General features: G+C 36.9%; 3 protein-coding genes across 3 annotated transcripts; 2 read left to right on the forward strand and 1 right to left on the reverse strand.

Moving 5' to 3' along the window:
* Positions 1–3,832: 3,832 nt before the first annotated feature.
* On the forward strand, positions 3,833–6,138 carry LOC126718598 (septin and tuftelin-interacting protein 1 homolog 1-like). Its single transcript, XM_050420893.1, has one exon. It carries the CDS (start codon positions 3,897–3,899, stop codon positions 5,907–5,909), a length of 2,013 nt encoding a protein of 670 aa, XP_050276850.1. The 5' UTR covers positions 3,833–3,896; the 3' UTR covers positions 5,910–6,138.
* A 22,743-nt stretch (positions 6,139–28,881) lies between these two features.
* On the reverse strand, positions 28,882–30,802 carry LOC126718602 (UDP-glycosyltransferase 74B1-like). Its single transcript, XM_050420896.1, has 2 exons — positions 30,161–30,802; positions 28,882–29,856 (listed from the first exon to the last, which is right to left on the reverse strand). The coding sequence occupies exons 1-2, from the start codon at positions 30,800–30,802 to the stop codon at positions 29,125–29,127; spliced, it is 1,374 nt and encodes a 457-aa protein (XP_050276853.1). The 3' UTR covers positions 28,882–29,124.
* Positions 30,803–36,078: 5,276 nt separating this feature from the next.
* LOC126719857 (septin and tuftelin-interacting protein 1 homolog 1-like) lies at positions 36,079–38,310 on the forward strand. Its single transcript, XM_050422367.1, has one exon. The coding sequence runs from the start codon at positions 36,079–36,081 to the stop codon at positions 38,086–38,088; it is 2,010 nt and encodes a 669-aa protein (XP_050278324.1). The 3' UTR covers positions 38,089–38,310.
* The last annotated feature ends 12,172 nt before the right edge of the window (positions 38,311–50,482 follow it).

Consider the following 50,482-nt stretch of genomic DNA (forward strand, 5'->3'; position numbering starts at 1 on the left):
ATTTGGCCTGAAGCCGAAAGCCCCTAGAGCTGTCCGCGCTGTTGACACTGCAGGGCGTAGCCCCTAGCAAAAATTCGGGTCGGAGCAACGACGGCATGTCGCCGGAGATGGAGGGAATCCCACAAACCTCAGCTGGCTAGAGAGTTGACTCAAACACCTCCTACGCCAACGTGCAAGCCTTTCCCACAGACGGCGCCAATTGTAGGGGCACAAAATCTTCAACGGCCCAGCGACGATGTTGGGCTTGCACGCGGAAGATCCCTCACAATAGTATTTGTAGAGAGTGGGCTTGAAAGGCCAGCGTTGGATCACAGGGGGACGTTTCGAGCCGGACTTTAGGTGAGCCGATATGAGAAAGAGCTTTGGGCTGGATATTCAGGCCCATCAATCTTGTATCTAGGAGGATTTGTCTCCTCGGATCATGTCCGAGGAGCGATGGTGTTGTCCTCGGTTACCCGTCGGCAGGTTTTTAGGTGTTGTCCGGCGTATATTCTCCAAGCATTCTCTTTCATCAAGTCTTTTTCCAGAAGCTGGATGGGAGAGACCCCCTCTCTTTATTAGTTTACCTTTCCTTTTATACTAGCCTACGTTTGTTGTCCCTCGTCCACGTGTAGGGTCGATCTTTCCAGGACAGATATTTGTCCCATCAATCTAATCCCAAAATTACTGTAGATGATCCATAAAGCCTAAGATCCCGGCTCTGTTAGGGGCAGTGTCATGTCAGGGAAGGGTATTAAAGACAACTTCCCCAGGATATTTTCTGATCTTTCTAACTTACTCATGTTCCATTCCTATCCCTGAGATTTTGGGCCTGCCGAGGACGAAACCGTCCTCGGCTATGCCTTCGGGCTATTTTTATGTTTCCTAGTTTCGAGCTTGGGCCCCGGCCTCCTTCAGTTTAAGACCGGTGGGCTTCCCCTAAGCGCGTGGGCCGGACCCGTAAATTATTGGACCCCACACATGCATTCATGCATATATATATATAGATATATTTAAAATTAAACAAAATTTTTTTATCATAAAATATAGATAATTAGTCAAATTATATTTTTAAAGTAAACATAATTAGTCACATATTAAAATTCTTACCTAAATTTAATACTATTTATGATCATTTTTTTCTTCTAATTTTTAATAAGATAGAATGTGTGGTGATTTTTGTTATGTGGTGATTTTTATTTTTTTTATTTTTTGAGAAACATGTGGTGATTTTTATTGAGTATATATGAGTTTTATTTATTTATTTTATAGTTCATTAATATTAGATTCTTAGTATTTTGTACTCATTAACTCACTTGACACAAAAATTAAAAAACTTAAGTAGACACATTACACAAGTTTAAGTGGATAATTATGGTGTAGTTCCCACATAAATTTGGACATATGGCGCAAAATTGGGTTATAATTTCAAATTTTAATTCAATTTTCTCTAAGCATTACCTATTAATATATATATATATATATATATAGATGAGTTATAAATTTGAATTTTTTTTAGTTATATGATTATGTTTTTTATGTTTTATTATATTGGACTCATCGTTTTCTACATTAAATTAACTAATTTGGCACAAAAATTTAAAATTTTAGATTAGATTAGACACATTACACAAGTTTAAGTGGATAATTATAGTGTAGTTCCCACATAAATTTGGACATATGGCGCAAAATTGGGTTATAATTTCAAATTTTAATTCAATTTTCTCTAAGCATTACCTATTAATATATATATATATATAGATGAGTTATAAATTTGAATTTTTTTTAGTTATATGATTATGTTTTTTTTATGGTTTATTATATTGGACTCATCGTTTTCTACATTAAATTAACTAATTTGACACAAAAATTTAAAATTTTAGAATAGATGGGACACGTGGCGCAAAATTAAACTCTAATTGAAATTCAATTTTTACACTAAATTAACTCACTTGACACAAAATTCTAAAATTTAGATTAAGTGAGACACATGGCGCAAAATTAAACTCTAATCGAATTCCAATTTAAAATTTAATTGGATTTTCTCTCTGCTTTACGTATTATTATATATATAGATATAGATATAGATAATACCAATAATATTATTATTATTATTATTATTGTTATTATTATTATTAAGAAGTTGGTACTAAGTATGAAATAAACATTATTATCAGTTTTTACTAGGCGCCCAGCTTAAAAAAAAAAAAAAAAAAAAGCCTAGTTTCATAACCATGCTTTTTGAAATTGCCATTTAAAAAAAAAAAAAATATAATATCAAAATTTAAAAAACTGAACCGAACTCACAACAAAATCCACAGTTGTAAGTAAAATCATGCGGAGTAGCCTTAGACACAGTTGGGTGGGAGTGCAAGTCATAGTGAGTGGGCCACAACGTCAATCAAGCAATATAGTCTCTAGTCCAGAAAAAAGCCCAAACTCAAGCTATATGGTTTTCACTTTTCACATTCCATTAAGGAAGCCATGAACAGTGTTGCAAACAATTATCATCATCACCTAACAGGTGACACATATAACTTTGTTATGGGTGTATGTTTTTTCACTCTTACAGGTGATGGAACCTACAGGGGTCGATAAATCAACACTAAAGACCCATTTTTTTATTTAGTAAAAAAAAAAAAAATCTTTTGCAATTAAACATTATATCTCAATCTTATTTCAATGCATTTGTTTGTTAAAACATTCCTTTCTTTTCTTTACTTATGTACTTAGTTTTCTTTTTAAATCTTCTGCATGCATGGTTAAAAAACAAAGTAATGCTAGTTATGCTACAACCAAGCCACAAACTATTTTACCACATTTTTTACAAACTATTATTGTGACTAATTTTTACTGGTTCTCATTTAAGCCATCACTAATATCATTTATATACTTACTAATAACTACTCACTATATTAGCAATTTGTTAAAAAAAAAAAGTTAGTAGATCTAGCATTTTCCCAAGAATTAATCTCCTTGCTTCTTCATTAATATGAAAATATTGAAATAATTGTATGCAGTTTACTTGAAATCCCATGCCCTAGGTTTAGAAGTTTTGAAAGCAAAAAAAAAAAAAAAAAAAAGAAAAAAAAAGAAAAAATAAAAAAAAAAAAAAAATAGGGGTGTTGTTGGATTGAACTTATTGTTGTTGAAACTGAAAAACTGAAAACTGAAAACACTGTAGCAAAATAATTTTTAAATGTGTAAATAGTACCGTGGGACCCATTTTTAATATTTTTTAATGAATAAAGTGGCTATGGGTCCCATAAACAGTACTGCTACAGTACCGCTACAGTGCCGCTACAGTGCCGTTTGTCCCCCTTTTCTGCAAAACGCGTGAAATGTAAAAAAAAAAAAAAAAAAAAAGAGTGAAAACGCAGACGCAGCAACGCAACGCAGAACCCAAACACAAACTAGATCTCCCATTTTCCTAACAAATTGCAACTTGGGATGAAGTGTATGTATTAATGGGCTCGGCTAATAGGGCCAACTGTGGGCTTTGCCGAAATAGTATAACGAGATGAGATACGAGATTTTTTTGGGCTTTATTAGAACGATGGCTTTTCTTATGACCTAATTATAATATTTAGTAACCGTTACGAAATAGGATAGGAGGAAGTGTATTAGGGTATGTTTGATATTTAAAACTGATTTTTTTTTAAAGTGTTGTAGATAAAAATAAAAATTAGCTAATTGAAATAGTAAAATAAGACTTATAAATAATATTAAAAAGTGCAGTAGATTCCCATAATACAAATAAGAGTAAAATAATTTGTGAATGCCAAACACACAGCCAGATAGAGATTAGTCGTAATGGATAACCGACTATAAAGTAACCGACTTTCCGACTTTCCATTCTATAAATTAATAGTAGCATCTTTAGATTTTGTTGTATTGTTGTATTCAGTGTTTGTAAGATGGAGTTGATAGAGAAGTTCGCCCAATGGATCGACGACGACGACAACGATTACTCCTTTGGAGTATCCGAAAGGTGTCGCTTAGATGGAGATATTTACAAGAAAACCAAACCGATGAACTTCATCTCCACCGGCACCCAGAAAATCGATAACAATGGCGGCTCTGCTGGTCTAGGGTTTACTGAGGAGGAGGAGGATTTTTTGCCAACGGCGTTTGGGAAGATGATTAAGGAGGGAGCCTTGAAGAGGATGAGAGAGAAGGAAAAGTCTAAGGGTAAGAGAGCTAGAGACGACGAAGGTGGTTTTGGTTTTGCAAGTGTTGGTGGTGAGTTTGAGAAGCACACCAAAGGGATTGGTATGAAACTGTTGCAAAAAATGGGGTACAAAGGCGGTGGCCTTGGGAAGAATGCACATGGGATTGTCACTCCGATTCAGCCCAAACTTCGCCCCAAGAACATGGGTATAGGCTTTAACGATTTCAACGAGACAGAAGATAAGAAGAAGGGTTTGTTGGGCAGTGAGCGTGTGGGTGTAGAGAGAGTGAAGGAGAAGCGGTTGTGGTCGACGAAGAAGAAGTTGGAGAATGAAGAGGACTTGAAAGAGGAGAAGGATAGATTGTTAGTCGTCTCTGAGAGGCAGAAGCGGCAGTTGTATAGTATGGTAGAGATATTGAATGTGCTGGATCAATTGGATGAAGACAGATCCACAGGTGAGTTGACATTGGATTCACTTGCCGAGCTATTCATTCAGTTGAAGAGTAGATTTGCCGAGGATTATAAGCTCTGTAACTTGTCTGTCATCGCCTGCTCATATGCTCTGCCTTTGTTTATTAGAGTTTTCCAGGGTTGGGACCCTCTTCAAAATCCCTTTCACGGCTTTGAGATTGTGTCTCTGTGGAAGAGTCTACTTCTGAGTGATCAAGAGTTTACTGCTTCGCCTTATGCCCAGTTGATATCCCAAGTTCTTTTACCAGCTGTTAGACTTTCTGTCATCAATACTTGGCAGGCTAGGGAACCTGAACCAATGCTACGGTTCCTGGATTCTTGGCAAAAGTTGTTACCCCATTCCGTCCTCCACTACATACTGGATTACATTGTCATGCCAAAATTAAATAGTGCGGTGGGCTGTTGGGAACCTTTACGCGAAACTGTTCCAATCCACCTTTGGGTGCACCCGTGGTTACAGTATTTGGGACACAAATTGGAAGGTATCTTCGAGACTATACGTTTCAAGTTGAGTCAAGTTCTTGTTGCTTGGCACCCAAGTGACGCATCTGCCTATACTATTTTATCTCCTTGGAAGGCTGTGTTTGATTCAGCGAGTTGGGAACACCTTATGAGCAGATTTGTCGTTCCAAAGTTGCAGCTTATTCTGCAGGAGTTCCAACTAAACCCTGCAAATCAGAAGCTTGATGAGTTTTATTGGGTTATGAAGTGGGCCTCTGATATTCCAAGTCATCTTATGGTTGATATGATGGTGAGGTTCTTTTTTTCCAAGTGGCAACAGGTTTTGTATCATTGGTTACAAGCAAGCCCAAACTTTGAGGAGATAACAAATTGGTATTTGGGATGGAAGGAACTTCTTCCGAAGGAGCTTCTTGCAAACGAAAGTATCCGGTATCAGCTTAATCGTGGTCTTGAGATGATGAACCAGGCTGTTGAAGGTTTGGAGGTGGTCCAACCTGGTTTGGAAGAGAACATTGGCTATTTTAGGGTACCAGAGCAAAGGCAATTTGAGGCTCAACAGAAAGCAGTAACACAACAATCTGCCATGAGTTTTAGCATGGATGATATGAGTGTTAAGGAAGTTATTGAAGTCCATGCCCAACAACACGGCTTACTATTCAAGCCTAAACCAGGCCGGAGGCATGATGGTCACCAGATCTATGCCTTTGGTAATTTGAGTGTGATAATTGATGCTCTAAATCAAAAGGTGTATGCTCAAACTGAGGAAGGGTGGTCCCTTGTATCCCTTCAAGACTTAGTGGACAAGCACCAGAGTTCTCTTTCGTAGAGACGTTGAGCTCTGTGCTGAGAGGGAGGAGTGTTTCTGATTTTTAGATTGTATTCATTAGGCATACATTCACAGGCTAGCGTGTGCTAATTGTTTCAGCTTGTCATGGCTGGGATTTTTGTTAGAAGAATAGATATCGAGAATTTAATTGTCATTGACATCAACAGTTTTCCATTTTGATTTTCTCTTGTATCAACATTTTCTCAATATTTGAGCCACATATGAGAAACGTTTAGTCTGCTTTTGCTTTATCAAAAAATTAAAATGATGTTTATATTAATCTTGCTTCAAACTAGTGGCTCCATCTATGGTATATGATGTTTAGAATAAGTTGGATAAACCCAACGAGTTTTTTTTCCCCTACTGTTCCGCCTCCTTGAAGTAGTACATTGTCTAATATGATAGATATGAAAGGTATTGATATGCTGTTTCTCTTCTGGCCACTATTGTTGTTGAATTGAATATTGGCACTTATATTGCCTTACATAATTTGGTTGTCAATGGTCAATTCCCATTAGTTTGTTGTATTTCTTTGCTATTGATTCAAACAGCAAGCAGCCTTCTATATATTGTCAACATTTTGTAGAGGGAAACCAATGGATTATGCATTAAAGCAGACAAAAAACACAAGTTTTTTATGTGCATTTGAAGTGTCTAGAATATAGAGAATGGTGAAGTTTCAACAGATGGTTGAAGTGCCACCCAGCATTAACAGAAGAAGAATATGCATATTTGTTCGAGTGGTCTCGATCGTAACCTTCTAACTAGTAATTTGCATCTGGTGTTAGATTTTATTGATTCTCTTCATTTTAGATTTTAATGTTTCCTCTGTAATTCTTTGGGAGAATCTTTTGCATGCATCCTAAGTACTTAAAGCTGTTCCCCTTTTTGATAAAGGTTATAACTTTTTTTTTTTTTTTTTTCCCTATTACTAGTTTATGACAAGTGATTTACCTGAAAGAGATAAAGAAGATTATGAAACATCTACCAAGTAAAAACTTAAGTTCTGACTTTTGGATCATTATTTCTATTGTAGTTTACAATGTGTTAATATGCTTTTGAGTTGCTTTCTTACTCCCTTACATCTGATTTGTAAGTGGATCCTCAAATCCTTTTTATATGTTTTAATTTTAAGTAGTTAAATAATAAATGTATATATTAGTTGCATTTGTAGATGGGGTGGAAGTGGAGCCGATTAAGAGAGAGGTGTCTAAGGTGGTTTACACATGAAGAAACAAAGACTGATGATTCCCTCCCATTATGGCAAAAAAAAAAAAAAAAAAAAAAGACTGATTATTGCATAAGTGAGAAATAGTAATATGATTAAAATTGGAGTATGATTTTCTTTTCTTCTTTTTTCGTAATTTCATAGAAGAAATATATTCAATGCCAAGGTCTTTTTGTCAGGACTGGTCCTACATGTTATGATATATCGATATTAAGAGTCCTTTAGCCATTTATCAGCATGAGGAGTATGCTCTTTTTTTTTTTTGGATCATTTCATCAAAGAAATATATTCAATACTAAGATCATTTTGGTAGGACGGGTCCTCCATGTTATGATGTATTGGTATTAGGAGTCCTTTTGCCATTTATTTATTTTACTCTCCTTTGATGGGTTTACTAATGATGTAGAATTTCAAGGGAAGAATCTAGCGTTTGGTAAATTAGGGTAGGGTTTGTAGATATTTAGGAATTTTGTTGAAGTTGAATGGGAATTAAGAACTCACAAATTTGATTGTAATTGCTGGAAATTTATAAACTTTGCAATGATTCTTGTTTTTGATGTATGATTAGAACTTGATAGCTGGATTTGAGTTTTTTAAGCCCTAGAAGTTGTAGTGCTTTCATTCACAACAAGTGATTCCTAGGAACTTACAAGTATGATCTAGTAGTTATTTTATGCTTTTCCTCATTATGATTTTGATTTCCATCGCAATATTCCGGAACTATACAAACCGTAACCCTAATTTCCTAAACTCTAGGATCTTCCCTTTGACATTCAACATCAACTAGTTAATATGTTTTACTATGTTATGAGTTATATATTAATACATTTTTAATGTGCTAATGTTACTTATCTGTATTTATTAATTTATATATATATATATATATATATTTAAAAGTTGAAGCGTAGCAGTTATTGTTATTACGTTCATGTTGAACCACATCAACAGCCACATTATCTACCTATTTCTCATTTCTCTCCACTACTTCCAACCATAACTTCTCTTTTACCTTTTCATCCCTCCACTACACTCAACCTTAATATCACTCTTCATCTATCTCTTCCTCTTCCTTTTATTTTGACTCTTCTTATCCCTATTCAATTACTATAAATATGACATTCTTTATCTTATTTTATACATATTTTCTCACATGAAAAAGGTTATTACTCTCTCTCTCTCATGTTTTATTTTTGTGTGAATTTTTTATTTTTTGTATGTCTACTTTAGATTGATGTATTTATGTGTTCTTTAGAAATTTACTTTGGGTTGCAATTTGGTTTTGTGTTTTTAAGTTATTATCTTTTTTTCTTTTCTATAATTGTTAAATGTTATTTTATTGCATATAAATATAGTTTACAAGGATATAATGTTATTATATTATATATCATGACTTGGATAATTTGGTGTTTGACTTATGACTATATTTTTTATTTGATGCTTCTCTTTTTCATTTTATTTTCTATTTATCTCCCAAAAAATGTGATTTCTCTCTCTCTCTCTCTCTCTCTCTCTCTCTCTCTATATATATATATATATATATATATATTCCTTTTTACAACTTACTTTAGGTTGATAAATCATTGTATTTTTTATATGATACTTGTAGGGTGTTGGTTTTGAGCGCTCTTCCTATTGGACGAGAGGTCTCAAGCCCAACTGACCCAATATAATGAATTTTTAGAGAGTGGGCCTAAGAACTAGGTGTTGGTCTAAACCATAATCACAATACATGGTTGGGTGTGGGCGGACCAATGAGGAAATGGGTTCAAGCCTGAAATGTTGTCCCCGAGTGTTTCGTCCGAGGAGCTTGATGTTCTTCTTCTTCTACTTTCAGTAACAAGTTCCCGTGGTTTTTCAAGACCATGCAAACTGTTGCCGTTTTCTCATTTTTCTCTATTCCTTTCCCTTTCTCGTGGTCCCCCATTCTTGGGGGGTCTTTCCCATTATATACTTCTTTCCAGTCAATCCTGACCCTCCATCTGTTGATTGTGCAGGCCATTACTCGATTGCTCGTCCCATCAGCCACCTTCCCAAATCCTCTGTGAGTTGCGGCAACCAAGGCCATACTGTTCAGGGGTCCTTTCATCATTAATGCGGCCAGGACGTTAATTGGGCGCATTAAATGCGGAGGTGACAGCTTTTCCTTAAATTGCTCCCACTCCATACCCGTCCTGCTGTACTCGTCCTTTCTTCGGGGAATGCTTTGGGAGGCTGCCTTTGATGGTGTGCCGTTCTTTCCCACTGGAGTCTGGAACGCCGAGGACAGAATCGTCCTCGGTAACATCTCTAGACCATTTGGATTTTCAGCGCATGTCCTCGAACATTTCTCTCCTTGGCGCGGGCCTTGGGCTCAACATAGAGCGGGCTAGGGTCGCCAAGTTCTCTAGCCCCACAATAGCCCCTCAAAATCCTGCTGTTCGGATCCTCGGACGGAGAGGAGGGTTTTGGTAACATCAGGCTTTTGTCATGGCTTGTCACGTCCTGTCCTTCATTAATGCTAGAGTCTTTTCGTATGCTCGAGACGCGTTTCTGGCGCCTTGGTATGTGAAGCGTGTCTTCAATGAATGCTGGCGGCTTCGTACTCCCCACGTTTAATGGTACGATGGTGATTTTGATGGTTGAGATTTCCTCACCTTTATGAGCGGCAAAACCCGCACAGTTATTTTTAATGGGAGGTATAAATTCCCATTTGAACGGACTTGTCTCTTTACTTTTGCACTTAAGAATTCTTGTACATATATCTTGAGTTCAATCAAACTTCCAGCCAAACTCAAGTTTCTTTCCAGTATAAAGAGCCTGTCCAAGGAGCTTTTCCTCATTTCTGTAAGTTTTCTTCGCTCTTCAACTTGTGCTTTTCTTCTTCTAAGTCTATCTTTCTCTTGCTCCTCTCTTTCTTTCGTCACCTGGGTCTCCTTGGCGGTTTCTAGAGATGGGTAAATTTAAAAAAGTTGGTTGAGACCGAAGAGGCGATGGAAAAATTCATCGCCGATTATAGGATACCCCCCAATGTAGGTCTGAGGTACTGTAAGGAAGGGGAGTGACACTTTAGGAGAAAAACGGGTGAGGTGGTGATCCCCATTCTTGCCTTTATAGATGGGGGGCGTGAGAATCCCTATGGGGCCAGTGATGAGGGATTACCTTAGGCACTTCCGATTAGCCCCCACCCAGTGTGCTGCTAACGTGTTTAGGATTCTGGGTTGTGTGGATGCCTTAAACGAGAAAATGGGGCTAAGGTTAACCCACCACGATGTGAACTGGTGCTACAACCTCCAACTCCTGAAAGGCAAGTCTTACTATTTGAAGACGAGGGACGATAAGGTTCGGCTTATTCAGTGCCTCCCCGAGTCCAGCAAAAGGTTAAACAAGGACTTCCTTATCGTGTCTGGGGAGTGGCACGATGGCCTTCCTTGCCCCACGGTGGAGGGGGAGCCAGGTGGGGTATCTAGAGTGGGAGAGGGACGACCCCTTTTTTTTTTCCATCATGTTTTGCACGGTTTGGTTACTGATATGAACATGTCTTCTTTTTGCAGATCCGCACGCCTTTCAGCGGCACTTCCATCTGATCAACAAGGAAGATTTGGAAACTATTCTCAGGGCGGCGGTTTTTGTAAACGAGGCGGATAACCAAGTCAGGGCCGCTCACAAGATCTTGGGGTACGATCCTATCCAGAGGTCATTCGCCGACCCGAAGTACGTGGTTAGGGCAAACGATCCCGAGTTTCAGAGAATCACTGTAGTTGAGCACGGGTTTCTGATTCCCGAAGGGTCTCCTGTCCCGGAGGGCATCCCATTGGCCGGCTCTTCCTCATCCCACCAAGCAGTGGAAGCCGAGAGTGATTTGAGTTTGCCCGAAGAAGGATTCGGTGCGTTTGACCAGGCTAGATCACCCGCGGATCCCATTGGTGACTTGGGTGACCCCGACCTTTCCAAGGCAGATTTCTTGTTAGCGGGGACATCCTCTCAGGCGGAGATGGGTCTTAAAAGGAAACCCCCGGCAAGCCTGTTCGACCTAATTGAGGGCCAGCCAGGGAAGGAGGCACCTGGAAAGGTGTAGTCCAAACCTCCGCCTCCTCCGCCACAGCCTCAACCTATTCAAACCAAGTCTTCCCCTGCTCGTTCTCGGACATCGTCTCCCCGGCCCAAACACCCTGCTTCCCCCCAATCGACTTTACCTCCTTGGCCTGAGCCCACTGACTCAAAGAGGAAGAGGAGTTCTAAGGGCAAAGAGCCGATGGATGAGGGGGAGTCTCACACGCCTCAAGAGGAGGGCGAAGCCCCACGAGCTCAAAAGCAGCTAAAGATTGGGCCTCAAGATCAAGGCAAGGAGATTGATGCTCAGTCTGCGCCCGAGGCTTGGCTTTCGGCCCCAATGCTCCACGGGGAACCGTTGATGGAAGATACCTCTCTAAGGGACTTTTGAGGCGGCGAAGGTGCTTATGTGGCCGACGCTTTGGAGAGGTCCCTGCTCCTCCCCACCGACATGAAGGAGTTGAAGAAGATGAGGAGGCAGGAGGTCTTCCTCAGCATGAAGAGGTACCTGGCCATGGTAAGGCTTCTGATACTTGTGACTCCGTCAATTTTTTGCTTCTTAATTTCCCATTCATGGTGTGTTTGCTCCAATTGGTAGGCCATCCAGGCCACTTATAGGCTGGAGGATGACTCTAAGGAGCAGAGCAGGTCCTTGGAGACTGAGCGTAATAAGTGCCTGGATGCTGCTCATACCCTTAAGAACTCTGAGGCTGACCTCACTAAGGCCAGGGAGGACCTGAAGGAGATGACTAGGCAGAGGGACAACACTGAAGTAGGCCTGTTTGGTGCCCAAAAGCAGGCCGAGGCCCAGACGAAGCGCCTACTTGAAGCTGAAGAATAGTTGAGGATTGCAAAGGAGCAGATTGACGATTTAAAGAAGAAGTCGTCTGAGGCAGAGATGGCTAGGGGCGTTGCAGAATGGGCTAGGGATGAAGCTCTAAGGGCTAAAACGGAGGTTGAATTTTCCAAGACGGAAGCCGAGACCTCCAAGGACAAAGTTGAGGAGGAGGCCTATGACCCGGGGGTGGCCGATACCCAAGCCGTCCTTAAGGCTCAAATCCCTGGGGTATGCCGGCTTTATTGCTTCAAGGTCTGGAATGAAGCTCTTAAACAAGCTGGGGTGGAGGCTTCATCTGATCTGTGGAAGACGGAGAAGGTGTACTATCCTTCGGTCATTCGTGAGACCAACTCTGAGACGGTGAGTGCTCCGGAGGAGACTGAGGTTGCTCAGCCTGAGGCTGCCCTGAACGTGTCCCCTGCTAACGAGCCAGCCAAAGGGGGTGAGCTTCCTAAGGTGACAGAAACAGGTGGGAGTTCTAACCCTGAGGCGCCACAGGAGGCTGTCGGTTCCATAGTCAGCGCTCAGGACCCTCACGTCGAGGAGCCACCTCTCCTGATTCAGCCCCTTTAGTCTATTTCTTTGGCTAATGTCACTCAGGGCCCCGAGGCCAATCCTACTCGGCTCACCAAGGAAGGGGATGTCTCCCAGGGTCTCCAGGCCAATCCTGCTCAGCTTCCCAAGGAAGGGGCCAAAATAAAGTTGAAGAAGTAAAGACTCCGGCCACCTTTTTTGTTGGTTTTCTTTTCAGCTTAGTTTTTTTAGTTAATTTGCTTCTGTTTTAGGAGTCTTGGAATTCGTTTGTAACTGAATTTTTCGACTATATATATGAAATTCCTTTTTTTTTTTTTTCCCTTTTGAATCATGTGTTTATTGCCTTTACCGATATTACTATTACTGCAAATCCCGTGGCTTGTGAATTAATTATCCTAACGGGTGTGAATGGTCGTGTATATAATATGTTTGAAGTTAAATCCCTCAATACTGTCTTACCGGTATCAAGGGGACGCTTAGTTTGCGTCCACCCGTATTTTCAGGGGGCTAAGTGTATAATCCGAGGTGCCGAGCGTACACTTAGTTCGTATCCATAGCTTTTACAAAACTTGAAGTAGCTAGTTTCCCCATAGGCTTGAGTCCAAGGATCACACAAGGCCTTGGTTCTGTCTAACACTTAGAATTTCCTGGAGTGATTAGTTTCCCCATAGGCTTGAGTTCGAGGACCATGCAAGGCCTTGGTTCTGTCTAGCACTTGGATTTTCTTAGAGTGACTAGTTTCTCCATAGGCTTGAGTTCGAAGACCATGCAAGGCCTTGGTTCTGTCTAGCACTTGGATTTTCTTGGAGTGACTAGTTTCCCCATAGGCTTGAGTTCGAGGACCATGCAAGGCCTTGGTTCTGTCTAGCACTTGGATTTTCTTGGAGTGACTAGTTTCCCCATAGGCTTGAGTCCGAGGACCATGCAAGACCTTGGTTTTGTCTAGGACTTGGATTTTCTTGGAGTAACTAGTTTCCCCATAGGCTTGAGTCTAAGGACCATGCAAGACCTTGGTTCTGTCTAACACTTAGATTTTCCTGGAGTGACTAGTTTCCCCCATAGGCTTGAGTCCGAGGACCATGCAAGGCCTTGGTTCTGTCTAGCACTTAGATTTTCCTGGAGTGACTAGTTTCCCCATAGGCTTGAGTCTGAGGACCATGCAAGGCCTTGGTTCTGTCTAGCACTTAGATTTTTGCCAGGATGCGAGACGTGTAATCAAGATGGACTCAAAATCTGAACTAGACAAACACTTTTATTAATAGTAATACCTTCTCAGGTTATTTACATTCCATGGACAAGGTACATCTTTTTCATCTAAGTCTTCTAAATAGTACGCTCCTATCCCCGCGACTGAAGTAATCCGGTATGGCCCCTCCTAGTTGGGTCCAAGCTTTCCCCATGATGGGTTTTTGGCGGCACCCACAATTTTCCTCAGCACTAAGTCCCCTGGTGCTAGTGGTCTAAGTTTCACGTTGGCATCATATCCCTGTTTGAGCTTCTGATGGTAATAGGCCAATTGAACCATTGCCTTTTCTCTTCGTTCGTTGATCAGATCTAGGTTCTTCCTCAGTAGTTTGTCGTTACTATTCGAGGTGAATGAACTCGTCCTCAAAGTTGGGAAGTTTGCCTCTATGGGGATAACAGCCTCGGCCCCATAGGTCATGGCAAAAGGCGTTTCCCCCATCGATCGTCGTGGTGTAGTCCAATAGGTCCATAGGACGTGCGGCAGCTCTTCCACCCATCTTCCTTTGGCGTCATCCAGTCTCTTCTTAAGTCCGTTGACTATGACCTTGTTGACAGCCTCGACTTGCCCGTTTCCCTGAGGATAGGTTGGGGTTGAGTACCTGTTAGTGATCCCTAACTCGCAGCAGTATCTTCTGAAGGCCTTGCTGTCAAACTGTAGTCCATTGTCTGAGATGAGGGTGCGAAGGACCCCGAATCGTGTGACAATGTTTCTCCAGATGAATTTCTTAGCATCAACGTCTCTGATGTTGGCCAAAGGCTCGGCTTCGACCCACTTGGTGAAGTAATCTGTGCCGACCAATAGGTACCTCTTATTTCCTGCTGTCTTTGGGAAGGGTCCTATGATATCCAGGTCCCATTGGGCGAAAGGCCACAGACTGGACAGAGGGTTGAGAATCCCGCCAGGTTGATGAATATTCGGGGCGAACCTTTGGCATTGGTCGCACTTTTTAACATACTCCAGGGCTTCCTTCTGCATCCCTGGCCACCAGTATCCCTGGGTAATGGCTCGGTGTGACAGAGATCTTCCTCCTGTGTGACTCTTGCAGATCCTTTCGTGCAGTTCTTCAAGTAGCAGTTCTGATGCCTCAGGGTGGACGCACAGTAAGTATGGTTCGGAATATGAGCGTTTGTACAATTTATGGTCCTCGGACAACCAGAATCGAGAAGCTTTTCTTCGTATTTTCTTCGCCTCCGACTTCTCCTCGGGCAGGATGTCATCTTTAAGGAACTTCACAATAAGATCTATCCAACTAGGGCCCACTCTGACCTCATGAACATGGACCACGCCTTTGGCTATTTCATTTGCTCTGTCTAAGTGCTCGACGAGAATAATTCGAGGCAGATCCCCTGCCGAGGAGGTGGTGAGCGTGGCCAACGAATCTGCATAAGTGTTTCCACTTCTGAGGACATGCGACAAGTTGAAAAAGTTGAAACCCGGCTGTTATTTTGTCTCTGAAGCACGTGGCTGCTCCCGTGAGAGTGGCTCCTGCTGGTTTGGGTGGTGTTTACGAGTCCCTCTCGAAACCTTCCATTCTCTTCGTTTCGGTCGTGCTCAGGGTTGGGGAAGTTACCCTGTCGTTGGGATTTGGCTGGTTCAAGCTGATGGGAGCCTGTTTGATGAGGGCCTGACCTTACCATACCGGATCGTTGTCCTTACTAACACATAAGTTCTTCCAACAGACGGCGCCAATTGTAGGGTGTTGGTTTTGAGCGCTCTTCCTATTGGACGAGAGGTTTCAAGTCCAATTGGCCCAATACAATGAATTTTTAGAGAGTGGGCCTAAGAACTAGGTGTTGGTCTAAACCACAATCACAATACATGGTTGGGTGTGGACGGACCAATGAGGAAATGGGTTCAAGCCTGAAATGTTATCCCCGAGTGTTTCGTCCGAGGAGCTTGATGTTCTTCTACTTCTACTTTCAGTACTAGGTTCCCGTGGTTTTTCAAGACCATGCAGACTGCTGCCGTTTTCTCATTTTTCTCTCTTCCTCTCCCTTTCTCGCGATCCCCCATTCTTGGGGGGTCTTTCCCATTATATACTTCTTTCCAGTTAATCCTGACCCTCCATCTGTTGATTGTGCAGGCCATTACTCAAGTGCTCATCCCATCAGCCACCTTCCCAAACCCTTTGTGAGTTGCGGCAACCAAGGCCATACTGTTCAGGGGTCCTTTCATCATTAATGCGGCCAGGACGTTAGTTGGGCGCATTAAATGCGGAGGTGATAGCTTTTCCTTAAACTGCTCCCACTCTATACCACCGTGTGCGTTTTACTGTACTTGTCCTTTCTTCGGGGAATGCTTTGGGAGGCTGCCTTTGATGGTGTGCCGTTCTTTCCCATTGGAGTTTGGAATGCCGAGGACAGAATCGTCCTCGGCAACATCTCTAGACCATTTGGATTTTCAGCGCATGTCCTCGGACATTTCTCTCCTCGGCACGGGCCTTGGGCTTAGCATAGAGCGGGCCAGGGTCGCCAAGTTCTCTGGCCCCACAATACTATTTTAGGTTAATACGCTTTGGTAGTGTGTTTGATTTTTTAAGTTTTTCGTCACAAGTCTTCTCTCTCCCTCTTTTAGCTTTTGTTTAATTTTTTTTTTTTTGTTGACATAATACTTGGTTATTTTGGAAGTGAGATTTTGAATTTATATCAAAATACAATGTTAGTTATGTATTTGAATTGTCTATCAACTTTTAAAATAAAACCGCCCAAAGATAAATATGTATAGACAATATTTTTATTTTTATTTTTCATTGATTTATTATTTAGTTATAACATCAAAATTAAAGTAAATGAATATGTAAAGTTAAAATTGCCTAAGATGAATTTGTAAAGCCAATATATTTATATATTTAATATTGTCAAAAAATTAAAGGTAAAAAAATAAATACTAAAAAGAATAATTATAGGACCAATGATGTAACGGATGAGAAGACATAACAGGAGTGTAGTAACAAAAATGCGATACGAAGATCCAATTAAAGGCAATTAAATCTTAATAAATAAAAGTGTGTGTAGTCAATTTTTTTTATTTTTTAAGATCATGTTCTCTTTATGTTATACATATTATTTTCTTTCATTTCAATAGCTGTGACGTGTTCAATTTTTGACATAAAATCTACTTTTTTCCTACATATTATTTTAAATATTAAATTTATAATATGGTATAGTCTCTTAGGAATGTCTAAGAAATATGCAGTTCTAATTTCATGTATCTATATTAGTAAACAAAACTCAATCAATAGTTTGAAACTACTCTTACGATAAAAAAAATTATAATATAATAATCTCTTTTAAGAGAATGAAAATTTTGAATAATATATTTGAAACTTAATAGTTTTATTTTTATTTTTTTTAAGAATGAAAATTTTGAATAATATATTTGAAACTCAAATAGTTTAGTTGTAATGGAAAAACAAATTAGGAAAATATAATGCACAATAACATAATTTATCAAAATATGGACCGTCTAAAAAATGAATAATATCAATCAAATAAATTCAAATAATAAAATGATGATATATTTTTTGAGATAAATAAATGAAAAATAATTTTAAAAATTGTTTAAGTTTTTAGGAGAACAAATTATTTTCCACAAAATTTAGAGAACAAATTATATCTTATACCATAACTAAAATATAATTATCTATTTCCACGCATCGCATGTGTCTGCGATTAGTAAGAACTAATACTCATCCCATCCAAAAAAAAAAAAAAAAAAAAAAAAAAAACTAATACTCATTTTTAAAACCAAACTCCTTTTAGATTATTAAGGTTTTATTAGAATTTACTATTTGACTTATGAAGTTCCCTGACGTACCTCATTTCTATATGGTAATATTAATATGCATATCCAGTTGGGTATTTCATCATTTCTATATGGTAATATTAATATGCATATCCAGTTGGATATTTCATGCAATTTGTACATTTTTTAATTCATATAGCAGTTACTATACATATAACAAGTATTTCTCTTGTCCATGTGTTTGTATATTCATCTGTGTGTGTGTGTTTAGCCTGTTGCTCAAAATATCAAGGTTGACCATCACCCAGGTGGAGACCAGGGCATTGGTTCGCTGTTGATCTCTCTCCTAATGTAAGCCTCCCATTCCTTCAATGATTCCATCATTTTGATTGTTGGAGGTTGTTCGTTTCTAATTGATATGTCTTATACAGCATTACCACATTATATCAATATTTATATTAACTTTAGTATGTACTATGTAGGACTCTTCTCATTAAGAATAAGTGTGTGGTGATCTAATGACTAAACTACAATTGCTAAACGCCAGTTTGGTCACTTAGTTTAGCCCACTATAAGAATGTTTACAACCATGCAAAAGAATTATATTATGGTGCCATAGCACATGAAATGATGAAATCACACATGGGTTGAGATGTTTGCTTCGTGCATTATGTTCATATATATATGCATATACGTCTACTTCTAAATGTCCATGGTGATCCTTTTACCAAAATGCTACCAGTGGACACGAGTTCAAATTATAAATTTTGGACCATTTCAGGGTAGTAAATGATAATTTAATGCCTTGCTTGGTAAATTGAAGTATTTTGTAGATAAGTATTATTAATTCTTCTGTGTAATAAGGAAACGTTGGATAATAGAATTGAAAGGGATAGTCAGGATATATATGTGAAATTTGTGATACATACCAATCGAGATGCACCGTGTGGGTTAAAATTATGATTTCCTCCACTTTAAGAGATCCTTAGCCAACTCATTGGCAAATGCTTTAACAATAACTTGATTGCATTTCTAATCGTTCATGTAGAATTTCAGTTGAGGCCTTGCATGCTTGTGGGATGAAGCCCTATAGGCGTGCAGCCATTATCACGTGATTAGCTCATGGAAACTAGTGTGGATTAAGAATGGCAGGGGTTAGGAGGAGGGAATTAAACCTCAAATAATACTTAAGGTGGAAAAAACATGCAACTCCAATGATTTATAGTGAGATATTTCTTCTTGTTTTCCAGTTCTAGCCAAACAGTGCGGCCTTGTTATCAAGTAAAGACTTAGAAAGGGGATTCACTGTTTTCTTTTTGCCACACCGATCTTGAAACATTTAGCCTTTTGTTGAAAATTATTGAATCATTCCGTTGTAGTTGATGACAGGATATGATTGTTTGCATTATGATGTGAACTCATGCACTCAATGTACATACATAATTGGTTAAAGATGTAATGCTATACAAATAACATTCTTTGATTTAATATGTATTCTTGCCTTGAAGAGGCTCCTCGTCATAAATAATTTTTTTTTTTTAAAGTATTCTTACTATTCTGCAATTTAACTGCAAATAACCTCGTTGATGTTATGATGCATGTGGTAATGCATCAGAGTTGGTGATTATTGATTCAGTTCCATTTCATATTGAAGCAGAGGTGGATTGAAGTTACAACTAAGACTCAGGTGGATGAACTCACAAATGCTGAAAATCAAGGTTTTAAATCTAAAACTCTTGAATTTCAAACCATGGTGTTGGCGAACACTGTTGAGGTTGTGGAAGCAGTGGCAAGTATATTGTTGAAAGCTGGGATTCACTGTTACTGTTACCATAAGGATGTCTCCTTGGAGTGGTGAGTAAACAACTAGTCACTTTACCAACTCCATGCCATTAAAGTAAATCTAAATAGGAAAACAAAATTATATAATATAATGGACACACTTATCCAAAATTAAATAATATGATGGACAGATTTCTAAAACTAATACAAGAAAATAAAATTAGAAGTTTCTCAATGTCAGAAAATTTTTGAATCCCCCCCCCCAAAAAAAAATGTATATATCACCATGAGCGCTTTGTAGCCAGTGGAAACTATGAAAAACATTCTTAGTATTAGTGAGATTAGGCTTAGTATGGGATCCTACAGTTGGAAACTCCAAATGATCTTTCGTTTTTCTCTTGCATGCCCTTCCGTCATGAGATTAGGCTTAGTATGGGATCTTTTGTTTTTACAATTGTGTTTTCTATTTGTTCAACATTTTCTGCAGGGGTTTATGAATAGATAGAGGACTTAGAACTATTGAAATTTATCTATCTATTCCAAGCAGACTTTGCAACTTAGGCCCAGATTCATAGGGTTGGTCGCACTGCTAGAGTGGTCAGTTTGGATGTGTCACTAGCCTGTACACTGAATCCAAACGGGATCTTGTTGCTGCAGTTCGTCAAGCAGAGGAACTTGGTCAGCGTATGGTAATTCTTGAAACTTGTAATTTGATACTCAAAGATGTGTTTCAGATGACTAGGCAGATTTTACGCTACTTAGGCCCGGATTTTAAACAACTAACAATGATCCAACAATTCTATTTATTACCCCTAAAGTAGTGGTGTTTAATGTGATGTTGGATACTTAGTAATGTACAACTTAGTCAAAATTACAATTCTCATTGATTTTTTTATCATACAAGAATGCAAGTCTTAGTTTGCTACGGATGGATTGCAAATTCCCTATGTTGTTCCCTATCTATTTGTTGCCAATATTTGCACCTTCTTGAATGGTAAGTGGTTATTTTCTTATGCCTGCGGAAGGCAGCATTTAGCAGGAAAAGAAGCTTCCAAAACAAGAGAGGTAATACTTTAACTTTGATCTGGGAAATTATCATACCTGCATAAACATGAACTGTATATACTAAAAATACATTAAAGGATGCACTCACATATCAAATTTTGTAGTAGAATAAAATTTGCATTTTTTTTTTGGGTACAAATACTCTGAAATTTTCAATAACTGGAGAAGTACAGTTTTGTTATGATACTAAATTTAAGCTTATACTTATGATTTAGCGGGTCTGGCCAAAGTCAGGGACGTGTCATTGTTGAAGAGAATGTTCTAGGATAAAATGAATAGATTTTGAGGAACTTGGTATGTAAAGAAACATGACCTGTCTTTATATATACAAAGGAATCCTAGCAGTGTAAATGGTATAATATTTATCTCTTTGAATTTTATATATCTAATTAATACACAGGTCACAAAGTGATCTCTCTCTCTAAATTTGAATGTGTTCATTACTTTTTTGGTCCAAAAATGTTTACTTTATACAGTCCTTGGGTCAATTATTAGAGTTGCATTCTACATCTTCAGGCAGACTCCCATTTAAAAATGTTCCCTTCACTCTTGTTACTAAATGTTCCCATTTTACTTCCCCAATCATTTTATCTTTGGTTGCATTTTAATCTCTTCAAGCAACCACCCAATAACTCTTATGTCAGTGATTAATGATGGAGGACCTCTTGTCTTTCCATAGTTACATGAGTAGATATGTAAATGCATCTCTAGTTCGTTGGTCTAGTGGAATCTAGAAGTTAAGATCTGACTCAAACCCCTTTCCATAGGCCTGTTAACTGTTAAGTGACGATTTCTTCTGCACAGGCTGATAATTTAGTGAAAACTAATTTACTGTGTGGTACACTTGGTTCTTGGTTTTAGAGTCTCAAGATGCTAATTGAATTTCACTTTTATAGATGCTTGAGTCGCTTGACCATGCCCCCTCCCCCCTCTCTCCACCCCCTCAAACACATTATCTTTTGAGAGATTTTTTTATTTTTATTTTTGCATTTAACATTATTTTTGAAATATTTTGGTTAGTTGTCATGTTTACAAAACTTTGTAGCAAACTAGCATCTTGAGACTCTAAAACTCGAGTTGTATGTGATGGCAATCTGATGTAGAAAAAAATCCACGAAGAAATCGAGTATTTAAAACTTGATTTCTTGTGTTCACCTAGTCCTTTCTTCTCCTTTGTTCTTCTTGGTTCTTCTTCTGTGGAATCTTTTCTTCTTCGTGTTCTTCCATGGGTTGTGTTCTTTCTTCAATTTCTTCAGATCTTCATCGTATTCTTTTCTTGTGCGGATTGTTCTTCTTCCTCTGTGGTTTCTTCTCTTCGTCTTCAATTTCTTTAGAATCTCATATCTTCATCATGTTCTTCAAATTCATCTTCTTCTTCTATGGAACTCGAGTCTTAAAGACTCGAGTTCCATGTGGCAAAAATATCTCCATGTTAGCAATCAGAACTCGAGGCTTTGAGGCTCGATTTCTTCATTGAACTTGAGCCTCAAAGGCTCGAGATGTTATTCTCCAAAATTCGTTCCAATTCTTGCTGACTAACGATATAGTGTGGCAAACTCATGCTACTTTGCAAATTACCTCTCTTTTGAGAGTTCATCACATTGCATCACTTTGATCTTGAAAGCTCCCCACCTCTCTTTCTTGTGTGTTTTATTGTTTTAAGCTAAGTTTGGAAGATCAGTTTACTAAAGCGATTCTATAAATTTTATTCTGTAAGAACATCGAAGCTGGATAGCTTAAATGAAAGTTAAGACAGGAGATAATTGTTTAGAAAAGTAACATGTTGAGAATTACAGAGCACGGCTTTGAGGCCATTTTGGGTGTGAGAGTGTGAGAAAAGTTGATTTAGAAGTGATATGAAAACCCCAAATAGATATATTTCTGTTATTTGCATTCATTCATAGCTTAGCAATACAAATTCTTCCACAGAGTTGCTATATTGAATGAGATGGAAGGTCTTGTTGGCTCTCACTCCTATATTGTATTTACATATGCAAGATGGTATCAATATAAAACATGGGACATGTTTTGTTCATGGATGTATCTGCCTTCTTCACTCTCCAAATTCGAAATTGATGGGTGTGACATGCCTAGGCTAGGAAACACTTTAATTCATGTAGAACTACGAAAAAAATTAGCTGTCATGTTATGAAACAACACACACTAATAACCATCAAATGGCACACATATGATAGTTTAACAACACCCACACAATGTGTATGAAACAGCACACAATGTCTCGGTAATGCAAAAGACACAAAATTTATGATTTATTGAAGTGCCAAAGTGATTGATACAAACATCATATTGTATGGATATGAGCCACACCACCCCCCACCACACCACATTTAATATCAATCATTTGTGAATTTATTAGGCTAGTCTTTTATTGAATATTTTTTTCCTCACACAAGTGGATTGAGGAATTATGTGAGATTTCTTAAGAGTGTGTTTGTTTGGAGGTGAAATAAAGTAGATGGAAAACTTTGGAGAGAAAATAATAGAGAAAATGAGTTTGTGTGTTGTTTGGTTCGAAGGGGAAAAAAAACTTTTATGTGGGGCCTAGGCATTTTCCATCCGCCCACACAAAATTTGTCTCTCTAAAATGGAGAGAATACTGAGTGGGAAGAGTTTGATGGTGAAATGAGCAAAGTTCAGTTGCCCTTTTTATTTTTTCTTATGGTTTTTTGGGCAACGTTAACTCCTCTTATTTTATTACTTTTTTTTTTATATTATTTTATATTTTGAATTCCTGGGCGTGGTGCTTTGTATTTTTTTTTTTTTTTTTGTTTGATTAGAAATGATTTTTTCCTAAAAATGATTTTTTAAATAAATTTGGGTGATTTTTTTTTGGGTTGCTTATTACCTTTTTGTTTTAATTAGGCATCATTTTTTAACAAGAGTATATGAGTAAATTTATACAAACTCATTTTTTTTTTCACTTTTTTACTTCCAACCAAACAAAAAAGAGAGAAATTGAAATCTTTTCTATCGTCCCATCATTTTTTATTCTCTCACTTTTCTATCCCCATCAAACACACCCTGAGAGCGAGGAATTGGGACAAAATATGGGATGCCAGAATTGTGCTCTGTGGCTTTGGCTCACTCGATGGGTCGACCTCTAGTTTTCCAATTGTAGAATAGGATTCCAAGTTCCAACGGGCAGCACGTGGTGGACTTTTGCTGTTTCAGACATGATAGGGTGTTCATTGTTGATGGATCCTTTTTTATAGGTTGAGTGGTTGAGGCTTTTTAGATATGCCTTTGAATCTTTGATGTTCATGGACATGATTGGTTAATTTACTGGGCAAGCATGCCCATCTAGAAGAAATTAGGCCTTGTTAGGTAGCTGACTGCATATAATGGAAAATGGGTTCAGTCAACGGATTTGAAATTTCCCTAATCCATCTATTCATTGAAATTGTATTCATATTTAAGAGTGGGATTCCAGCACTAGGACAAAGCTGAAAACTATGTTTCAATTAAATTAATGTTAAACTCAGAAAAGTTACAATTGGTTTTCATTACTTGCCAAGATGGCATGGCCAGGAGAGGGTGTAACCACTCAATATTGGGTGGTACAATATTTTTATTAAAAGATGGGAAAGGAGAGGTAATAGAGAAAGAAACCCAAGTTCATCATAAAAAGAGAAAGAAACCCAAGGATTAATGAGTGGTGGGGTTAAGGGGAGAAAGAAGATGTATTTAAAGATGAAATGATCAAAGATGGAAAGTGGAATATAAACAAACATGAGCACTAGTATTACACCCCCTCGTTGCTATTTTATATCCAAAATTTCAAAAATGTTGCTTCGTCCGGGTAGTTCTTAAAAATTTTTAGAACCTGTGAACAGTTGGTTCTTATATATAGAACCAACTGTTCACTTGGATGTAAAATAAAAAAAATACTATTACTTTAATTGAAAAAGGTGAAGAGAGGAAAAAGAAATGAAAGAGAAGAGAGAGAAACATGATTTTTTATATTATTTGATGTTGTAGTTTATATTATTTTAATGAGTTGTATATAAAAATAGAAACATGGATGTTGGGTGAGTTGTAAAATGAGATGGTAAAATAGATAAAGTAAGTTTTGAAGTTGTAAAATAGAACTTTTTTGGAATCCCGATGAAAATGCATGTGAAATGAAATGGCTAATTGTTTTTAAAAAGTGGCTAAAGATGTACTTAGAGAATTTGAAGGATAAGGGTGGCTGACTAAGGAGGCTTGGTGATGGAATATGGAGGTTCAAACAACAATTAGATTAAAGTGGTGAAGAGGGAGTTTAAAAATGTTGTCCAATAAGAGGCAAAATGTAAGGCTTATGATAAATTATATTGCAATTTGAAGATAAAGAGGAAGAAAAGAATATTTATAAACTTGCTAAACAATGGAAATGAAAGCAAGAAACTTAAATGGTGTCCAATGCATTAAAAATGAAGATCAAAGAGTGAAAGAGATGGAAAAGTTTTTCTTACAAACATTTTTATGAAAGCAATATGAAAGATTGGAGTGATTTGGGTAACCCAATGGAGGATAGAAACTATAAATTTGTTTGAAGAATTAGGATGAATGATGTAAGGGATACAATTAAAGAGGATGAAAATGGGAAAAGCTGGGGACCAAATGAAATCCCCATTGAAGTTTGGAAGTGCTTAGGTGATGTAGGATGTACACTGGTTCACAAGCTTTTTCAATAAGATCTTAACTACTCTAGTAAGTGGTGGAGAAGTACTTTAATATCTATTTACAAGAACAAAAAAGATATTCAAAACTGTATAAATTACCATGAAATTAAACTTATGAGCCACACTATGAAACTTTGAGAAAAAGTGATTGAACATAGATTAAGGCACGAAACAACAATATCAAATAATTAATTTGGTTTTATGCCAGGATAATCTACTATGCTAGTTGTTTTCTTACTTACATTTATTGGAAAAATATAAAGAGGTCTGTAAAGAGGTCAATGTCAAGAAAGAAGTTCATCTAAATTATATTAAAATGATTAAAGAAATGTATTATGCAGCTGTAACTAATATGAGAACTAGTGGAGACATTACTTCTCATCAAGGATCATCATTATGTCTATATCTTTTTGATGGATGGGCTCAATTTAAGAGAAAGTACTTTGGTTTATGCTTTTTACTAATAATATAGTTTTAGTAGATGAATTTAAAAGTAGAGTTAATGCTAAGTTAGAAATTTGGAGAGATACTCTAGAATCTAAAGGCTTTTGATTATGTTAGGACTAGAATAGACTACATGAAATGAAAGTTTGGTAAATGTTGAAACAAAGATGAAAGGGCCATGTTACTGAATAATCAAGAGATACATAAGAATGATAGATTTGAATATCTTGGATTAATAATTCATAAAGATTGAGAGATCAAAGAGAATGTGAATCATAGAATAAGAGTAGGGTGGTTGAAGTGGAGAAGCGTATCAAGAATATTGCATGATCATAGAATACCTATCAAGTGAAAGGTAAAATTTTATTAAATTGCTATAAGACCAACTATGCTCTATGGTCCTAAATGTCGGGTTGTTAAGAAGGAAAAAATTCATAAAATGAGTATAGCTGAAATTAGAATGCTAAGATAAATAAATGGAAATACATGAAAATATAGAACTCAAGATGAGTAAAGCACCTTGAAGATAGGGGTGACCCTTATTAATGAAAAGACGAAAGAGAATCAGTTAAAATGATTCGGTCACAATTAGAGGAGAATGGTTAAATCATTAGTAAGAAAAAAGATAGAAGAAGACTAAAGATAACATTAACAGAAGTGGTTGAAAGGACATGCCTAATTAATAAAGTAACAAAGACAATGACTTCAGATAGAATAGAATAAAGGGAAAAAATACATATGACCGATCCTAACTAAACTGTTGAGGATTTATAGTTGACCTCAAAAAATTTGGGGCTAAAGTTTTGTTATTGTTGAGATAACAAGTTGTAATTAGTACAACATAACTCTTACATGGACCAATCATTGATACCAGTCTTATTATACATATCATTTCAACAATTTTTTATAAAATTTTCTTTGTCACTAGTTATGGCAAGACGGGTTCTTTTACTTATATCAGACAAACTATACAATTTCCAAGTTTTAACTAGGGGTGTGCAGTCAATCCGCCGATCTGCCGAAATTGACCCAACCTAACCTACCAGGTTGGGTTGGATTTTAGGAGATGGTGGATTGGGTTTGGTTGCCAATTTTTTTACAGTGGGTTGGGTTTGGTGCAGGCCAGCAGATTCAAATATACGCCTAACCCAACCCGACCTACCTATATTTAGTATTATTTACTCTTTTGGTTTGGTGACTATCAAAAAATTTATAAGATTATAAATCTGCTTTTATTTGTGTTTTTGTGTGTGTGTGTGTGTGTATGTGTGTGTTGGTTTGATGTATTAATAAAATACTTTGTGTTAATTTGGTGCTATGATCAAGTTTGATTAGTAAATCTGTTATTTGTGTTGGTAATCTTATAAATTTTCTATTCTAAATTTCTAATACATTTCTTTTGAAAATATATATATATTTTTTTTAAATCAACCCATGGGTCCAACCTGATCCACGTGAGTTAGGCTAGGTTGGATTGTGTTTTTTACATTGCGGCCATGGTGGATTAGATTAAAAAATGATAAAGTTTAGTTACAAAATTGGCTGTAACCTTAAGCTACAACCTTACTTAATATCTTTTTATTGAAGGTGAATTTTGACAAATTCAACATTGGATTACATGTTTTTATTATATCTTCTATCCTTGCAAAATTTCTAGAAAATTTAAAATCAATAGCTATATCATCAATAAATTGTTTAAATTACAAGTTTTTGTAGTTTAAAATTAAACATAAAATATAAGCTTATAGATCATATAGTAAATAATATCCGATTGATACAAAATTTGACATGTATATTAGAAGCGTAAAGAACATGCAATTCAACGGTTAGATTTTCAAAATATATAATAATGTTTATTTTATTAAATAAGGTTGTAGCCTTGAATTACAATTAATTTTGTAACTAAACTTTGTCCATTAAAAAAACCCCTCAATGTGATCCAACCCAACTCATGCACACTCTAGTTTTAACTTTAAAATGTCAAGTTATCTTTTTTTTTTTTTTTTTTTGACAAACGAGGGTGTCTAAATCTCCTTGCGTATTTGACTATTCCCTCGAGTTTGTGCAGTCCCCCCATCCCACATGCATCAGGTTATTACAGGGAGGAATTCTATGGTGAGGCCCCAAGATGTTGACAAGAGGTTTCGAACTTAAGATCTTATTGATATCAATTTATCTTTGCTACCAAGTTAACAACTTTGATTCTTAAAAAAAAGAAAATGTACAATTGTACATTTAAACGGCTAATCTTTTAAAAAAAATATGTCGGTAAAAATAAACTTATTTACACACTTTCTAAGTTCTGAATGTAAACTCATATCCCTTTATTGGTGCTGATTGATTAGTCTTGGAAAGATATAGGTTGCGGCCCCTTGTTGTGTATCACGTTCTACACTTCTAGTCTCATTAGCTGTCCCTAACTACCGGAAAATTTGTCTCCTAGTCTCCTTTGCTGTCACTAACCACCGGAAAATTTGACCATGGTTTATTGTTTCAAATTACTTTTTTAGTGACTTTCTTTGAGTGATTAGTGATGATAAATGACATGTTGACCCGGGGAACAAAATTAGTGGCTGGGCTGGATGCTTTCAGAAATAGAAAAGAGAACCATTTATGCAAAAATGAAAATATTAAAGCATATGTACGAGGAAAAAAGAGTGGCATTGGTAATTCATCATAAGCTAAAACAGTAAGGACTTTATAAAGGAATTCCCATTTAAATACATTCCAATAGAACGAACCTAACAAAACAAATCCGCATGGCCATTCAGACAAAAATGTTGTAAAATAGCGGAAGCTCAAATTATCAAGACAGGAATTTTGTGGTTCGGCAATAGTTTATATCCACAGGCGACGATAAACAAATTTCACTATAACAAATTTAATATAATACAAATTGGTGTAGAGGTATTCTCACAAACTAAAATCCCAAATACACCCAAATAACTCTCTCACAAATACAAACCAAAGATTCAAAGGTTCACAAATACAAATACCAATATGAATTGCGCACAAACCAAAGAGAAAGCCACAAATCAAATCCAAAAGTTGCAACACACCAAGAGAGAGTAAATCACCAAACCGCAGAACCAAAACCAAGCGGCTACAAACACCTCTCACTATTCCAAATTGCAACCCACAAATATCAAATAACCAAACAAGAGAGAGGCTCTTTTTCTCACACCACACACACTCTCAAATATGTCGCATAGCATTATGCTTATATAGGAGACTTATGTCGGCTAGCATATCAAAAACCAAGAAAGACTAGACTTCTTTTCCATGCATAAAAGAAGAATCACTTCTATTTCAAATAAAACTTAAAATCAAGTGATAGACAAGACTTTTAATAAAGCTTAATAACTTTAAGCAACAGTAACCCAAAAGTAATAAAATTCATTTATTATCCAAATCCAACAAGGAGTCGAACTCCTAATTCAAGCCATATTCTACAAAACACTAATAATTTATCTTATGCATTTGATATATGTATTAGTTTTCTTATAGTATGTGAACCTTACATACTATAAGAATTCTCATATTGTGAGAGACGATACATATATAAGATGTATGAGACACATTCTCCTCACTCATGTATATTAATACACTGTTAGAAAAGTTCATTGCCTATCCTTTTGTACCAAATGCTGAACAAATTCATTGATACGCTTGTCAGAGCTCCCTCCTTCACTGACTGCTTTCTTAGCCAACTCCATCCATTTACTAGCATTCTTCTTAATCTGCTGGCTCCCCTTTCCCTCCATCACTTCCTTCAAACACGTTACAAGTTCTTCTTTTCTCACAACTCCCTTATCATCCTCCTTGGCTCTTAGCCCCACACCCCAAATCTCCTCCACAAACTTTGCATCGGTCAATTGGTCAGCCCACTTTGGCACTCCCACCATAGGTACCCCAAGGCTCAACCCTTCAAGTATTGAGTTCCACCCACAATGTGTTACAAAGCAACCAATGGCTTGGTTTTCCAGCATTTCTAGTTGGTTGCACCATGTCACAATCAAACCAATTTCTTTTGTCGAGTCCACAAACCCATCAGGCAATTTATCTTGGTCAGATTCTTTTACAACCCACAGGAAATGCAAGCCACTCTCCTTCAAGCCCCATGCAATTTCTTCCATTTGTTCTAATGTCAAGGAGACCATGCTTCCAAAAGAGACATACACTACTGACTTAGGTGGCTTTGTTTCTAGCCATTTGATGCAATCCTCAACAAGAGGTTCCCATAGACTTGCTCCATATCCTTTGTCATCTTCAATCCGACCATCCAAGTAAGCCGCTGGGACCATTGGTCCGATCAACTTTGCTGGCCAGAGCTTTGATATGCTTCTCGCTTCCTACTCAAACATAAAACACGAAATATTTTTGTTACAGTAAGTATATAATAAGAAAGGTGGTCATTTTATGGTACACATTTTTTTTTTGGTAGGTAAATATAAAATATAAATTAAATTAGACAATATTCAATAGTAACTTCTGTACATTAAAAAAAAAGTATATACCGTAGAATTCTATTGAATGCTATGAAATTCTTTCATGCTGCTTCTATGCTAGTGAGAAGATTGAGTACAATGAATTGATGATAAAATATCTATAAGTTAACATGATAATTAGATGATAATGGTGATGTTGGTCACATACCTCGGCTTCTAATTCTTCGAAAGTGTTACTAAATATCCAATCAGCCATGTCCAAGTTGGAAAATTGACTTAATTTCATTGCCAAGTATGCTGGATAACTTTCTGGCAACTTAAGAAAACTTGGTAGGTCAGGAAAGTTCAATGGAGGTAGGCCAGGAATGAGTAGTGGTGTAGTTTCAAGCTTCAATGGGAATGAAAGTTTACCATGGTGTATGAGACAGAATATGTGGGATACCGTGGCTGAATTGGTAAAGAATGGTGCTCCATAAATGCCATGTTGCTTAGCAACATCAAGAGCCCATGGGAAAAATGAATCATACACAACACAACTCACAGGAGAACCAGAGTCTTGAAACTTTTGGATGAGTTCAGATAGAGTTCTTGAGCCATTGGCCTTGAATGACTTAAGGAACAAGTCCACGTTTTTTGCTTGTGCAAAGCCACTCTCATCAAACCCATCGGAGATGGGCTCGACACCAACGTTTGCTGTACAAATGGACTTGAGAGTATAACGAGTTGTAGCTATTGTGGCCTTGACCCCTTTTGAGGATAAACGTTTTGCGAATTGGAGGAGAGGGTTAATGTGACCCTGGCTTGGATATGGGAGCACCACAACGTGACCTCTATACTCTCTTTCCTCCATTTCTTTATGTTATAGTTGTTTCTCCTCAACTGTCCTTATTTATAGGCTAGAGAAAGTGAGAAACTTGTTTTATAGTAAATTTTATCCTAAAAAACTAGGATTGCAAACTTTTGACAAATTGTGGTTAGTGGAAAAAATGTGATGGATTCATATAAAAGTGTAATTACAATTGATTTACCACATATAATAATTGTAGTAAATGTTAAGATTATAGAATAACTCATTTTACCCAATAATTAATTAGCTAGAATCATATTTATACTTTTTTTTTTATTATTATAAAGGATTCTGTTAATGAGTGTTTTTAAGACAATTATTTATAAACTATTTTAGAAAAGTTTTGACACTACTTTTATGAGAAATATAAAAAGCCATCAAAACAATTAATTGTTTTTGTTTTTTTCCATAAAAAGTTTCTTAAAATAATTTCTGAACTAATGCCCTAGGACATCCGTTAATATTTCTTTTTTTGATAAATAATTTGATTTTTTTATGTGAATAATTCAATATCTAGGAGAGGAGGATTTGAATCTTATCTATGCTTCTTACCATATATCAAAACCGAAGTTTTGGACTTTTATTAAATTTTTTTTATATGAATGATGCCACTGTGCACATAAGACATGGAAGTTATTGTGTAAGGGCATTAATTGTTTTTCCTTACTATTTACTTGCTCATTTTGCATTCACATTAATTAATTTTCCTTTTTTTCCTCTTGCTTTATTATTTGGAAATTATTGTGGAAGGGCATTAATTATTGGGAAATGTTATAGCAACTATTTTTAAAAACATTTTATTGAGAGAATGATAAAACAATAAATGTTGTTGACATCTCCCTGGGTGTGTGTGTTAAAAATACTTAGTATTCCAAAAAAAAAAAAAAAAATTTCCTCTAAAAATGATGTCACAACTTTCCTAAAGGGTTTGTTTGGTTGGGGAGATGGAAAGTGGGAGGATAGAAAATAATGAAAGGATGGAAAAGATTTAGTTTTCTCTCATGTGTGTTTGGTTGGAGAGATGGAAAAGTGGAGGGATGGAAAACTTGTTTGTTTGGATGAGAAGAAAAATGAGAGGATGGAAAATATAGTTGGTATAAATTTACTGTAGGGTCACGTTTTTTAGGCCAGGCCCAAGATGCTTGGGACCTTAGACTAGTGAGCCCGGTACAATGAATTTGTAGAGTGTGGGCCAAAGAGCTAGGTTTTAGTGTATGGACAATAGCAATCACGGTGTTCTTCATGGATCGAGTTTACCAGAGGGGATTGCTCCTCGGCACGATCCGGGGAGCTTTTTCTAGTGCCTCTAGTGTGATGGGGGGTTTCAGCCCCACCCTTCTGTCTCCTTCCCTTCCCTTTTTATAGTAGTTTTTCTTCTTTGAATAGGGTTCCTTGGGTAGGTACTTATCCCATCAGCCCTCCCCTTCAGTTGTTAGGAGTGGTTATAAAGGCAGAAAAGCATGGCTATGTCAGGCACAAGGCACTGAATGCAGTCATGACAGCTTTTCCCTTTGACATTTCCATTTTCTCCGCTGTCCCTTTCTGCTTTAGTACTTTTCCTGTTCCATGGAATGATTTGGAGTGTCACTACCATGCCGAGGAGGGGTTTTCCCGGAGGGGTTTTCCTTGGGCTGGGCCTTTGGCCCAACATAGACATTGACATTGGCCTACTGGTCTTTTATCCCCCACATTTACTTTTATACCCCTATTATTTAAAATATTATGTTTTTATTTTTAATTATATTACCCATAAACATATAAATATATTTATAAGCAAGTCAATCTAATTTTTTTAATTACATATTTTTTTTTGGAATATTACACAAACTATTTCTTATAAAAAAAAACTCTATATACAAATTTAATAAATTTTTCACCTTACCTATTAAATAAAAAAGATTATATTTATAAAAAGAAACTGCTGCACACACTTGCACGTATAGAAAAATAGAAACAAACAAAAACAAAACCCATTCAAATCAACCTTTCGTCTACCCTTGGTCCCATATGCAGTTCCAGTAACTAGAGCACAGAGAGGACATCAAAGGAATAAGAAACAAGATTTTGTGGGTGGTGAAGGTGACCTGTGAGATTTTGTGGGAGGCGATGTGAAATTTTGTGGGTGGTGAAGTCAATGGCATGAGATTTTGTGGGTGGCGAAGTCGACGGCATGAAATTTTGATGAATGGCGTAGGGCGACGGCGACTTGGCTAACCTTGACTCAAATGGACAATCTAAGGGCGTATAGGCATCATTTCAGGATTGGAGCTTTTTCTCTCTTTTGTTTTCTTCCCGATTTGGGGAGATGAATTTTTGTGGGCCCAGGTGACTTGTTTTCTCCCCTATTTTTCCTCCCTTCAGTTTTCTCTGCTGAACCAAACGGAGGAAAATAACATTTTCCCCCCCATTTTCCTCCCTTGTTTTCCCTTGCATTTTCACCCGAACCAAACATAGTGAAAATGTCTTTTCATAAGAAGACCCGCTAGTATCGATTGTTGGAGGCGGAGACCCGCTTCCAACAATCATTGACGTTGAGTCAACCAATTTTCAGGTTGGCCCGGAAGGTTTGGGCAAGTGGGTCAATTTGCAGGTCTAGTTGGACACCCTACGCCTAGACACTTAAAAAAAAAGTAATGATTATTACACACTTGTTTTTAACTTAAAAAAAAAAAAAAAATCATATATTAAACTATAAAATTAATATTTGAAAAAAAATAAAAATAAGACCCACATCTGTTGTAGGCGGCCATTGAATGAAGTGAAGGAGGAAGGAAGTAAGGATAGCATAAAGGGGGAGAGGAATGAAGAAAGAAGAAGCAAATTTTAAAAAGAGAAAAAAAAATTAAGGAGACTTTGTATTAGATATGGATTAGAGCGAATTTCAAATTGGCATAGTTTAATTGATTTGCATACATGGGTGGGTTGTATTTTGTGAAATTGTTATGATAAAAAGATGACAGTAGTGTATGTGGTTTCCCCCCCCCCCCCCCCCCCCCTCTTTTTTTATTTTAAGCAAATGTTGGAAGCAACTTATAATTTTTATTTATTAAAAATTGATAAATATCTTTAAAAAATTGTATTAAAAATTATGTTTATCCAAAAATTGATATGAATGGATTAAAATTGCCATGTAGGTGGTCCATAATTTCCACAATTCTTTTTTGGCGGTTTTTTTTTTTCTTTTATAAAATGACAATATTTATTGAAGAAGAAGAAGATTAGGAAGTAATTACACAATATTAATTGAATAATTTTTATTTAATCTATTAATTTATGTATTTTTTAAATCATTCTTCTTGCTTTTTTTAATTGAAATTAATTTTTCAAACATCATCACACATATGAGTATTTTAAAATAACTAATAATGAACACACGCATCATTAGGAACATCCACTGGTTGTAATTAAAAATTATGGGTTTTGAATTTTTTGAAACTGATTTGGATTTTTATTTATTTCTATTTGAAGTCATAGTTAAAAACAAGTGTGTGTTAGCCTATATATATATATATATATATATATATATAGACACACACACACACACACATGTACACAAAGTTGAGAGAAAATATAATTAGATTTTAATTGAATTCTCAATTTTACGCTATGTGTCCTATTTAATTTTTAATTTTGTGCCAAATGAATTATTGAGTGTAAAAATCAAAGAGTCCAAATCCAATTAGATTCTAAATTGGATTTCAATTGGAATTCAATTTTACACCATGCGTCTATCTAAATTTTTTATTTTTATGGCAAGTGAATTATTGGGTGCAAAAACTGAAGAGTCTAAAACTAATTAAATTCTAAATTATATATATATATATATATATATATATATATATATAATGAGAAATCATTACATATTTTTAGAAATGTATGGTTTAAAAAAAGTGTAAACTAATACTAGTATAATTTAAATATTTTAAAAAAATTTTAATTGTATTCATGCATATGCATGAGGCTACACACTAGTGTGTATGTCTATTGCCAAAAACTGAGAGAATATTCAATTAGATTTTAAATTGGATTTTAATTAAAAAATGTGTAACTTTTACATTAGGTATAATTCGAAGAAAAATGTTATATCCACAACATTTTCACAACAAATCATACATGGTAAGTTATTATTAGTTGTAATAGGTTGACAAAAAAATAATTTAATTTCTAAATTCAAATTAAAACCAATAACAACTTATTACTTATGATTTTTTTAAAGAGGAATCACTTATGATTTGTTGTGAAAGTGTTATTAGCACTTCTCATCATTTTTAATCCATATCTATATAATAATAATAATAATAATAATAATAGGTGAAGCTAAGAGAAACTCAAATTAGAATTCCAAATTAGAGTTCCAATTTTGCGCTATGTGTCATAAATTATTTATTCTTAAAAAAATTTATTTCTTAATTTTAAAATAAAATGTAGGACCCCATCATAAATATTCATTCAAGTGAATTATTAAGTACAAAAATTAAAGAGTCTAAAATAAATGAATCGTTAAAAAAAAAAAAGTGCTTCACAATAATCATTAAAAAAAAAATATGGACAATTTACATTTTATACATAATATTATCCTTACAAATTTTTTTAAAGGGTTAACAAAATATAAAAATGACTATCAATAGTATTTAAATTATATATAAAAAAATTATATTTTTTTGAGAAGAAAGTAAGCGTAGTTTTATTAAAGATAAAAAACAAATTAAGACAACTCGGATTGGAACACCTTGTCCAAATCCCTAGGTAGATCTTCTACCCAAACGTCAATATCTACAGTTGAAACTCCTAGCTAAACAATGAAGTGTTTCCATGTATATGCATGGAGTTACAAGCTAGTATATATAATTATACCATACATATAACTCTAATTTGTAATAAATATTACTCATTAAAAATACACTTAGTGTGTGTTTGGCAAAAATTGTTTTTACCAACTTATTTTACTATTCAGCTTATTTTTACTACTATTTATAAGTCTTACTCCACTTTTTTGTACAATTAATGGGTCCCACTATACTATTTCAGTTAACTTTTATCTTTATCTACAATACTTTCAAATTTTTTTTTTCAACTTTAACAAAATAAACGAATTCCAAACATATCCTTAATATATACCTTTCCCTAAATTAGATTTTAGATCAGCTAAACATCCAACGAAACCGACTTTACTTTTTTTTTTCTTTTTTTAATTAGGCTTAACAGCTTAACCGACTTACTTTACGTATGTATATCATAGCGTAGAGTGTTTATGTTTGAGTTTGTTGATGGAGACGAAGATGTTGAAATTTGGCAAGGGTAAGAGAGCGAGAGAGGACGATGACGAAGGCGATGAAGCTGGTGGTGGTTTTGGTGGGTTTGAGAAGCACAGCAAAGGGATTGGCATGAAGTTGTTGCAGAAAATGGGGTACAAAGGCGGTGGACTTGGCAAGAATGCGCAAGGGATTCTCTCTCCGATCGAGCCCAAACTTCGCCCCAAGAACATGGGTATGGGGTTCAACGAGACAGAAGAGGAGAATAAGAAGAAGAAGATGGGTTTGTTGGGCAGTGACTGTGAGGGTGTAGAGAGAGTGAAGGAGAAGCAGCGGTTGTGGTGGTGGTCGTCGACGACGACGACGACGACGACGAAGAAGAAGAAGGAGGAGGTGGAGGACGAGGATGAAGAGGAGGAGAAGGGGTCGTCAGTGGTGGTTCAGATGGTGTATGATATGAGAGGACCGGAGGTTCGGTTGCTGACAAATTTGGAGAATTTGAAGAACGAAGTTCCAATACCGGAGCTTCAGTACAATGTGAGGCTTGTTGTGGACTCGGTGGAGTTTGAAATGGAGAGAAGTGATAGGGATTTGAGAAGCGAGGAAGCTACATTGGAGAGGTTGAAGGAGGAGAAGGAGAGGTTGGTAGTTCTGGCTGAGAGGCAGAGGAAGCAGTTGTACAGTATGGGAGAGATATTGAGTGTGCCCGATCAATTGGAGGAGGAAGAGGATTCGAAATTGGACTCGCTCGCGGTCGCGGAGCAATTCATTGAGTTGAGGAGTAGATTTCCTGAGGACTTCAAGTTGTATAACCTGTCTTGCATTGCCTGCTCATATGCTCTGCCTTTGTTTATTAGAGAGTTTCAGGGATGGGATCCTCTTCAGAACCCGTTTCACGGGTTAGAGGCTGTGACTTTGTGGAAGAGTTTACTAGAGAGTGATCAAGAGTTTACTGCTTCCCCTTATTCCCAGTTGATATCCCATGTTGTTTTACCAGCTGTGAGAGTTTCTGTCATCAATACTTGGCAGGCTAGGGACCCTGAGCCAATGCTACGGTTTTTGGATTTCTGGGAAAATTTGTTACCTCCTTCGGTCCTCAATTATATATTTGATAATATTGTGATGCCGAAGTTGAGTAGTGCAGTTGGCTGTCGGGAACCGTTATGCGAAACTGTTCCAATCCACATTTGGGTGCATCCGTGGTTACAATATTTGGGGCACAAATTGGAAGGTATTTTCGAGATTATACGTGTTAAGTTGAGTCAAGTTCTTGTTGCTTGGCACCCAAGTGATGCATCTGCTTATACTCTATTGGCACCTTGGAAGACTTTGTTTGATTCAGCAAGTTGGGAACGCCTTATGGTTAGATCTATAGTTCCAAAGTTGCAGCTTATTCTGCAGGAGTTTGAAATAAACCCAACAAACCAGAAGCTTGATGAGTTTTATTGGGTTATGAAGTGGGCTTCTGAAATACCAATTCATCTAATGGTTGATATGATGGAAAGGTTCTTTTTTGCCAAGTGGTTACAGGTCTTATATCATTGGTTAAATGCTAGCCCAAACTTTGAGGAGATAACAATATGGCATTTGGGTTGGAAGGAACTTCTTCCAAAGGAGCTTCTAGCAAATGCAAGTATCCGGTATCAGCTTAGTCGTGGTCTTAAGATGATGAACCAGGTTGTTGAAGGTTTGGAAGTGGTCCAACCTGGTTTGGAAGAGAACATTGGCTATTTTAGGGTAGCTGAGCAAAGGCAATTTGAGGCTCCACAGAAAGCAGAAACACAAGAAGCTGCCATGAGTTTTCGCATGGATGATATGAGTGTTAAGGAAGTTATTGAAGCCCATGCCCAACAACACAGCTTACTATTCAAGCCTAAACCAGGCCGGAGGCATAATGGTCACCAGATCTATGCCTTTGGTAATTTGAGTGTGATAATTGATGCTCTAAATCAAAAGGTGTATGCTCAAACTGAGGAAGGGTGGTCCCTTGTTTCCCTTCAAGACTTAGTGGACAAGCACCATAGTTCTCTTTCCTAGGGACGTTGAGCTCTGTGCTGAGATGGAAGAGTGTTATGGTTTTTGGACTATATTCATTAGGCATAGATTCACAGGTTAGCTCGACCTAATTGTTTCAGCTTGTCATGGCTGGGATTTTTGTTAGAAGAATGGATATTGAGAATTTTAATTGTCATTGTCATTACCATAGTTTTCCAATTTGATTTTCTCTTGTATCAACATTTTCTCAATATTTGAGCCACATATGAGTAACATTTTGTCTGCTTCTGCTTTATCAAAAAAATTAAAACAATATTTATGTTAATCTTGCTTCAAACTAGTGGTTCCATCTATGGTATATGATGTTTAGAATAAGTTGGATAAACACAACGAAATTTTTTTTTTTCAACTGATGGTTGATATGCTGTTTCTCTTCTGGCCACTATTGTTGTTGAATTGAATATTGGCACTTATATTGCCTAACATAATTTGGTTGTCATTGGTCATTTCCCATTAGTTTGTTGTATTTCTTTGCTATTGATTCAAACAAGTAGCCTTCTATATATTGTCAACATTATGTTGAGGGAAACCCCTGGATTATGCATTAAAGCAGACAAAAAACACAAGTTTTTTATGTGCATTTGAAGTGTCTAGAATATAGAGAATGGTGAAGTTTCAATAGATGGTTGAAGTGCTACCCGGCATTAACAGAAGAAGAATATGAAGCCGGAAGTATTTATATTATAGTTATCTAGGTAAGAGGAAAATTAAAATAGAAGTGAAAATAATATTAAATTAATGAAAAATTGGTGATAATACTAATACTAATAATAATAACAAACTACCCGTACAGGAAAAACTTGCCTAAGGAGGGTGTTATTAAAGGTTGCCTTCTGTTATTCTGTCTGAAGTAGCAGACACCAATATTTTTACTAAATGTCATTACCATCTCTAGAATCACTCTAGATGATGTCCTTAACAGCTGTCTTTATCATGAACTTGTAATAGAGAGTCAAATACGATCAGCTTTGATTGATTTCTTGATGGGCTTGTTGAGCTTGCTTTAACTGTCTCAATTTTGTCATCTCTTATATAAAGTTCAAGCAGTGAAATTAGAATAATGACCCTCCCCCTGAGACCCCCCTTGTGTGGTAAGTTGATCTCTTTATGAACTTTTTACATTGGTTCATGAAACTGTAACCTGAGTGTATATGATTGTAAAATGAATGTAAACAGCTATTTTTCAGTGCTCTACCACTCATGGCAAGTACTTTTCTAGACTCTAGTCTCAGATTTTTTATGTGATTTCTCTTGATATCCTTCTGCACGCTCTTTTTGAATTTTTAATCCTTTACAGCTTTGCACAATATTACCTTTGTTGAGTTTTGGTATATTTTGTTCTGTTATTTTTATAATAAAACTTTAAAAGCAATGATGAATTTGATGTTTGGTCTTACCATGAAGCATCAAGAGGTTTGGTGCCTTTGGCCGGAAAGAAATGCTAGAAAATTTGAGTGGTGTGAATGGACTATTTCAGACCTGAAATTGCAGTTTTTCAGAACCTTGTTTGAATGGATGACAGCGTCAGGATTCTTAATTGTGATGTACATCTAGTATATGTTCTCTGTCCTTGGTGCATTCCATTAGATTCTAATCAAATTGATTATTTGTCAAAATTGAGGCATTAAGAGGTTCCAATGGGGTGGTTTTTCCATGGAAAAGTGTATGGCGTACTAAGGCTCCAAAAAATGTGGCTTTCTTTGTGTGAACTGCAGCATGAGGAAAAATTCCTACATTACAATTCTTTTAAGGAAAGGAATAATACTGGTTTAAGTGGAACTGCATCTACAAATGCATGCAGTGGTGAAACAGTGGACCCCTTTATGCTATTGGCCCAGTATCTTCGATGTTTGGGGTACATTGGGTGATCTCAGGAGGAGTCATGGATGTAGTTTTTGGGTGGAAGAACTGGTTTGGAAAACATGGCGGCCCCTTTGCTTAGAATATAGCTCCTCTATGTTTTATGTGGGCAATGTGGAGAACGAGAGGAGCAACCACGCTTTAAATGGTGCAGGGAATTTAATTATTGAGAAGAAATCTTCATTCTTGAGTCTTGACGTCTTTGTTTAAGTAGTCTCGTAACCTTCAAACTAGTAATTTGCATTAGGTGTTATATTTCATTGATTCTCTTCATTTTAGATTGTAATTTTTTCCTCTGTAATTCTTTGGGAGAGTCTTTTGCATGCATCCTAAGTACTTAAAGCTGTTCCTCTTTTTGATAAAGGTTATTATATATATATATATATATATATATAATATATATATAGCTATGTGGTGCAATGAGACGCGGTCAACAAAAAGTCAAACGTTTCGACTATTAGTTATTATATATATATATATATATATATTTTTTTTTTTCTATTACTAGTTTATGACAAGTGATTTTTCTGAAAGAGATAAAGAAGATTATGAAACATCTACCAATGTATATATTAGTTGCATCTGTAGGTGGGGTGGAAGTGGAACCGATTAAGAGAGAGGTGTCTAAGGTGGTTTACACATGAAGAAACAAAAACCGATTAGTTGCATTTATAGCCAAAACTTGCTTTAAAAAAAAAAAAAAAAAAAAAAAAAAGACTGATTATTGCATAAGTGAGAAATAGTAATATGATTAAAATTGGAGTATGCTTTTCTTTTCTTCTTTTTTCATCATTTCATAGAAGATATATATTCAATGTCAAGGTCTTTTTGTCAAGACTTTTTTTTTTGAGAAGAAACTGGTATTTCATTCATAAAGAAAAGGAGTACAACAGAGGCCAACATCTAACCAAAATTATCTAAGGCCTGACTGAAACAGATCAACTAACAGAGGAGGGATAACACCCTTCCAAACATTAGAAACTTGATTACACTTGGCAACTTGGGCTAGCGCATGAGCAGCCCTGTTGTAATCCCTTTTCACATGATGGAATAAACAGCAGAAAAAATAAGAACTTGCAGACCGAATGCTTTGAACAAAGTGACCCATTGAGCCACCATTATTCCCTTGAGAGACAGCAGAGATGACTGAGAGAGCATCCGATTCAAAAATAACATGAGTAAGGTTCAACTCTTGAGCTAAAAGAATTCCCTATTCCAAAGGCATGAACTCGGTCCACTCAGCTGGGAAATGAGAAGGGAGAGCCTTACTAAGAGCAGCAATAACCCCACCAGATTCATCCCGGATGATCACTCCAACACCTGAGATGCCGCTGCCATCAATGGAACAAGCACCGTCTACATTAACTTTAGCAAAACCCAAAGGAGGAGCAACCCAGCTGTGAAGAGGAGACTGCAAAGGAGTATAATCCCATGTAGAAGCTTCTTCAAACTCCTCAACGATGTTCTTAGCAAAATCCCAGATCAGACCAGGGGGCAGACCACTTTCATTATGGATGATCTTATTCCTGTTGTGCCAAATCGACCAGGCAATGGCAAAGAAAAAATCCAGGTGCTTGTCTAGCAAAGAAGAGCAGAAGTGGAGCACAAGATCATTGAAATCTTTCACATTCAGCAACTTCTCAATTGGACAATCTTGCCAAAGTGACCAAACCGAGAGAGCTAAGTCACAGGAGATTAAGGCATGGGTAAGGCTTTCAGGCTCCTCATCACAAATTGGGCAGATGCAAGACGTTTGAATACCTTTTTCAGCCAACTTGGATAGCACAGGAAGGCCATTAACACAAGCACGCCAAGAGAAGATCTTAATCTTTGCTGGGAGTTTCAGAGACCAAACTTTCTTCCAAATCCGAGCCATTGGGTCACCAGAAGAGCATTCTCCATCTTCCATTGTGTTTAGGATTTTAGAGGCAATGAAGTAGGCACTCTTGACAGTAAAATCACCCCTTTTGTTACCCAGCCAAATGAGTTTGTCTTCCGGTAAATTGTGACATAGAGGAATTTTCAGAATTTCATTAGCCTCAAAAGGAAAGAAAAGGGCTCGGATCGTTTTAGCTTTCCACCATCTAGTCACCGGATCAATGAGGGAGGAAACCATTGGGTAGTCCTCAAAGGGGCAAGGGGGGGGGGAAATGACCTTGTGTGTTGAGGGGGTTGGGAGCCATTTGTCTTCCCATATGTGAATAAGGCGCCCATTTCCAACTCTCCACCTTGTTCCATTATGTAAGACCTTTAGGCTATTGAAAATATTCCGCCAAGTGTAAGAGGGGCTGCTGCCTAAATTTGCATGGAGGATGTCACAAAATGGGAAATACTTTGCCTTAAGGATGCGGGCAACAAGGGTGTTCGGATTTGAGAGGATTCTCCAAGCTTGTTTTGCTAGCAAAGCAAGATTGAAGGCTTGTAAATTTCTAAATCCCATGCCCCCTTGTGACTTCGGCTTGCACATTGTTTTCCATCCAACCCAGGCCATTTTGGGCTCTTGATGCTTCTGCCCCCACCAAAAACTCCGCATCATTTTTTCAAGCTCATCACAAAGACTTTTTGGGAGTTGGAAGCAACTCATCGTGTAAGTGGGAACGGCTTGGGCCACAGCTTTAATAAGAATTTCCTTTCCCCCCAAAGAGAGCAATTTACTCTTCCAGCCAGCCAGTTTCTTGCAAACTTTATCCTTAATCTCCGCAAAGACAACCTTCTTTGATCTACCAATGATAGAGGGAAGGCCAAGGTACTTAGTATGACTCGAGTCTTGCATTGGCCCAAGAGTGCTTAGAACCTCATCTTTGAGTTCCTGGGAGGTATTCGGGCTGAAAAATATGGAGGATTTGTCGGTGTTGATTTTCTGCCCTGAATCTGACTCATACAAATCAAGGATTTCCTTCAGCTTGTTGCACTCATTGCCATTAGCCTTACAGAAAAGGAGGCTATCGTCTGCGAAGAAGAGATGTGAGACTTTTGGAGCCCCCCTACAAATAGATATGCCATGGAGCTGGTTGTTCCTCGCTGCATCATTGATAAGGGCAGAAAAGCCCTCTGCACACAATAGGAATAGATACGGAGACAGTGGGTCGCCTTGTCTGAGTCCCCTACTAGGAATGATGTGTCCATACGTTGTGCCATTTATAATGACATCGGGGCCAGGCGATTTGGAGGGGTGAAGCTGCTTCAGGGCAATAGCCACTTCTTCTCTGGAAAAGGCTCGAGAAAGTTCAGCATTCATCTCAGGAGATACCAGGGAAGGGATGGGAGCAATAGCAACTTCTGATTGGCTTGGGTGGGAAGTGGAGTATATCTCTTCAAAATAGGAGATGGCAACCCTGGCAATACTGTTCTGGTCCCCACACCAGCTTCCATTTTTATCCCAGATACCCAGAATTGTATTCTGCTTTCGCCTATCAGAAGCCCTTGCGTGGAAAAACTTGGTATTTTTATCCCCCTCACGGAGCCAGTGAGCTTTCGCACGTTGCCAGTCAAGACTGGTCCTACATGTTATGATGTATTGATATTAAAAGTCCTTTAGCCATTTATCAGCATTAGGAGTATGCTTTTCTTCTTCTTCTTCTTCTTCTTCCTTTTTTTTTTTTTTTGGAATCATTTCATAAAAGAAATATATTCAATACTAAGATCTTTTTGGTAGGACTGGTCCTCCGTGTTATGATGTATTGGTATTAGGAGTCCTTATTGCCATCTATTTATTTTACTGTCCTTTTATGGGTTTACTAATTATGATGTAGAATTTCAAGGGAAGAATCTAGTGTTTGGTAAATTAGGGTTAGGGTTTGTAGATGTTTAGTAATTTTGTTGAAGTTGAATGGGAATTAAGAACTCATAAATTTGATTGTACTTGCTGGAAATTTATAAACTTTGCAATGATTCTTGTTTTTGATGTATAATCAGAACTTGATAGCTGGATTTGAGTTTCTTAAACCCTAGAAGTTGTGCTTTCATTCGCTACAAGTGATTCCTAGGAACCTACAAGTATGATCTAGTAGTTATTTTATGCTTTTCTTCGTTATGCTTTTGATTTCCATAGCAATATTCCAGACCAATACAACCCTAACCCTAATTTCCTAAACTCTAGATTCTTCCCTTTGACATTCAACATCAACTAGTGTCACAGGGTCAATTTTTCACTCAAATTTTTTGCCTGTGATGGCACTGAGTCCCAGACTTAGTCTCAACCAACACCACACACTCACTGCAATAACACTTAGAACAGATTATATAGGGACGTTTTAAACACACAGCACACACAATATTTACAGGGAATCCATCCCCAACCTTTATTACTTAATCTCAAGTACAAAGGAAACCCTTTTACAAGCCCTAGAGAATTACACAAAACGTTCTCAAGGCCAAAATACACTCTGTTGTTAACACCCCTAACAGCCTTAAGGTTAAATACATAGAATTAACTGTTATGACAGTTACACCTAGTAACAGCCTAGGTCTTGGACAATCTGCCACTTATGTTATGACTTAGGACACCTTCAACTGATGCTGTCTTGGTCTGTTCTCCACGTTTCCAGCCCCTACACAGCAGGTCTGAACATAAGGAAATCTAGGGACTGCTTCTTAATTGGCACTGCACATGTTGCACATGCACAGCCCATGTCTTAGCATACCATAGAGCCTCTGCCCATCCTCCAAGAGCCCGCACAACATGTTCTCACACGTTTTGGAGAGGCTTAGCCCATGCTCAAGGCCTCCCATTAGTACTGCAGCCCACACAGCATGCCCACATGCAGTACACAAATAACTGCCATTAACCCACTATTACTTGTCCATGCATTCAGCCAACCCCCACCAGACCAATGCCTTGCACACAACATTTAATCATCACAGCAGCCCAGCCCTACCTTGCACTCAAGCCACCAAGCCCACACACACAAGGAACCAACAACTAAGCTACCAATGCTATGCACCACCACATGGGGTCAACACCACCTGCTGCTGCCTATCATCATAACCATCTCTGCCTACCATGGCTGTAGTGACCCAAAAAGGGGGGGTCTTCCATTCCATGGAATCCCATATCGCCTAAGGAAGCACATGGAAATGTGTTTATAAGGAATGACTTTCCTTCAATGTGTAGAGACCTTTTCCCCCACTGCTGTGTGCTTTGGGGGAGAATAAAACCCTGAGGGGTATGGCTCTAAAACAGACAATATCTACACAAGTGGGGTGGGGTCATTACATATGGTATTAGAGTCATGCCTTAGCTGGAAGTGTGGGCCCCACACGCGAGGACGCGTGTGCCCGTAAGGGGGGTGGATTGTAGTAACCCAAAAAGGGGAGTCTTCCATTCCATGGAATCCCACATCGCCTAGGGAAGCACATGAGAATGTGTTTATAAGGAATGACCTTCCTTCAATGTGTAGAGGTCTTTTTCCTCACCGCTGTATGCTTTGGGGGAGAACAAAATCGTGAGGGATATAAGCCCCAAAGCGGACAATATTTACACAGATGGGGTGGGGTCGTTACAATGGCCCTCCTTTGCCATGGCCTTAGGGCATCATATGGAGTAAGGTGCCTCCACATGTTGCCCTTCATCACTGCTCATCGATCCAAATCAAGTAGGGAGACTTGGCAGGTCCCCCTTAAAGAGCCCTTAGGAGCATCACTAGTCAAGCATGAGGAGCCATGAGTGTGTTGAGAAAAAATGAAGCCATGTGATTGACTCAATGATACCCAAGCACCCTCATTCCTCATGTCATCATCAGCAACACATAATGCTCCTAACAACTAGTTAATATGTTTTACTGTAATATAAATTATTAATACACAATTAATGGGCTAATGGTTCTTATCTGTTTTTGTAAATAATAACTAATACTCATCCCATCAAAAAAAGAAAAGAAAAAACTAATACTCTTGTTTAAAACAAAACTCCTTACAGATTATCAAGGTTTTATTGCAATTTACTATTTGACTTATGAAGTTCCCTGACTTCCCTCATTTCTATATGGTAATATTAATATGTATATTTAGTTGGATATTTCATGCAATTTGAACATGTCTTGATTCATATAGCAGTTACTGTACATATAACAAGTATTTCTCTTGTCCATATGTTTATATATTCATCTGTGTGTGTTTGGCCTGTTCTAAATATCAAGGTTGACATTCACCCAGGTGGAGGGTATTGGTTTGCTGCTAACCTCTCTCCAATGTAAGCCTCCCATTCCTTCAATTATTCCATCATTTTGATTGCTGGAGGTTGTTCGTTTCTATTGTTATGATATCAATATTTATATTAACTTTAGTATGTAATATGTAGGACTCTTCTCATTAAGAGTAAGTTTCTGGTGATCTAATGACTAAACTACAATTGCTAAATGCCAGTATGGTCATTTACTTTAGCCCACTATAATAATGTTTACAACCAAGAAAAAGAATTATATTATGGTGCCATAGCGCATGAATTGATGAAATCACACATGGGTTGAGATGTTAACTCCATGCATTATGTTCGTATATGTACGCATACATGTCTACATCTAAATGTCCATGGTGATCCTTTTGATTCTCCTTGTTGATGCCTAAATGCTATCAGTAGACACGAGTTCAGATTATAAATTTTGGACCATTTTAGGGCAGTAATTGACAATTTAATGCCTTGTTTGATAAATTGAAGTATTCTGAAGATGAGCATTATTAATTCTTCTGTGTAATAAGGAAATGTTGGATAATAGAATTGAAAGGGATAGACAGGGCATATATATGAAATTTGTGATACATACCAATATCTAATGCACATTTTGATTTCCTCCTCTTTAAGAGATCCTTAGGACCTTAGCCAACTCATTGGCAAATGCTTTAACAATAACTTGATTGCATTTCCAATCGTTCGTGTAGAATTTCAGGTGAGGCCTTGCATGCTTGTGGGGTGAAGCCCTATAGGTGTGCAGCCATTATCACGTGATTAGCTCATGGAAACTAGTGTGGATTAAGAATGGGAGGGGTCAGGAGGAGGGAATTAAACCTCAAATAATACTTAAGGTGGAAAAAACATGCAACTCCAGTGATTTATAATGAGATATTTCTTCTTGTTTCCAGTTCTAGCCAAACAGTGTGGCCTTGTTATCAAGTAAAGACTTAGATAGGGAACTCACTATTTTCTTTTTGCCACACCAATCCTGAAACATTTAGCCTTGAGTTGAAAATTACTGAATCATTCTTTTGTGGTTAATGACAGGATATGATTGTTTGCATTATGGTGTGAACTCATGCACTCAATGTATATACATAATTGGTTAAAGATGCAATGTTATACAAATAACATTCTTTGATTTAACATGAAATCTTGCCTTGAAGAGGCTTCCGGCCATAAATAATTTATATAAAAAAGAAGTATTCTTACTATTCTGCAATATAACTGCAAAATAACCTCTTTGATGTTATGATGCATGTGGTAATGCATGAAAGTTGGTGATTATTGATTCAATTCCATTTCATATTGAAGCAGAGGGGTGGATTGAAGTTACAACTGAGACTCAGGTGGATGAACTCACAAATGCTGAAAATCAAGGTTTTAAATCTAAAACTCTTGAATTCCAAACCATGGTGTTTGCGAACACTGTTGAGGCTGTGGAAGCAATGACAAATATATTGTTGAAAGCTGGGATTCACTGTTACTGCTAGCGTTACCATAAGGATGTCTCCTTGGAGTGGTGAGTAAACAATTAGTCACTTTACTAACTCCATGCCATTAGAGTAAATTTAAATAGGAAAACAAAATTATAATATGGACACAGTTGTCCAAAATTAAATAATATGATGGACACATATTTCTAAAACTAGTACATGACAATAAAATTAGAAGTTTCTCAACATCAGAAAATTTTTGAACCCCCCTCCCCCCAAAAAATGTATATATCACCATCAGCGCTTTGTAGCCAGAGGAAACTATGAAAAACATTCTTAGTATTAGTGAGATTAGGCTTAGTATGGATCCTACAGTTAGAAACTCCAGATGATCTTTCGTTTTTCTCTTGTCTGCTCTTCCGTCATGTGACCTCTTGTACTATTAAAAGTAGCATGCTTCCTTCAAATTGTTTTTACAATTTTGTTTTCTATTTTTTCAACATTTTCTGTGGGTGTTTATGAATAGATAGAGGACTTGGAACTACTGAAATTTATCTATCTATTCCAGGCAGACTTTGCTACTTCTGTTGTAGAATTTTTTCATAGGGTTGGTCGCAGTGCTAGAGTGGTCAGTTTGGACTTGTCACTATCCTGTACACTGAATCCAAATGGGATCTTGTTGCTGCAGTTCGTCAAGCAGAGGAACTTGGTCAGCCTGTAGTATTCTTGAAACTTGTAATTTGATACTTGAAATGTGTTTCAGATGAATATGTAGATTTTATGCTACTTAGGCCCAGATTTTAAACAACTAACAATGATCCAGCAATTCTATTTATTTCCCCTAAAGTAGTGGTGTTTAATGTGATGTTGGATACTTAGTAACGTACAACTTAGTCAAAATTAAAATTCTCATTGATTTTTTTATCATACATGAATGCAAGTCTTAGTTTTTTTTATCATACATGAATGCAAGTCATTGTTTGCTACTGATGGATTGCAAATTCCATATGTGGTTAATATTTGCACCTTCTTGAATGGTGGCCGGTTATTTTCTTATGTCTGCAGGAGGCAGCATTTAGCAGGAAAAGAAGCTTCCAAAACAAGCTTAAGAAGAGAGGTAACACTGTAACTTGGATTTGGGAAATGATTATATCTACATAAACATGAAGCGTATATACTGCAAATATATGAAAGGATAAACTAACACATCAAACGTGGTAGTAGAATAAAATATGCATTTTTTTTTTATTTGGGTACAAATAATCTGAAATTTCCAATAACTAGAGAAGTACAGTTTTGTTATGATACTAAATTTGAGCTAATACTTATGATTTAGCGGGTCTGACCAAAGTCAGAGACGTGTCAATTGTTGAAGAGAATGTGTCATAGGATAAAATGACTAGATTATGAGGAACTTGGTATGTAAAGAAACATAACTTGTCTTTATATTTACAAAGGAATCCTAGCAATGTAAATGGTACTCCCCTTGTCACAAATTGTTTGTCTTGTTTGAAAAGTCAAATTTTTTAAAGGAACATAATTTATTGTCTTGTCTGCCTTATAAAAATTTATAAGTTTACAAAACTACTCTTAAATAAATTTATCAGTTTTTTTATAAAAAAGTTATTCTTAATGAGGCAACTAAAAAGGTGTCCCAATTAGATAGATTTTTTAAAGTATTTGTTAGTTTTCTTTTCAAATAGTTTTGAAAATAAAGTAGGAGTATAATAGGAACATTAGTAAATTAATGACTCTTATTTTTAAAAACAGGACAATATTTTGGGACATTCCAAAATGGAATAGAGGACAAACAAACTGGGACGGAGGGAGTATAATATTTATCTCTTTGAATTATATATATCTAATTAATACATAAGTCACAAAGTGATATCTCTCTCTCTAAATTTGAAATCTCTCTCTCTAAATTTGAAATCTCTGTCTCTAAATTTAATACACAAAGTGATATCTCTCTCTCTCTCTCTAAACATAACTTTCTTGGTCCAAAAATGTTCACTTTATAGAGTCCTTGGGTCAATTATTAGAGTTGCATTCTACATCTTTAGGCAGACTCCCATTTAAAAATGTTCCTTTCACTCTTGTTACTAAATGTTCCCATTTTACTTCCCTAGTCATCTTAGGTTGCATTTTAATATCTTCAAGTAACCACCTATTAATTCTTATGTTAGTTATTAATGATGGAGGACCTCTTGTCTTTCCATATTTACATGAGTTGATATGTAGATATGTAGCTCCAGTTCGTGGGTCTAATAGAATCTAGAGGTTAAGATCTAACTCAAACACATTCCACAGGCTTGTTAACTGTTAAGTGATGATTTCTTTTGCATAGGCTGATAATTTAGTGGAAACTAATTTACTGTGTGATACACTTTGTGGTTATGCAAATTGATTTTGTTGGACCTAATTGATGCTGATTGATTGAGCAATCAGACTATCGAGAGATTTATTTCCATATTTAATGTAATTTTATTATGAGTTATTTCCTTTCCATGTATGGTGTAATTTGGAACCTTACTTAAAGGGTCCTATAATTTCACTTTTATAGAGGCTTGACCATGGATTAATAAAATTTTATTTATAAATTTTCTTCCAATGCTTGGTGTCTACTCCAACCAAACCAAGATACTAAAGCCTAGATTTCATTTTTTTTCTTCTTTCACCAGTTGATGCCAACTGTAAGTAACTCTAATTGAGTACTCCTAGGCTATTCCCTTGTGAGAGTTCATTGTGTTGCATCACTTTGATCTTGAAAGCTCCCTACCTCTCTTTCTTGTATGTTTTAAGGTAAGTTTGGAAGATTAGTTTACTAAAGCAATTCTATAAAATTTTATTTCTGTTAATCCTACAAACTTTGAAGTTGGATAGCTTGAATGAAAATGAAGTCGGGATAATT

The sequence above is a fragment of the Quercus robur genome, chromosome 3 (genome assembly GCF_932294415.1).
Source record: "Quercus robur chromosome 3, dhQueRobu3.1, whole genome shotgun sequence".
NCBI classification, from domain to species: Eukaryota; Viridiplantae; Streptophyta; class Magnoliopsida; order Fagales; family Fagaceae; genus Quercus; species Quercus robur.

Bases quoted from the DNA above. Each gene is read 5' to 3' on its own strand.
- LOC126718598 (XM_050420893.1), top strand. From the start codon at position 3,897: ATGGAGTTGATAGAGAAGTTCGCCCAATGGATCGACGACGACGACAAC.
- LOC126719857 (XM_050422367.1), top strand. From the start codon at position 36,079: ATGTTGAAATTTGGCAAGGGTAAGAGAGCGAGAGAGGACGATGACGAA.
- LOC126718602 (XM_050420896.1), bottom strand. From the start codon at position 30,802: ATGGAGGAAAGAGAGTATAGAGGTCACGTTGTGGTGCTCCCATATCCA. The intron at 29,857-30,160 runs GTATGTGACCAA...ATGTTTGAGTAG, and splicing joins TCGAAGAATTAGAAGCCGAG to GAAGCGAGAAGCATATCAAA.